The sequence below is a fragment of the Thunnus albacares genome, chromosome 15 (genome assembly GCF_914725855.1).
Source record: "Thunnus albacares chromosome 15, fThuAlb1.1, whole genome shotgun sequence".
Lineage (NCBI taxonomy): Eukaryota > Metazoa > Chordata > Actinopteri > Scombriformes > Scombridae > Thunnus > Thunnus albacares.
The window spans coordinates 19,475,340-19,534,379 of NC_058120.1; the positions used below are offsets into that span (position 1 = coordinate 19,475,340).

A 59,040-nucleotide genomic window follows, 5' to 3' on the forward strand; every position below is an offset into this window, starting at 1 on the left:
CCTCTAGAGTCAACTATTCAACCACCAGAACTAAAGGACTCCTAAGACAAGACCATAATCCTCTCTTTCTCAATTTTATAGCGGTTTTTGCCTTGATGCGTGATGCCCATCACCAACAACACATTGGGTCCAGATGGGAGGAGGCAGAAAAAGAAGGAGAGAGAGAGAGAGAGAGAGAGAGAGAGAGACAGACAGAGAGAGAGTGAGTGAGGGAGAAACAGAGACGGGGAGATAGAGAGAGAGCACGGTTGATGTACATCTGTCATGCATTATTGCGGCGAATGCCAGCGCTGCTATCCTGGCTTTAGAAACTATGTGAGGAGGGGGTTGATGGGTCCTCCTTAAATCACAATCTGATTCCTCCTCCTCTGCGCCTCTGCTTTTTAGTGACTCTATCAACACACATGCACTCACACACAGGCAGTCCCATTCACTTTATATCACACACACACATACACACACACACACACACACACACACACACACACACACACACACACACACACACACACACACACACACACAGACACACACACACACACAAAACACTGTCGCTCTCTCTCAAACACCAGTGTTGTCTTTCTGTCTTCCTCACACACACACCACACACTATCCCCCTATGAATTCCTCAGGAAGGAGTCAGCCTTCTTCATTCCTCTGGACACAACTTTTCCTTAACAAGGTACTGATGGTCTTGACCTCCTCTTCAAACAAACCCTTCCCTCCAATCAGCGAGGATTGCAGAGCTGGGGCTCAGCCGAGGCCTGTGGGTATTACAGAGGAAACGTCCTGATTCTCCTTGATTACTCCCTCCCTCTCTCTGTGTCTCTCGCTCTATTCCCCCTCTTTCTGCCCCCGCTCATTCTCCAAATATCTCTGTCTCAGTGGCTGCTGGTTCTCGTGTTGTCTCTAAAACAATCTCAAACTTTTCTTGTCCTGTCTCTGTGTGTCTACTCACTGTATTTTTTTTTTAATGCGCTCGTCTTGTCTGCATCCATCCCTCTGATTATTCCCTGGTTTGCTGCTCAGAGTTTTCCAGTCTCTTGATGATGAGCTGTTTATCCTCTTGGCAGAACAAATCCAACAAATCCTTCAATATATACTTAGGGAGACTATATTATATGAGTGTTAAATTAGCAGAAAATGCCCCCATTACTGTAACATGAGTGACAGTGGTAGAGACAGACGTAACTTATTGCAGCTCCTTTTTAAAACCCCAAATGATTGGTAAGCAATTTGAAATTAGATCAGTGCTATTACTTTTTAATTTTTCACTATATTTTTCTTCAGTCTCATACATTCTCTCCAAAAAGTAAACGTCAGAGGAAATAGCAATGTTGAAAACAAAATCTTTCAAGTAAAAAATATTTTCTAGTAGATATACTTTACAGTCTCCAAATATACTTGCTTAGTTAAAAGAAGTTCTTACACAGTCTGTGCCAAATAGACTTATTTCTTATGTTTATGAGTCTAGTAAAGAAAATTGTACAGTAAATTTCAAATATTCTACAGATTTCATTGGAAGATGATGGTAGACTGATACAGGACAACATATAATACATGGAACATTCACTATTCTTAGCTGTAATACTGATAGAGACATACAATATTGCAATATTGAAATGGAAAGCTGGATATAAGGATAAAGATATAGAAATGAAAGAGAGAGAAGTAAAAGATGAAGTGTTCACCGTGATTGGATATGATTTGGCATTATCAACCCTCCCTTCAATGTATATTAGCATTTAAGGTGGACAGTGCAAAAAAAATATTCATAATTACTATTTTTTTTATAATTATAAGATGGCTTTCCTCGCTGTGAATGCAAACCTCATAATACATTACAGCAGCTGCTCTGAAGGCCCTTTATTACAACTTCACCTGTATAACCAAGAGACGTGTGTATATTAGACAGTATTGGAAATTTCTATATTTTTAACATTTTGCGGGATATAACATCTATGTAATCCAAATAAGGCTCCATTAGAAATCCACATCATATCCATCATACCCAGTAAGTTTTTATTACAGATCTTTGACTTCCTTGGCCCATACATCTTACATATCATAAATAGCTTGCTGACCACTACATGCCATTATCCAATCCAGGGTTACTAACAATCTCCTGGTTGCGTCTGATGCTGGTGACTGCTCAGTTCTGACACTCCGGGACCTTAGTGCTGCATTTTACATGGTTGAACGTAGCATCTTGTTCAGTCACCTTGAGAAATGGGTCGGCATCTCTGACTCTGCCCTTTGTTGGTTCTGTATCTCAACCACAACACATTCTCCGTCACTACTGGTAATGCTTTGTCTTCCACTGCCCATCTTACCTGTGGTGTACCACTTGGCTCAGTCTTAGGTCCATTACTTTTTCCAATATACATGCTTCCACGTGGGGATATTATTCATAAATATGAAATAAATTTTCACCCTCATGCAGATGACTCCCATCAACACCGACTGATACCAGTGGTCTAAATACTCTTATATCCCGCCTTAGTGAGATTAAGTGTTGGATGTCCAACAATTTCCTCCAGTTAAATGAGAGCAAATCGAAGATTGTTTTATTTGGCTCACCAACTCTCTTGAGTTGATCCACAATAAGCTTGGCAGTCTGTCATTACATGTTGAACCTGTTGCTAGAAACTCAGGTGTGCTTTTTGACTCTGACCTTTGCTTTGATGCCCAAGTCAGATAACGGTGTAGTCCTACTTTTTTCATTTAAGAAATGTCAGAAAAATACAGAATTTTTTATCGTTTGCTGACCTGGAGAAGGTCATCCATGCTTTTATCTCGTCATGGTTGGACTATTGTAATTCGATGTACTCTTGCTTGAACCAAAGTTCTCTTTCCCATCTGCTGCTGGTCCAGAATGCAGCAGTGAGGATTTTAACTAATTCAAAGAAGTGTGATCACATCACCCCTATCTTGGCCTCTCTTCGCTGGCTACCTGTTCATTTTAGAATCATTTTAAAAATGTTACTAATTGTGTTCAAGGCTAAACGGGGTCTTGCTCCAAAAAACATCTCTGAACTCCTCACCCCTTATGAACCAAATTGTAGTCTGAAGTCTTCTTCAGACTACAATTTCTCTCAGCTGTTCCCAGATCAAGGTTGGTAACTAGAGGTGACAGAGCCTTTGCTGTCAAGACCCCTCGACTCTGGACTGCCTTACCAGAAGAACTTAGGCTCACCACCTCGGTTTCAATCTTCAAGTCCCTTCTTAAAATACACTCATACAGACAGGCTTTTTCCTGTTCTCAATCTATAGTCTGCTGTTAACTTATTTCATATTTATTGTGCTTGGATTTTGAGTGGTTTTGTTTGTTTGTTTGTTCATTTTAATTTGTTTTATTTTATTCTACATTTTATATAAGCTTCTGGCTCCAATACTCTGTGAAGCACTTTGTAATTATTGCTTTGTAAAGTGCTATAAAAATAAAGTTATTATTATTGTAAAATAAAATTTTGACGTGATGATGAAAAAGTTATTTCTATTCATCCTGAGGAGAACATGGATGTCAAATTTTGTGGCATTTCATTCAAAAGTTGTCAAGACATTTCACTTAAAGGAAGAGAAGTCAGGGGATCACCACAATAAGTAGGATAAATCATCTGGGATGCATGAATGTGTACCAAATTTTGTGCCAATCCATCTAGTAGATCTAGTAGATATCTAGGGATATTTCACTGGATTAATGGAAACTTTTACCTGCTGGTGGCACTAGATGAAGAGTCAGGTGATCAATAAAGTAATTAGGAATTTATCCTCTGGGGAACTTGAATCTCCGTACCTATATCTCTTCAGTAGTTGTTGAGATATTTCAGTCTACACCAAAGTGGTGGACTGACAAACTGACAATGCCATACATACATAGCACTATGCTGCTAAAAAGGTGCTTTTGAGATGGAGTCTCATCAGCTTTCCACAGAGAACCAGCCTGTCTAACATATGACATTGGTTTACAGTGAGCCTGTGTTCTCATGTTGTGGTTCCAGCGAAAAAGATGTAAGCCTGTTGTCCTCACATGACTGGCATTATTACAAGGCAGGCTTCCTTGTCTAACTTCAGCACTGGTTTAAATGCTCTCTTGATCTTTTTAACTCTCACTGTCTCACTCTTTGTCACCATCTTTACTGAGTTTCTCTGCCTCTCAACACTTTGTCTTCTGCTCTCTGCGGTGTTTCGGATTACTGACTGTCTGGTTGGAAGATGTGGTATTTAAATGGAACTATGGCACGCATTTGTGCAGGAAAATGCAAATGTGGGATTTTGTGTGCAAACATTAATAAGAGTTTGTTTATAATGTGTAAATGCAAGAGATGTGTGTGTGGGTGGCATAAACAAGGAAGACAATAGCAGCATAGAACACACGAGTTGAGACAGTGACACAACATTTTCATTGACAGAGCGAAGACGCCTGTCATAAATCTACTATTCTAACCATGACACTGTGAATGGGCGTCTGGGAGAAATGACCGGAAAGTGACACAACAGCCAAGCCGTGTCACGAAATTCTTTTCACAGTTCCTGGACAGTCACCACAGGGCACGAGTGGGAACTACCCCATGAACAAGAGTCCCCTCTGAGCGAAGAGAAAGGGGGACATTGTGGGTACCCAAAGGTCTTCATGGCTGTTAAGCTCATGCTCTGCCTGGACTCCTGCTGACTCACTGCTGGTCCAACCAGAGGAAAACGACCAGGACTAACTTGTGTGTGTCTTCGGCCACCATTAGTCAAACATTAGTCACGGCGCCCATTTAGGTGATGAACATGAACAGAGTTTCTGTTCTCCAGACAGACTCTGGGGCCAAAATGTGGATTTCTTATTCCCAAATGTGACCTATTGTGAGTGCATTTCCGCTCTCTGCTTGTCTCCAGAGTCCATTATAGCCGCTGGTGACAGACTCGGTGGATTCCTGCGTCAGAGGACTCCCACTGAGATCCTGTGTAGCTTTCACTCAGTTGATACCAAAACTGTGCCCAAGGGCAACTTTTCCTTTGTGGAAAAAAATTTCCGCCTTCTTGTTCTGTAGATGTCTATCTATGGGCTTTTATTTAATGCTCAATGCTGACTGGGCAATGTATAATGTGATCTCTATATCTGAGAAAAAGATGGCTGTTACATATGTAATCATATCACTCCTCAAAAAGATCTATCAAGTGGCTACAGGCAAAAACAGATTTTGCTCCTTGGTTTCTGTCAGTTTAAAATTTGGAAGGTTTTACCCATTATGCTTCAATTTATCCAAACAGAAATTACATTTTTATTAAGGACAAAACTTTAAAACAAACCTGATTTGGGTACACCGATTGTTGTAGTATTTTTGAGACTTGAAAACAGAAAACTTAAAAATATACTGTACATACATTAATTTATATGGTAAATTTTGGTCTTGATGCATCTATCTCCCCTATATTGTCTTTGACATTTGGAGAGTGTGTTGTTATGGATGTTGTTTTATGATGAAATAATGCAATTCACATTTATGATGAATTTTGGAATATTTTTCTCTCATTTACCTTTTGGCACTTTAAAGGCTTTTGGCAGTGTGACATTTTCCAGATTTGTGATTTGTCCTAGTTGCCTGGACAAATATTTGCAAGCTTCCTCAAGGTGTTTCATCCTCTGATAGGCCTTAAACCCCGGGAGATATTTTGGCATGTCACAACTGGAAAAGCACAGGTGTAAATAACAAAATTAGTGATGGCTGAATTCCATTTAGTTGCATCAGTTTCAGAGTTCTGGTATTGTGCACGCTGACTCTGTCACACTGTCATGGCTTACTGGGACACTTGAATAGAGCAGAGTCATTGTTAATGTTAGTCACACCTCCTCTTTTCCTAATATTACATGTAAAAGTAAAACTTAAAGGTTGTTTTAAATAATATTAGATAAACCAAGACTTGTGTCTTGATTCATACTTAGTGGTGACCGACCTGTTGTGCATTATGACTACAGTAGGACTGAACGCAAACCAAACAGCCCTGTGACATCATTGTTTATGTTAATACAAGAAGGCAGCAAAAACACCTTTCTTTAAAGGGACACTCCACCAATTTTAAATATGAAGATCAGTTTACCAGCCATGATTAATACTACTCAGCTTGTAACTGTTGTATAATGTCTGATGTCAAGTCAGGTCTTTGCCAAGTCTGACAAAATAATGCAAGTGACAACACTACTCACTTCAGTTTGGGCTCGGAGCATACAAATGTATAACATAAACCCTGCTTTGCAAACTGGTTTGAAAGATGTGGCTATACCAGTAGGGAAAGTCATTATGGGCAATGTAGGATCCAGTGTTTTTAAGGACTAAAGTCATATCTCAGCCTCTACTGCATCAATTTTGACCATTTTTAAAAAAAGATTTTATAATCTGTCTCTTGCAAGTCCCCAAACTATATTGAAGTACAACACTAAATTGCTGCAGTACCTCTTTAACATGGACCCACTTACAACTGACCACAGGACCATGTTTTATGTGAAATCTTACAATAAGGAAGGTTAACTTTCTCTAAAGCCAATTTCAATTAATTGAAAAAACTATAAAAACAATTGCAAGGGTCAGAAAACACATGAAACTATTTTCTGATCCAGTGACTATTTCTTAAATCACAGATAATTTTATTTATTTAAAAATGCAATTATAATCCCATCCTCCCCGATATGTGTGGAGAAAGATGACATCTTGAGGGTCATCAGATTCTTTTAAGAGATTTAAGCATTATAGGATATTAGGGCTACAGTAACCTATAATACAGTATAATACAGTCCTGTCATTATCTATTATGCCTTAGCCATAACTTACAAGATTAAGAGAAAACTGGTGATTCAAGAGGGTATAAAGAGATTTTCTTTAATTGAAAAACAGGATATTTCCCACAGTCTCTGTAGACAAAGAAATACAAAAAGAAACAAAGAAAAGGACATTTTTGGATTTGGTGACCTTTCTTGTAAGACTCAGTGACTCAACAGCCTCCTATGGTGAAATATTGTAAAGCAGGGACCTGAGGCATGGAAAGTAACAGAGACAGAGTGATTCAGTGAAAGTGAATGGCTCTGACTCTCCTACCCATCACTGAAGGGGGGAGAGACTGAAAAAAAAGGAGCAGTGAAAGGACGGAAAGAGGGGGAAATGACTGGCGACTGTGTAGGAAGAGAGAGAGAGGAGGGGCTTAAAAAGTATGAACTTGTGTATGATTTAGCTGCAGAAAGCATTAAGAAGGGAAAAGACTGCGCGCAGGACGTGATATACTCATTGTTTTAGCCTTTGCTAAAGACGAGTTGTCTTATGGGTTCTCAGAGGGTGACTTTTTCCACTGGGTCGCACTTTTTCTAGTGCGCCCCTTTACTCCACAGGGTTGTCTTGTTAATAAAATCCGGAGCATTCAACTTGAACCCGTACTATTTTTCCTCTTTCCACTGTGCGTAATTTCCATCCAAGATCGACAGAAGCGACATCACAACAACACGAGGACGAGGAATCAAGACAGAGATCAAACGAACTGGGGGAAAATGAAAGCCGCCTTGGATATCTGCTTGATTTTCCTCATGCTGCACACTCCCGGCGTGCTGTCCTTGTCCACACGTAAGTTACACACAGATGTCCATCGATGCGCAAAGACGTGGTCTCGCTTGGAAAAGGAGTTTTGGTATGGGGTCGATGGCTTTTCTTTGGTCCACTGAGATCGGTTTAATCCATGTGTCACCCAAAGATCTTACTGTAAACAGCTCTGTGTGACAGTGTCCTGCTCTGGTATGGAAGATTTTTTTAAAGATAAAACAGCTGCAGAAATGGATCATCACAACAGTACAACACAATTTAGAAAGGTAGTCAATGCAAACTTACTGTACACTACAGACATCGAATAGTATAGGATTGTTATAGTGATATTAAAGGGTATAAAAATAATAAAATCTCACTAAAATCTCACTAAAAAGGAGCACAAATACATGTTTCCATATGAGGATAAAAACGACATAAGACACATGTAAATACAGACAATCTTTCATTGGATAACACTTAATAACACCGATTCCACAGATTCTTTCCAAGGTTGCCTTATATAAGGCTCACTTGCTTGTGGGACACATACCGGATCCAATCAGCTTTCTGGACACATTAAAACGTGTCCACTTGACAGCTCTGGTTATTGATGAGCTCCCGGTGAAGTGTATCTGTTGTATCCCTGCACAGCGAGCTGCAGCTCCCAGGAGGCTGAATTTCAACAAGTCAGGCCATAATTCGTTTAACACATGGAGAGCGTGGGGGCTTTACGGACCGCAACAAAACAGTGACATCATTTGCTCGGGTTTTGGAGAATGTTAACCGGCAGCTTAATGCACAGTAACGTAAATAAATCAAAGTTATGTCCGCTTCCACCCGCTAAGTGGCTGGATTAGTTTTTATGGTGAGCTCACTGGCAAAGAGCAGCTCCTCACTGAGGATCTCCTGTTATTCATCCTGTTTGAAAGGCGCTAATAAAAGAAAGTATAGTTTTAAGGGCTTGAAGAAGACAATGGCCCTTGATCATAAGCCGCCCTGCTGTTTATTATAGCTGCTTATTGGTCATTACTGTTTTATTCGCTGTAATAATGGATGGTGCTTCCCCTTCACTCAGTGTGCTATGGTTTACAGATGCCACTGGAATAAAGCTATGTTTGTATGGCATAAACACGTAATTAGAATTAAGTGGATCTTATATTCCTACAAAGGTTTTGGTTTATGTTAAGAGAATTTTATCTTGGAAATTGTCATTCAATATCAAATATCTGACTCCAAAACATGCAAAAGCTTGAAAAAAGAGCTTTTTAACCTGAAATTAACTTCTCATATTTGTCCTGCCTGTGCTTGCCCTGATGTGACTTGACGTTAGACGAGATAATCTCTCCTCATTCTGTATGAAAGCATCAGTTAAATACCTAAAATGTAAATCTAAAAAAAAAACAAAACAAAAAAACAAATCTGCTGCTGTCTCCTCGATGATCTCCTTTCAGATGGCGTTGCACGGTTCATTGTCACTAAATGTTGCGTGACTTCTTCCACTTGGCTCATCCACACTGGCCCCCTCAAAATGTTCCACATGTATGTCTATTGTAGAGCAGACAGAGGATTTCTTTGACCTGTTGCATGGATGAGTGAGGAGTAAACAGCTCTTTAGAAAGAGTCGGGGATATCAGGTACCTTTGAAGACTGACAGCATGAAGAACAGAGTGTTTTCTGTCCGGCGCAAAGCCTAAAATCAGCCACAAATCAGAATGAGACATTTTTTTGAAATGAAACCTTTTCCATTGCTCCCATCTCAACTTGCCCAGTAACCTGTTCCATTCTCCATGATCACAGGGTTAAACTCATCCCCTGCCCTGTGCTTCAAGCAGCCTCAGCCTCTCCAAACAAATAATATTTTACAAGCCATTTCCTCCAGTGAGCGTGTCGAGCAGGGGCAATAAACAGCAGTAATTGTGTCTATTGCTGGAGTGTTTGAAGGGCCGTACACTGGAGGGCTTCACAGCCCTGCTCCGGGGCAATGTCCCATCCTCAGCGCCTGGAATACATAAACAATGATTGTTATTCAGCTGGATCAGCATATTATTGACTAATCACGGCCCCCTGCACTTCGCCCCATATCTAGTGACAAAGACAACTCGCCTTTGTGCTTGTGTTTTCGTTCATGTGTGTGCATGAATGTGTGGAGTTGGGGTTATGATATTAACACTAGTGAAGCGTTACAGCTGAATTAACTTCTTCAAAGGCAGCTCCTCCATAAAGGACCACACAGTGTCTGTCAGCAGAGGTGGATGGCAGTTGACTGGATGTGGCCCCGGGCGCAGATTTGTAGTGGTCTGACAAAGTGTTGACGCTCTCACTCACTCCCTGCTCAGTCATTCCTTCATAGAAATCGCATTACATGTTTTCATAGCGATGTCTACTTAGGTGGGCAACATTTTTCTGAAATCCTATCCGAAGCAAATGAAAAACTCCTCTCCTCTCTCCTCCTATGCTTTATTTATTCCTTTCTCCTTTTTTTTTATCCTTTTGATGTTTTGCTCACCACTAATGAGAGCAAAAGCTTCCCCAGCTGTGAGAAATGATAATAAATGATCATTATTAATAGCACTTATGGAGTTTACCCAGTGTTTTACAGGTTTAAAAACTACAGCAAATAAGATCTGATGAAAAACAACAAGGAAAAATAAACTCATAACGCCTTTGAATGGTTAGCTTCAAGAAAAAAAGAGTTTTTGCATGCTTTAGCACAAAATAGTACCATATAATACCATCTGAGATTTCAGAATCAGTTGCGGGTCACCATTATTCTACAAACGACTGAATTCACATTTTTTTCATGACATCCATGTTCACTTATGTTTGTCTCTTGATTTAAATCAAAAATTTAAAAAGTTAAATCAATCATAACATATTGTAACTCATGTAGGTCTGTGACTAATGACTATTTTCATCATTGATTAATCTTTTAATTATTTTTTGGAAGCGTCAAAATGTCAAAAAATAGTGAAAAAGGGTCATCATAATTTCTGAGAACCCAAGACGATGTTTTGTTTGTCCAAATCCAAAGATATTTAATTTAAAGTGACATAAAACAAAAAAAAGCTGCAAATTTTCACATCTAAGAAGCTGGAACCTGAAAATATTTGGCATATTTGTGTGATTATCAGAAATGTTGCAGTTTAATTTTCTGTCAGTCAACAAATCAATTAATCCATGAATAGTTTAATCTCTAAACTTGTGAATGCAATCATTTGAACCTTGGGTATTTAAAGAGATAGTTAATTTATCTCTTCAGATTATTTTTCCTAAGTCCTCTGTCCATCAGCCTAAACTTCGGACTGATCACCACCTTGAGATATCCTCTAATATCCGTCTCCTCCTGCCCTCCTCCAGATGTAGCAGTCATCTACCCCCAGGACCCCGTCCTTCGCATGGGGTCCAACCTGACTGCCAGCTGCTGGGTCCACCCCGACCTCGGCGTCCATGCAAGCTCTCTGTTCTGGACGCTGAATGGTCAACAACTGCCCGGCTCCTTGTACCGAGTGCTGAGCCCGACCAACCTCAGTGTGACACTGGCAGGACTCAACGCCTCCAGGCAAACCTCCGGTGACAACCTGGTTTGTCACAACCACAAGGGACACATCTTGGCTGGCTCCTGCCTCTACGTTGGGAGTAAGTTTCAGTATACTATATGGTTTTTGAGCTTGGTTGCATTCATGTTTTATTCGGTGTCTCAGATGCCTTTTAACCTTAAATAACTTTTTTTCTCTGGGGGAAACGTGTGGTATCTGCATTTGCCTCTCTGCATCAATGTGAGGAATTGTAGAAGTAAAGGCGTGTTACAGGAAAAACAAAGCGTAGGAGAGAAGTGAGAGGAGGAGTACAGCACTGAGGTGAGAGGAGTGGAGAGGAAATGGGAATAAAGGCAAACAACAAGGAAGTAGTGGGCAGATTTTTAAGTGTCCCTACACAGTTGTAGCTGTATTTTACGTTTAGTGTTCTTGCCTTCAGGCCAGCGAGAGGCCTCCGTGAGTGTGTGTCACTGTGTGACGCTTTGACCACCTGTGTGGTCCATTACTCGCACTATCACTCATAGGGCATGGGTCTGACATTTAACACACACACACACACACGTGTTTGTACTTCTATGCTTATGAGGACCAGCATTAACATAATACATCAACTACCCCTAAACAGTTTCTTAATTTTTTACAGTGGGCTTTTTCTTCTTACCGTGGTGCCTTATGACAATCTTTAAGTAACCTTATTTTCTTCAGGGAGAATCCTCACCTCAACCTGAACCTAATTCTAGCCTGAACACTAAAACAAAGCGTCAAAATCCCCCTCCACTCAAAAATGTGTTTTGGTTATTGTTACTTTAGTTGGATGTTTGAGCTTCACTGTGCAGAATGATGTGAGTTTGACACTAGGAGGATGTTTTCACATTCATCTGCTGAAAGTAGAACGTTTCTCTCACCTTAAATCTGAGTTTAAGACATACAAGCTGGATTTTGTGACATTACAACTAGTTTTCGTGGTCCAAAATGTAATTAATAGAAGTGTGATGTGGAGATTTTAAGCCACCAGTGGACATACACAGAGAATTGACTCTATATTGAAGTAGAGGACATCTTCTGTCTAGTAGAAAAGTTCGTATGTTCATAGATTCTGGATTTTTCAAAGAGAGAGAAGGAATAGATGTAATTTTAAGAATTTTTAACAAGATATTGAACTGTATTTGTGGAAAACCAGAGTGGAGACAAATTACAATTCCAAGCAAATTATTTTTATATGTCATAAAAAGGATAATTCTGTTTTGTTACTGCTTGGTCCTTTTTTTAGTAGGTTTTGGCCATCATCTCTATTGGCTATGATGATATGTACTCACTACAGTAATTGCTGCAATCTGGGAACATCGCGAAAATGAAGTCTGGCAGGGCAAGAAACACCAGTGGTCAGATAACAAGCCATTTATTTAGCCAACATATCCAAACCACTTTATTTGGAGGCAAAACTGAAGGTCAGTGTACCAGAAATGTCTGTAATTGACCCTCACTGCATAGGAAAAACTGTATACACATACAACTATAGCAAGTATTGTATGTTAGATCAAAGTTAAACCATTATGTCCATGATGAATGTTCATAACAGACAATTCAGGTAATAATTTTACAGTTTTCCTTTGTTTCTCCTCCAAAATCCAAATATTTAGCTAAGCTGTGGCTCTGTGTAAATCCTGAATGATAAAACCTGAATCTCTCATGTTCCTTGCCACGTATTACAGATAGGAATGATGGCAAAATCTACGAAAGCAAGCTCCAAGTCGTGATAAACTGGAATTATCCTTTATTCCCCCAGGTTTTTGAAGTGAAGAGCAGCCAAGATGTCCTCTTTTTGAAGGTCTAAAATTAAGAATTGTTCCTCACAGAAATAGAAGCACATGAACGTACGCACACACAAACACAGTTTTACGCTGTCCTGATGCTCTTTTTCTGGCGGTTCCCATACACAGAAAAACAACTTTACCACGTAGAGACACATGCTTGCAGACACACACACACACACACACACAAGGGGATGCAGTCAGGATCCTAATCTTTGTGCGACACTGGTGTTGAGCACCCTGTGTTCTGAGAGAAGAGGAATGTTGGCAGGGATCCGGAGTCTGACCAAATCAGACAGTATGCGCACACACACACTCACACACACACACACACACACACACACACACACACACACACACACACACACAGACACATACCAATTAATAAAAAAAAACACACCAATTTCTGAGGAACATCACTAGTGGGTGAATTACACTCAGGAGGAAGGGGCCGAAGTAATGGCTGGAGGTAACTTTGTACCTTCACTGACCCTGCATCTCACTTCCTCCCCCTCCCCTTTCCCTATTCTCCTCTCCCTTCTCTTCACCCATTTCTCTCACCCCCAATGCTTCCTCTTTCTGTCCCAGTGCCTCCAGAGAAGCCGGTCAATCTGACCTGCTGGTCCAGGAACACCAAAGACCTGACTTGCAGCTGGGCTCCGGGAGGAAAGGGGGAGACGAACATTAGCACACAGTACACACTCAAGTACAAACTCAGGTATATACACGCACACACTCACTACAACCACACTGCAGAACATATTCACTGTTAGAAGTCATTCAATCCGCTATTTAATCTGAAAATCAGCTTTGTCTTGAAGTTAAAAGATAAACCTTTTGAACACAAGTGGTGCAGTGTGCATGAAAAAAAATCACACCCCTTCTTCTCAGAGTTATAACTCAAATCAAAACACACATATAAGACACTATACTCGTATTGGTGGAATCAGCAGAACTTACTCTTTAAGTAATAGAGGATTAACATCCATAAATCCATTAAAATCTGGGTTTTTTGTGGGGTTCACACTATATTACAGTATAGATTTTGACAAGACAAGACAATTGTATAGTAACCTCATAACCTCGTAAATGAGGGGAGTGAAAACCAAGCTTCAAAGGGTCAAAGACTCTGCTTGGTGATCCAATTTCAAACATATTTAACATTTAAAATGTCCTGATAGTGTTGGTGTGATGTGTAGTGTCATATGACATGATCTGCAGTTTCGGGAGTTTTATGATACTGAAATGTTTCAAAAAAGCTCCTAAAACAAGCTGAAGTGGAGATGGAATCGAGACAAAATACCTTATCTCTTTGGCAGACTGTATTTTAAGACAAATAGCAGCGGTAGCCAGAGGGTGAAAGTTCCTCATCTGTAGAAAGTTACATTTCATGAGTGCGATATATTTTTTTGAAAATGAGTTTCAGATGGGGTGTAAAAACTCTATTCACATTTTTTTATGATTAAATCAGCAATTTAAAAACACCAAGAGGGAAATGACTTGACATGCAGTGCCCACGGGTATGTCAGCTGCATGGAGATTTCTTATTGCAGTCAGCTTAGTGTAAATAAAGACTTAGTAAAGCCGCTGGTGCCAGATAAACGTAACACATGACACATAATACAATGTGTATTTATCAAATGTGTTGTTGAAGGCTGTTCAGAGTTATTTCAATATTCCCTGTTTTCCTCACAGGTGGTATGGTAAGGAGAAGGAATGTGAGGATTACACTCATACGCAGCCCTACTCCTGCAGCATCACCCGGGACCTGCACCTCTTCACGCCCTACGAGATCTGGGTGGAGGCCTCCAACCAGCTGGGCCGGGCTACCTCTGATGTCATCACCCTGGACATCCTAGACGTGGGTGAGTATGAGAAGAAGCGAACTTTGACCCGCTTACTTTAACTGTTGTTTCAGAGCTTAGATCTCAGTGTCAGTGGACCCTCAGGCTGTAATCTAGGACAATGGCTTCCAAACCTTTTACGCTTGTGACCTCAAAAAATGAAGCAATGTCTTCCTGCGACTCTCATCACAGGTTGTCTACAACTTGTGAGAAGCTCCACAAATGAGGGATTTTATAAATTTCTCCTCTCAGATTATTTATTCTTTATCCGAATCCTTGTTAACTTCCACAAAGTGTCTCCTGTGGTCCACATAAAATACTAAAAATAAGCCGCACTTTAAAATCACACGCTATGAATAGAACAAGAAAAGGCAAAACAAACATACACATCAGCAAATAAGTGAACTGATTTTAAAATTAAAGGGTCAAACTATATAAATTACACAATAACAACAACAAAAAAACCATAAAAAACCTACACCAAAAGGAAAAAAACCCCATGAAAATCAGTACCAACAAACAATAACTAAACAAAATGACAGATATGTAAAATTCAAGTAAAATCTGATCTGTTTTATGTATCTGTAGAGGAAAGCAACTTCAATCCAGGCTAAAAGGATATTAGCCTGCTAAAATGGTTATGTTCATTCTGATTAAACTCACTGGCGTCTTTAAATGCAGCTGGGAATTGACTTCTTAATCTTTTTTTTTTCTAAAGGATTTTTTTGGCTTTTTGCCTTTATTTGACAGTCAGCGTAGAGAGAAACAGAAAACACAGAGAGGGAAAGAGGGGTATGACATGCAACAAAAGTCCCCCACCTGGGAGTTGAACCGTGGACGTTGCAGGAATGCACTTATTTGCTTTCTTGCCAAGAGTTTGATGCGAAGATTTATACCACTTTCATGTCTCTACGTTTACTTTGGAGCTAGAGCAGGGAGGCGATTAGCTTAGCTTAGCATAAAGAGTGGAAACTGGGGTCAACGTCTAGCCTGGATCTACTAGCTTACTGAATAACACATTATATTGTGTTTGTTTAATTCATACACAAACAGAAATGTAAAATTGACAAGTTTCAAAGGATTAATGTGCTATAACTACTTCTTGGAAGCCCGTTTAAGTTGGAAAAACATTTTCAGTATATGCACCCATCGAGCAACTTTCATAGAAATGAATTGGAAGCGGTGTCCAACACACTGCCGTGTCACTCAATCACTACTGCCAGTATAAGTTACCTTTTTCCAGCAGACATTTTGAAGTCAAAACAGGAAGAGCAAAGGTGCAATTAATAATATTTATGATGGTGCAGTGCACGATGGTTTATGGCTTCCTTGGACACGTGAATGGAACTGAGCCATCGTTAACGTTGCACCTGTACTTTTCCTGCAATGACAAGTCAAAATGTCTTCTGTGAAAAAGGTCTACAATCAATAGTGAGCAGCACATTGAGATTTCCGACACTTTTTAATCATCATCATTTCACTGACAGCTGTAGAGACGCTCAACGTTAATTTTCGCATCTATGAAATGCAGCACATTGCATTGTGGGATTATTAGCAGAAAATGTATAAATGCCACGGACACCTCTTGTAGAGGCAATTTTCTCTCTGTCCTCTCATCCAAATTACCGCTACTGTTACAGTATGTGTATGGGCAATAAACTTGACGTGAAATGAATCTTCAGAGGCAGTAACTCCATTTAAAAGGTTGACTTAGAACAAATAATGATATATTGTGTTTCTGCTCAACTTGGCTCAGCAGTCAAAAAACTGTCTTGCTCCACAGACTGTTAAACTGTAAACATTTTCGCTACTACCGTATTAACATGAGCACTAAATCACAAAAGACATCTCATCTATTCTTATTATGGCTCTTACACTTCTTTTTTTTGTTCTATGGTGGAAATTTTGAGGGCACTATACAGCGAATAAATTTACTCTGAATTCAAATACTCAAATAAATTGGCAGACAGTTAATATAATGCACTACTGAAGAGATAAAACTTCTTTGCTTTAGACAGAAAGAAAGACACTTTGTTTTCTTAACCTCTTAAACCTCTCACTTTGCAGCCTACAAAACCAAAAACCCATCAAAATTTATCTTAAATTCTAGTGGAGATCTCAAAGTTTCCAAACATACCAGTTATGTCAAGCTGCCACTGCACTTGGAAAGGTGTATAAATTAAGACATCTAGACTATTTCATCATTTTGATGAAATAATGCAGCCACAAAAAACCTTGAGTCTTGGTTTTGAATGTTTCACTGATGCAGAATACTGTACACAGCATATGATAATGTCCAATAGTGTGCAATAAGATTATTCTTTTCAATCTTAAAGCTACTTAAGGGGCGAAGGGGGCAAACTGTATGTTAAGGCGTTCATTTCTACCTCATTTATCCCCCATTTATCGAATTAACCTTCAGCTTTATGAGTTCAGGTTTAGCCTCAAATGGATAGTATTAAAATGTTGATGAAGAATATCACATCGCTTTATACATTCATCTTTTTTATTCCTACGGACAGGACATTGGCTTGAGTTCTGTGGCTTCTGGCTTTCAGAGAAAGTTGTTCACAAGTACTCATCCGGCTTCACACTGATAGGAACTGAGCGGCGTTCCCTTTTAAAGCTTTGTTATGTGGTCCGTTGCCTAGCTTAGTGCGATTTAAGCAAACGGAGCATGCAACAAGACCAAATTCTTCTCTTTTCTCATTATCCTTCAAAAAAAAAAAACGCACACTCACTCATAGACACATGTATGCACACACCTGGACAGGCGTAGGTGTGGGACAAATGAAAACGCCCTCTCTTACGGTGAGCTCATTTTCTTTTTACTCATGCTCACTGGACACACTCAAACACACGCATTAAAAACACTCACTAACCCCCTTTTATGTCGTGTCGGAATGTTCCAGACTGATCCTCTAACCTAATCCTGTCTCCGAGCCGGCAGCAGACCCCCGAGGCCCGAGGAGTTTGGGCTTTTGAGGCTTGGACCTGAAATAATACAACGTGATTAGCTTGGAAGTCCTCACCTTGTTCACTCCTAACACACTCCTGTTTCGGGGAAATTTACCGAGAGAAACACCATATAGAGTTTCAGAGGCGAACGCGTCACTGGCACGGAAACAAGCGTCCATCAAAATGTAATCCCTTTCCGTTCCCTAATGTATGCACGCACGCACAGACACACACACACCTGTTTACATACCTTGAGGGCAGGGCAGGGCCTTGTAACAGTATAGAAACAGAGAGGCAGTCAGAGTGTGGGCGGTTTCTGGATTTGTGCGTGCGTTTTTTGTTTCGCTCAGGTTGTCCTGGCCGTTCTTTTCATTTCAAGCAGTTATTACAACAGCAGCAGTTTTTAAAACACAGCAACCACACCTGCGCTGAGCGCTGTGAGTCACTCATGTCTACGGTCATGTCCAATCAGTTATGAAGGCGAGGCAGAAAACACCTACAGTTTTCTGCATTCCTCAGTCACGGGGAGCCTTCTGAAACAAGAGACTAGAGGCAACTTGTATTGGTGTCTTGCCCTGAGATGAGGATATGTTGAGAAATTACATAACATTAATTTATTACAGTAGTAATTTGTCATGTCTTGACTTTTTAATGTATAAAAATACCACATTCGCTCTCATCGTTATGACAAGTACTATTTTAAAAATTCTCCTTTTCCTCTTTAACCATTCTATGGAAGCCAAGAAGATTTATCTGTTTATCCGTTTATCCGTTCTCGTGGGATCACAAGTTCATTATCTCATTATCTGGGGATAACAAGAACTACATGATAAAATATCTTGTTATCTCAAAATAACAATATTTGTTTTCGCAAGATAACAGGATAATTATCTTGTTGTCCCGACAAAACAACGTTTTGTTTACTTGTGAAAATGAGATGATTAATGGCTTCGTTATCGTTAAATAAAGAAATAAATTTATTTAAGGTCTTGAAATGATATTAATGCAACCACTGTTGTTTTTGGCTTCTGTACTGTTTTAATCCTTTAATCCTGAAATGATTGTTTTTGCTAGCTGAACCAACATAAAATAATTCAAAAACACCCCGATATAATTCCCCATATTAATGCGAAAAAGAAGAGCGGGCGTCTGAGAAAAATACGTTTTTTTCTCCAATCTCATTTCACATGTCCAATACTCATTGGTTTGAGCAATTACTGCCTCCACTGTACTGTTTTACCAAAGCTTTAAAACCTTCAGTTTGTTAATTTTAGTTTCCACTTTTGTGATGTCTTTTTTTTCTAAAAGGATGATCATGGTTTTACAGAAACTAATTCTCTAAAACCCTCGTGTCAACTCCCAACTTTTCCCCTCTTTCCCACCTTCTTCTCTCCACCCGAGTCGTCTTGTTTATTTATCGGTAGGGGATGACATTATGAAAAGGAACTGAAGCCGAAAACGCGAGTAAAGTTAAAATAATGGCCTGTCACCGCATGTTTGTTTGTCAAAAAGATAATTGTTGTCAGATGAAAAAGCTCCCTGCTCACACAAGTCATCTCTCCAGAAACTGAAAAGCACTCGAGAGACTTCAAACCTCTGCCAATGCTAAACAATCCTTCAATGTGCTGTTACACATAGAGACATCACTCCTACCACTTTAAATTTGAATCAAATGGATTTCTCGACCCTGCGAACATAACCCAGACATGTAGAAAGAAGCCCCTAAGCGATGAATTTTTGGAGTCATGGCTCAAAACAATAATCTGGGCCATCTGTCCACCAGAAGTCAATCAGTAAGTTGTTAGGATAGAAATAAACTTGTTAATGGATGCAATAAATTTAAAAATACCCCAATTTATGCCTCTCATGACATCGTTGTTTTTACATTTGGGATTTTGCTATGATTATTACATAAGAGTCACATCTACAAGCCACTGTTTTTTCTGTGTGGAAACGCTCTCACTCTTTTTTGAAGACATTTCTGAAATCCTTAAAGCTGCTCTGATAAATACTTTCCAATTTTTACATGTAATTTGAAAGCACTGTTTTAAAGTAACCAACCCACAGAGAATTACTGCTCCCAGCTAGTGTCTTTCAGCTGGTTGTTTTGGTTTTACAGCCCACAGCTTTGCTGTTACAACTCACCTAGCACCAAACAACAGACAAAGTTACTAACTTGTGAATATGGAGGGTTAAATATCTAAAGAGCCAGATATTGTCTTCAAGAGTTGGTGCCGACCAAAACAAGGCTAAAAGGAGAGTGAATATTGGACAACTCCAAATGAATGCTAGTGTTGCTCCGTGTCTCTTAATACACAACTGTTAGCTAACATTTTACCCGTAACAACTTGCTAACATAAACACAGCATTGTGTTTACAGCTTGTTCTGCTGCCCCTAAGTGGGTCAAATAGTTAAAGTAATGCTGCTTTGAAGACTGGAAGAAGATATGGTAATTTATGGTTTAACAAGGTTTGATTGTATTCTTTCAAAGAAAAAAAAATGGCAACAGGAAGTGACATTCAGTATCTAATTGCTTGCTTGACTTTTAGCTACAATGCACCACCAGAAACAAAAGTTTTCATATTATGTTAACTTTTCTATACTTATACATGACATATTTGTTATTATTCCATATTTTCTTAAATAATCAAGCCTTCACACTTTTGAAAATTTTGCAAGCAGCTTGTGATGCAGGAAATAGCCTACAGCTCTGAATTGAATGTTATCATTGGTGCAAAAGTGTCAAATGAGAGGGCACAAACTTGATTTGAATTGATCAATTTGGTTGGTCTATAAAATGTAAAATACAGGCAAAATATAGGGTTTCCCAGAGCCCAAGGTGACATTTAAAATTGCTTGTTTTGTCCAACTAACAGTCCAATACCCAAGATATTAAGTTTACTATCATAGAAGACAAAGAAAACCAGCAAATTCACATTCGAGAAGCTGGAACAAGTTGAATTTTTTGGCACTTTTGCATTGTTCTAGCTCTAGATAGGATGTTCTTATTTAATTACCCCTTCCAACTCCTCTTCCTCCAGTGACCACGGACCCTCCGTCAGGTGTGAGTGTGAGTCGCGTCGGGCAGTTAGAGGACCAGCTGAGCGTTCGCTGGGAGGCTCCTCCAGCTCTCAAAGACTTCCTGTTTCAGGCCAAATACCAGATCCGCTACAGACTGGAGGACAGCCAAGACTGGAAGGTAAAGGACAAGGACACACAGTTATAAGGACATAAATCCTATAAATCCTCTCTCTTTGTCTCTTACACACGAACAGATATATCACTCTAACACTGTCCCAGCTGTTTCTCATCCTAATGCCGTAATCACCTCTAATCTACTCTGATTGAGGCCTCCTTTGCCAGATGAGTTAATAGTTGAGCCGCTCAAAAACTATCACCAGTGATAAATCTAGAAGTCAGGTTTTGATCCGGAGAAAAACACAGGCCAGAGCCACTGTCTATACCTCATTCCAAACTTTTAATGACTGAAAAATACAGTGTGAGACCTTCAGCAGTGCAGATGTTACTTCCCGGACTTCATTTGAGTCCTCTGGGTAAGAGTGAAGATTCTCTGATAATTAAGGGGGAATTACACAGATGTAATATAAGCAAGTCTTTGCTCGCAAAATGGAAAAAGAAAAGAAGGGGAGTGGAGAGGCGGCAGAGGGATGAGACTGCTTCGAAAGGAGTAGAGAGGAGACTTAAATCCAAGTGGCTTCAAGGGTTTGGTGGTGAAAACAAATGCCATTTCCCTCTGAACCGGCCCTAATCATGAGGTCATGCTAAGGAATGGAGGGATACATCTCAGCTGTTAATGTCTTCAATATGGCTGTAAAGACGTTCAGCGGTAACTTGTGCTGATTTGGCTTCCCCACGTCACATCATTAGCCCTCTGATGCCTGTAATTTCCATGATCTGTTTTCTGTTTTAGTCCTTCTTAACAAGTGTTTACAGACTGAATGCCAGAGAGAAAGTGGGGACTATTAGACAAGATTATTAACTTCAGAGTGTGCGTTCCTTTCCCTCTGTCTTTATTTTTCCTGTATCCATGTTTGAGTACCTGCTCACGCTCCTGTGTGTATGTGTGTTTCAGCATATCTGGCTTTGTCATAAATAATAGAGTGCAGATTTTACCCAGAGGGTAACATTAAAATATTTTCATAAACATGCTGATCAGGAGCCACTAAACAATGTGGTGTGCATGCATGTTTAGGTCTGTACATGGTTTGTGGTTTTGTTTTCTACATCTTGATTCTGCGCTGTGTTTTAGTTTATGCCCATTGGTATTTAATACTGCGGTCAGACCTCTGGCGCTCAACCTTTCAGTGTTTGTGTGTCTTTTTTTTATTCTTGTAGGTGATGGATGACGTTGGGAACCAGACTTCTTGTAGATTGGCAGGACTGAGACCTGGAACGGTGTATTTTGTCCAGGTATGTGTGTGTGTGTACATGTATCAAAGTGTACGTTGGTATACGTCAGATTTGATCTGTGTTTCAGAACTAATGATGTATTTTATCCAGGTCCGCTGTAACCCTGTGGGCATCTACGGCTCTCGCAAAGCCGGAATCTGGAGCGAGTGGAGCCATCCTACCGCTGCATCCACACCCCACAGTGGTGAGCGCACACTCATACACACACACACACACACACACACAGCAAGAAATTTACTCAGAGGGCTTTTTTTGCTCTTGATCTCACTTTTTGGGAACATTTCGGTCCATTTTAGGAGGCAATTTGTACCACTAAAATTTGTTTTATATCACGGTGTACCACACGTCCCACAGTTCTCCCCCGCTGCTGGAAGCCTCAAAGAAGAGAAAGATGGTGGTGCTGTTTTCACCTTCTTGGATCTACAAGCCTGTTTTGTATTATATTGGCAGTTTTACTCATGGATGATGAAACAAATCAAATCACTTCCAAACCAAACTATATCAAGCTTTGATTATGTAATGTTGAGCTACCAGTGATTGTTGCTTCCCCAGAGTTATCATGAAATTGTTGAGTAAAATACTATCATAACTGATTGGACTGACAGCTGCAACTATGGAAATAAGATGTGGTTTACAAAAACTTGAGTTTTTCTCTAAGGGTTTCCCACTCTCGAGGAGGGAATTTTTGCAAATGAAACTGTTTAGATTACTTTGAGAGGCATTCAGAGCCAAAACCTCCTGTTAATATCTGCTGTAATCCTGGCACACTCATACGGGACACTACACATACTTGGGTAATTTCTCACTTCTTCTTTCTTTACTTTTTTTCCTCTAATTCTGCTCCTGTCTGTATTTCTCATCTTTCTCACTTTCTGCTGATATGTTTCATTGCAGAGTGCCAAAGCCACCCCAACTCATTCTCCTCTCTCTCTCCCTCCCACCCTCTTTTCCTTTCATGCAGAGCGGCTGATGTCGGGCTCCTGTGACTCCAAATCCAGCGGGGACTCCAACTCCACCCTGCGCAGGGAGCTGAAGCAGTTCTTCGGCTGGGTGCGGAAACACGCCTACGGCTGCAGCAGCATGTCCATGAAGCTGTACGACCAGTGGAGAGTGCTGATGCAGAAATCCCATAAAGCACGCAACCAGGTAGGTAAGCATCACTAATGCAGGGATGAAGCATGCACACGCAGACATATGCATTCATATCTAATCATGCACACAGAGATGTACTGCACACACAGATGCTCAAAGTAAAAACATTCTGTTTTGCAAAAGCTGATTTTTAACAGATTTTGTCTTTTAATTTAGGTTCTCCAAGGGGATAAATCATAGCACAGGCTGCTTTTACAAGCAGAAACCAAGTCAAGAAAAGAACTGAGTGGGTGTGATTTGTGTTTTTGTCTATGTGTGTATGAGAAATGAGAAAGAGAGATTGTGTTCGTATATGGGAATTATAATTTTGCTCTGGACAATTTGTGGAGACACCAGCCATTCAAAGAGAAACTGTGGGATTTCCTTCCTTTATGCATCTTTTCCAGTCAACATGAGCACTGATTTGCCTGAAAAGGTGCAACCTGGAAGGACAGAGAAGAATAATGGACTAATCAACCTGGTATCTTTGCATGGCTAGAAAGAGACCATGTGGCCTACTCTGCTCAAAAAGGACATTGTAGCATGACTAACTCGGACATCAGTAAAGATTTTTGACATGGCTGTGTACCTACTCTAAATGTGCACAATGATTCAAACCAACCAGAAGTGTTGCCGAAGCACCTAAAAGTATTCTGTGACATTTTTTGGGTTTCTCCTGTGGATCCAAAGCACCATCTAGTGGCTGTTCAACGTCAGTGGATACTCCAATCAAAGCTTTATCTTTCACTGTGGGCCTGATTTACAAAAATAACAAATTATCATACAGTATTTCTAATTCATGCTTTGTTATATAAGTGGATTATGTGCCAAACTGGTTCACCCAGGATTCACGTGTTTCTGAGTGACAGTGACTGATGACATGATGGTGTTTGTGTATGGAGACGTTTCACTGCCTTTATTTTTGTACTGAATTGTACCAGCATATTTAAAACTGTATAAAGTTATGTTTTATTTCTTAAGTTATGTTTAGTTAGTAAAGAAATATCAATGACTGAAGTTGTTATCGATCTCTAAATGTTGTCCTATAAAAATGTTTTCAGAAACACAGTTTGGGATTGAGTTGTATGCAACACAGAGTAGCAGAGCACCGCTAACACACATGATAGTTTGGGTCAGATTGTCAAAAGAGAAATGTTTCCAAACAGAAATTTATGTGGACAATAAGAACAAATATTATAATATGGATAGAAAAGAGCATTTTCACTTCATATCACCCCAAAATAAGCAAAAACAGATGTAGAGCAATACTACAGTATCAATCTCCTCTCAAATCAGAGAGAAAGATGGAAAGTTTCATTAGTAATTTACTGTATTTAATATTCTGTATTAACTCTTTATCTATTTATGAAAGTGACTAAATGTCTTTATCTATGTCAACAATACAGTAGAGTCGAAGGATGGCATGTTTTAAAGCCAAAGATGTCCCTGAAAAGGCCAGAAAATACACATTTGAACAGTCATTGCTAATAGTATTAATAATAATTTTCTGTTTAAGCTTTAATCATTCCCTGATAGTCCATTGAATCAGGGTGTCACTGTTGCTCTCTGCCTTTTAGCACACACTTTAGCAGTCAACAGCAGATAGAGAAGTTAGTACAACCAGTTTAAAAATCCAGACAGCTCATTTGTCTGCCAAAGCTACAGAATCCTCAAAATGTATTATTTTAATGTGTCAAAATACACATAGTGAAAAGCAATCATGGTAATCTTTGGGGAATATTAGAGATTAGGGATAAATTGTGGATAAATTTTTAGTGATCAAATGTTGACCAAATTTTGCACATGATCATGCACATGTCGTCTTAATTTGGGTACAATCGTCAAATGTGTTAAAGAGTTTTGGGCAATAATACAAAAGTAGCACAATAATTTGGCACCCAGTTAGCCTTAATGAACAGCATATGGAATATCAGATCATCCAAAATGTTGCTGACATTTCAAGGAATGATGATAAAAGTGTTTTACAACAAAAAAAGATCAGTTCATAAAAATGGGTGAGAACCAAAGAATCCTTCTACCTCACAATTCAGCATTTATAGCAAAACATGAAACAAAATGTGCCGACCACATGGTGACATTATATGCATCTAAATCTAATAAGGTCTTCCTGGGTCAATGACAACTTTCCAACAAATGTAATTGAAATCTGTGACGGCATTCCTTCTAACTAACAGAAAAACACACAAACAGGAATGAAAACATAATCAGGGGCAATAAAAAGCTGATATCTCTGACAAATAATCTCCCTAATGAACCTGCATCCCAGTCTCTTCATAATGAGTAACATCTTTTCACACACTGCTTTGTCTCACTGGGAAACAGGAAAACTTAAGATGGTGGATGTGTTTCCTGTCTAGCCGTGTAGCGACTTCATCTCCCGCTGGTGACAGAGCAGAGTCTTGTTACTGAGTTGGTGGCCACTCCAAGTCACTGGTGCTTAATATTTAACACGTGTGGGGTTTTGTCTTGGTCATTGCTCCGCTCTAAAGGCTTTAGTTACCTCTGTGTTTGGGGGTAGAATTAGTAGAATGGGAGTGCAAGAGGGCACTGGAAAGTAAATGACTCTGTCTTTGCCAAAAGTTAATCCTCCTCAGGGCTTTTCTGCCACAGTTGACACTTTTCAGATGCTGCCTGGGTGCTAAACTAGCAGTTAAAGCTGGCTGTAGCCCAATTTTTTAAGTCCCAAAATTCTCACAATCCCAGAAGTTGAAGTTTTGTTGTTAGGATGTGATGTTTTAGTTTTTATCAAGAGCGTAGCTACAGCTTTTCATTGATTATGTGGAAGTGAATAAACATACATACATTATTACATTTACAAAGTAAAATAATACACAACGCTGGTCAAGTTTTTATACTCACCAGTCCATCTTTTTCATTACCAGCAATGTTGAACTTGTCAAATATTCACCTGCAACAGAAGCTCAGTGTAAGTTCCTTCATTTTTAATAGCATGTGCACTGAGATGCTATTAGTTACAGCACACGTACATGTAGCTGAGAGGTTCACTGCACATTCAGCAGTTCGGTAACCTAACGCCTTGGAATAGGATGACAAATGAACTACATTACAAGTTACTGATATGATTTATATTGCAGTGGTTTACCGCTCAAGATAATTTTTCCTTCAAAAAAGCATTTTACATCCAAATCTATACGTTTAATGCATTATTAGCTGTACAGAGGCCTCTTTAGTGCTAATTTTGTTCTGATTCAACACTGCTTCTCCTCTTTTGAGCCCTGACAGAGCTGACTTTTTTGGTCCCGGCTATGAAAGCCTTTTTGTCCTGAAGGGACCTTGGCTAAAGGAGGTGGAGAGCAGGTTGGGCCGTACCCTGCCAGGGTCAAGATTGGATTTCTTCACCTTGCGGTCATGTATAATTCAGCCTGGGAGACCTGGATCACCTGGAGAGAGACACACAAGAAAAGGATGTGTCCAAAGTGACAGAGGAGCCAAAGAGGAGGAGAAGAGGACAAAGAAGAAGGAAGAAAGAGGCTGGCGGAGTATGGAGGAGGTGGTGAAGAAACGGCCAATTATCTCTGCTAGAGAAAGAGGTCAGTATAAGAAGTGTGTATATGCCTCTGTCTGTGTGTGTGTGTGTGTGTGTGTATGTGTCTGCACATACACATGGACCGTATTATAGTGGTTTTGCTGTGAAATCTCTCACTGCATTTTACAGTTATTGCTCCATACATTTTTTGGCATTTCTACATTGTTTAAAATCCATTCCCAAACAAGCAGAGGAAGAGCGTTAAAATGCAAAACCATAGAAAACAAGTCAAAGAGCTGCATATGGAAATCATCAGAGACAATACAGTCCGAGTCAAAGAGCGGTGGGTGTGCTATACTGCTGCTTAGAGCTGAATCTGTTGCATCATCTTCATCACCGTCCTCATCGTCCTCCTCTCAATGTCAGGCCCGGGCCCTGGACGATACGCTCTGCCCTCTACAGTTGGCTACATCAACCATGACTTCACCAAGCCCAGCAGCCCCGCCTACACTTTCCACAGCCGTATGAGCAGTGCCAGTGAGTTCTTGCAAACCAAATCACATGTAAATCTTATAGTCTGCATCTTTTATCTGTTATATTGGTTGCAGTGGCCCAGTTTTTACTTACAGAGTTCATAAAGAGTTCATGTTACAGTAACTTTATTGTGTTAAATACATTTCTAGAATTGATTCAGAGCATTTCATGAGGTCAAAAGGTGTCTTTGGATGAATCTTTGTGTTATTTTATTTTCTGTAGTGGTCTCTGTGGACTCCAGCCCAGGACCAAGGTACCACATTGATGCCAAAGTCACCCGATTTGGCCGAATAGACACCCCATCTTACTCCATTTTGGGCAGAGGGAGGCGCACAGGTGATAGAGGTAATACAGAAAAGACAATAAAAGAAAATAAGAATTGTCCTAACCAATTTATGCTTGTAGGTGAGCCCTTCCAGACTCCAGGGCCAGGTGCCTACAGCCCAGAGAAGGCTCCACCGCTCAACTCTCACCGCAGACCACCATCCTACACCATCAGCACACGCACCAGATATCGCTCTGTGGATGCTGTACCAGCACCCAACAGGTGAAGGCAGAAGGACATACAGATTAAAAGATACTGCTGGTGATATTCTATATTTTTCTTACTGTCAACAAATCCCACAGAAAAGCAAAATCCAACACTGAACTGAACCTGCTACTAATAAGTATTACCTGTATGGCTAAAGCCTGATAGACTGTAGCTCATTGCATTGTGCCATAGAGCTCAAAACTATTAAAAACACATACATGAGATGACATGTTGTCTTATTGTAATGAACATGGGCACTGTCATTTATTTTGAGTCAATCCCATATACAGTAAATCGCGTGCTGCTGTAAATATTCACTGGTACACCAAATGTGTATTCATCCACTGCTGAAAAAAAGTTTCCTAAGAAATGCACTACTTACTCCTATTTGAGTAACTTTTTCTAAAAATTACAGTGCTCAGCTGTTTAGGGATGTCATTTAGCTTTTAAAGAAATCAAAATATAGTTTTGTAACCTGTTTATGTCTTCAGAGGAAAGAATGGGCTGCTTTTTTAAATTAAACACACTCAAAAAGAGTTTCTCAAAAAAACCCTTTTTCTTGGTTTTTGGTTTAAGTTATTTTAAGTTATTTCATGGCAATCTATCCAATAGTTTCAAGACATGTCAGTCAAAACCACAAATGTCAACGTCATGGTGGAGTGAGGAGAAATCAGGTGATCATTGCAGTCATTAGGATATATTGTAAGGGCACCATGGATGTCTGTACAAAGTTTCATGGCAATCCATCGAATAGTTGTTGAAATATGTTGGTCTGGACCAAAGAGGTGGATTGACCTACAGGCCGACAGACAGACAGGCCAACCTTATCCTTTAAATCTGAGATCAAAGTCTCTGAAGCTCAACCTAAACATTGTCTTCTTCACCCCATCAGCTACATTCTTCCTAATGTGCTGGGCTGTCAGGTTCCCCACAAACCCTCCAGTGCCAGCTACAGCTTCTCAGGCCGGAGGAAGGTCGGAGCTCCCTCTGAAGACCTCTCCAAGAGCCCCGGACCAGGAAAATACAATAGCACCAACCCGGACATTTACCGCCAGCGTCAGCCCTGCTTCTCCATGCAAAGGAGGACTAAGAAGCCAAATTGTTCCTCTGTTATTCCTGGCCCAGGCACGTACAGTCCAGAGAAGTTTCATGTGCACCTTCCCAAAGCACCGTCCTTCACTCTGGGTGTCAGGCACTCTGAGTTTGTCACCCCACTTGTGGTGGATGTGATTGACTGACGGCACTGTAGAATGATTTTAAATGCGTTGTTTTTATTAAATTAAAAAGGTAGTAAAACATCTCTGAAATGGGTCAAAAAATTGGTGAGAAATTGTTAATAACAATAATTATTACAATGTAATAATAAATAAATAATAACAATTTAACTGGAAAATCTGATTGTACACTGTACAGATAATATCCATATATTCATTCATAAATAAAACAAAATAACAGTGACTTTTGCTGGCATTGTTTGTGCAGTTAAAAGAACAACAAGTACGTGTTCAGTTCTTATGTTTCACTTCACTGGACGCTCAGAAGGAGTGAGAGGGAGAGGGAGTATTAACAGTTTTGTTCATGGTGTAGTGATTTCTACAGGTGAGCTCCAGGCGCTGCACTCGCCCAGACCCAGCAGGTCCTTAGCGCACACCTGGAACATGTAGGTCCTTCCTGACGCCAGCTTCAGCTCAACCTTGGTGTCCTCAAATGGAGGCAGCTGGAAGAGAAGATGTAAATTAAAACATCATCTGTATTATTTTCACATCTAAACATAGCAGCTATATGAGGGGAGAGCTGGACTGCTGTCCAATTAATACTTGGAAATATTTGTGATACCACTTTCTGATAAGTCCTAGTTTGTAAAGGGTTTCTAAGTTGTAACTAAAGTATTTTTTTAATAATCATTTAGTAATGTTTTCTAGATTAGTTATAAGCCATTAATAAAAACAACTTTAGGGTTGCCAGGTGGTGAAAAATCCTTCTGGCTGGTGTTTATCCTTTACATTTGGTAATAATGCATTTATAAATGCTGGTAATCATTAAAAAATGCTTCACACAGAAGCAATAAAGTCTGCGGTTAGATGTGTTAGTTATTGATACATAGATTTTGGTACAGATGATTCAAACCCTACCCCAGGAGGATAAACACCTGCCAGAAGAATTCTTCTCAACCTGGCATCCCAAAAGTTGGACTTATTAAGGGCACAACTGATGTAAGAAGAATTAGCATTAAATTATTTATTATCCATTATTAAACCATTAGTGACAAGTTACAAACCCTTTATAAAAATGTATCTTTTGTAGAAAAAGTAGTACTATAATTGTTGGTGAAACACTAGCTTCTGAAGACTTTAGGATTTGTTGTTAAGCCCAATATTTCTGTTTTACAGCTAACAGAGTTACTACAAAATTAAAGTATTATGTGCACAACACTGTTTAGTTGAAAGGACTTAGGACTTGGGACTTCCACAGACAAAGGGACTTTTTAAAACTTTCAAAGTGGAACATTATTTTTGAGGTTGACTGAGAAATCTAGGTAATTCTGAACTTCCACATTTGGTATCTGTGCATGTGTCAGAGATACTTTTTAGTCACATTGCTGTTGTTGTGACAAAATCATCATTTAGCAGCTTTGATGAAGATTATTCTCACTTTGACAGACTGTGTTTTGCCCCTGTTTTCCCACTGGTATTGTAAGTGGTATTGTAGGGGGAAGATGTCCAGGTTAGCCCAAGTAGGGGGAGGAGACCACTCCACCGACAAGTTTCTGAAGTTTTTAAAATGCTGGGTGGAAACCTGGATGTCTACGGGGGGATCTGGTTTCACTACAGAGAGAAAGAAAGACAGAGAAAGCAACATTTAACAATCACAAAGGTGAAAATCATCATATCAAGTTAAGTAGAGAAATTGTGTTTCTATCAATACTGATGCCACATATTCATCATATATTCATATATATCATTTCAGTTCTCACCAATCTCCTCCAACATAAAACTGCTTAGATGGGAGCTGCTTCCGACAGAATAAACTGCTGTGATGTTGATGATATAGTCAGTGAGAAGCTTTAAATCGGGCAGGTGGCAGTGCCAGAGCTGAAATACAAAAATACAACATATTATAATATAATATCCACAAAAAAAAAAAAGCAGAAATTGGATTATTTGTGCACACTAACAACTTGTTCATTTGTTTGCAAAACTTCATGGTAAAAACAAGTAATACTGCTCCACACATCTCTAACCAGGCAGACTTGTTTGTGGTTTATCACAGCTATTAGGGGGAATGTGAACAGGGGTTTTCCAAAATTAAAGCCTGTAAGCTTTGTGTGGAGAGTTTTTGGATCAACAAATACACTTACAACCTTGAAAACTGCATCAATTTCATCATAATATTCAGTATAAACATGAGTGATGTGTGCTTGGTTTCATCTTGGCTAAAGGCAAATTGACTGAATTACAGAAAACCCCTCTTCAGTGTATCTGCAGATCACTGCTGCAAAGGTAAATACAGCTGGTACCCGATCAGAGGAGGATGATGCTGGGCTCAGTGCAGAGGATGAGGAGCCGGGTGGGAAGAGCTGGCACTGCTTGATCTCCAGCTGTCTGTTTCTCTCACTGAAAGGGACACATAAACCCATTTACAAAGATATTAATGAGAATAAGCTCCTTAATGACACTTGACAACTGGAGTCTGTCTGTTACTAAAAGGGCTGTTTAGGTCAGCACACAGAAGGAGGTTTTAATTACTGTATTTACCTGTAGGTGGCAATGTAGTGTGTTGGTGGGGAGTGGGAAGGTTCGGGCCAGGAGCAAAGAGTCCGGTTTGGAAAGCTTGCACACCAACAATGCACTTTTGGAGGAGAGCGAGGACCTGGTGGAAGAAATTGCACTTAGTCACACTGTTTTCATACAAGCTGTTTTATTCTATTTATTTATGTATTTGACAGTGACAATGCTCATGAATCAACAGAAAAAAGTAGGTTTTAATGAGCCGGAGTTAGCCTACAGGGCTAATTTTCATCTGTTGTCCCTGGCCAGATGTTAATAAAGAGGTGACCTAAAATTAGTTTGAAATGGCATTCTCTCAAATCCATGGTACATGGTTTTAAACAATTCATGATATACAAGTAATCCTAACAGAAAAGACAAAGCAAAACTTAACCAAACAAAGGGAAAAAAAGTCTAAACTATCACTCCATGCAGGCAGAAAAACATCTAAACCAAGGTGTGAATTTTAATGTGTAATAGAAACAATCACATACATATTACCATTTCGGACAGTCTATTTCCTTGTAATAGTACTAATAATTTATTCAGAGAAAGCTTTTAAGATGCACAAAGTATTTTCTAGAGGCAGCAATGACATATAAACACTGATGTGAGAGGCCTTAAAAACACAGAATTACATTTAAAATTTAAAAAGGCAGCAAATCTTTAGAACATACAACAGAAAAGAGTTAAATCACAACTGAGCTATTGCATTTCCTGATCTTTGATTCATGCATGTTGAAAGCACAAACACACACACACACACACACACGTTGTCCTAGGTCACTTTCGGAGACATTACATAGACTTACTTTCATTCCCTGGAGACTTACCCTAACCCTAACCCTAAAAATAACCACCAACCCAAAAATCTGCTTTTTTACCAATTAGGGACATGACTTTTGTCCCCAGTTGCACAAGCCTTCCCCAGTCAACTGGTCTTAAGTTTGGTGTGTGTCCCTGAAAGTAAGCCTAGTCATACCCACCTCACCACCCCACCACACACTGTATGCACACTGTTTCAGATTTATACTTACTCGCTGATGTTCCTGCTGCCCTCGGCAGGTGCAGCGCCTGACTTCCAACAACACACACGAGAAGAGTCACAGTGACACACACATTGCCAGCCATCACAGCCATCAGTCCGTCAGACAGGAGAAGTTAATACCTGAGTTCAGTTTGTCTAAATACTTGTGGATATATTATAGTAAAGCCTCACTTATGCAAGATATTGACTACTCTCCTCTATTGCCCCTTTGTTCCTTGCTCTGTTTCTGTCTGTAATGGTCTTTACTTCATTCTATGTGCAAAGTCCAGAGATAATGAGCTGGCTGGTGATTCCTCTCTGTGTGTTGGAGCAGGTTAACTGAGCGCTTTTAAAGGCAGTCCACGTCAAAATGAAAGAGGAACTTCTGCGGGGGTATTACAGCAAAACCTCCTTCAGAAAGAACCGTTTTACATTAAGTCTATGCTGATGCGTCAGGTTTCCTTATGTCATACACGTGAATTTGAAACAAAAAAGTTTGTGTCTTACTTGCTTTAATATTGCATTCAGATGGTTTACAAATAAACGTATTACACAGAAACTCATATGGGACATTTATTAGCTTTACAAACATTAAAAGAACTTCATTAATGGATACATTACTGCAGTTGGAAAGTGTTGAACAACAAAAGTGAATTAATACCTGTCTGAGGTGCTCTCAGGTACTCTCATCTGCTCATTTTGTGCTCTAAACTGCCCTCTAATGTAAAAATAAGACATAGCAGCTACAGTATTGAACAGTGTGCATAAGTGTGAAAGATCCAGCTCACACTTACATAAGACAGGTCCAATCCTTCTATATTGTCCAGTTTAACATGATATGACGATCTGCACTTGTGTACAATCACAGTCCAGACTATCAGATATTTTCTCGATTGTGTCTGTGAGGCCACAATATCTTTTTGGTGCTCCATCCAGAAAGGGAGCCGCTGTGGAAGTTCCAGCCCATTGCTGGAGCCCCATCTCTGGGTAAGCTAATACTGCCGAGCCCCCCACTGGATGTCCGCAGGGAGGTGAAAGCCTTGCTGATCCAGCTGTTATTTGCCTCCTGGAGATCATTGGTCAGGATTCCCCTCTGGTGCTCCAGCTCCTGTGCGAGTATTACAAAAGATGTATGTGAGAAAAGCAGCATCTTATTATGAATTAGTTTTAGTCCATATTTGTGCAACCGGATGTTGTTATTGTCCATCCATTCATGATTTTTCAAGTTTGTCTTCAAACTATAGTCAGTAAGTAAGTGATGGGATGCAAAATCCACAGTCCTGATTTTAAGGATATATTAAATATATTAAAGAGTTTATCTAAAGTTTGTCTAAAGATCCAGCCGTCAATCAGCCGAAATCAAATCAATATCTTTCAAAGTATTTGTAATATTTTTAGTATAAAATTCCTTCTTTCAGATAAACTTTCAAATACATTTTTGCTTGGGAGGAAGACTGTGGATTTTGCCCTCCAATACTTACATTGAAAGTGATTATAAAGGGATCCCTTAATGGTCAGTATGAACAGGAGGAATTATTATAGCAAGAAAAACATGTGTTAATGTTCATTTGGGCACCTGACTGTTGTTTTAAGGAATCTCTTGAATTGGTTATTCTTCTGTTTTTACTTTTTGTACTTTTTTACACTTGATTTTGCTGTGTTTTAGTAATTCATACCTCTCCTGTCTTTATTACTTGTAACAATTCTACTTTTATTTATTATTTATCTGGTAATTCCTCTTGTTTTTATGTCTTTGTAAAACATTTTGCAATTTGTTTTTTCAAAGTGCTTTATAAATAAAGTTATTATTATTATTAAAAGTTATTATCAAGACAGACTTGAAAATCAATCCTTTAAAACTCGGATTATGTCAGATCAGCAATAAAGCGTTGGTGAAAGTTCTATAAGGACGATCCTTTCCGACACGCATCCGTTTATTAATCTGTGTACAATTTTCTCTCATTTCCTCTAACCTTCTCTGTCACTTCTCCTTTCCCAGACTCTGTCAATATGAGTTCTTCATATTCAGAAAAATCAGATGTGACCCTATCTGACCGATGATATTCCTGCTCGTAGCCATCAGTTCTTAGAAGCTTATATCATTGTGTCATTCTGTCTGTCAGACCATTCACTGCTTGTTGCATGACACGCATTAGTTTTTTCAAAACAATTTTTGAGGGCACTATAAATCGGATAAATTTACGCAATCAGAATTCCCACATTCAAATAGAATGATGAACAGTATAGTGCACTAAACAGGGAGTGATTTCACACACTCCACACAGCCCCATTTTCATATTAGCCTGTGCTTAATGAAGATGCTTCACATTGATGAGGTTTAATTGAAGTTAAACTCTTTCTCTGCTAAGAGTCAATCAAATTGATTTGTGCTTAATAAATCAAAATTGGGCATGTAGTTGAAACCAATCAGTTCTTGGGTTTGGGGTTAGGCAGTTCACATATTCGCTGGAAAGTACCCAGAAGCACAAATATTCTGCTAACATTCAATCAAGTTGATTTGTGCTTAATAAATTGAAATTGGGCAGGTAGTTGAAACCGCTCAGTTCTTGGGTTTGGGGTTAGACAGTTCACATATTCGCTGGAAAGTACCCAGAAGCACAAATATTCTGCTGTGTGTGTGTGTGTGTGTGGGAGAGAGAGTGTGTGTGTGTGTGTGTGTGTGTGGGAGAGAGAGTGTGTGTGTGTGTGTGTGTGTGTGTGTGTATGTGTATTGAAGATTTATTTACATGCTTAAAATGTGTATTTGTGACAGAGCATGATTAGCTGCTGTGATCTGACCTGGATCGTGAATGTTTAAATTCCCAGAGTGTGCAAGTCTACCATACTCTTTGTCCAAATATTTTATGCTTGTTGTCTGATAGTCTGATTTTACCTGGATCTTGCATTTGGCCTCCACCATCTGAAGTTTAGTCTGGGCCAACTCCTGCTCCAGCTCCCTAACCTGGGCCTTCAGGGACTCCTTCTCCTGGTCCTCCCTCCTCTGCTCTGCCTCTCTGGGATCTGTGGTGTTCTCATCCCGGCCTGATTCAGCTGTCAGATGGTCCCTTGCTGGCGCTGGTGCTGCTGCTGTTAGAGAGTTCTGACCTGCGGCGGACGGTTCATCCGATTCTACAACGTGTTGACAATGAGGGCAAGCCTTCATGGCGCTCTGCAAAGGCAGAGAGTGAGAATGACAGGCAGAATATTAGACGAGTGCCTAAATAGCGACCACTGACACCCGCTGCTATAAAATGATCCCTAATGAGAAAATAAAGTCGCTGAGGCGTTAACCAGGTTTGAAATGGGTGAACAGATTTTCAGAAAAGGTTGTAAAATCAAACTCTGCAAAATGGTTTTCAAAATTAGATAAAAGGACGAGATAATAGCACGAGGGATGACAGTAGAGCTCCACAGGAGGAGAGCCATTCTTACCTTGAGTGAATCGAACTCTTCTCTGTGGGCGGCCTGCTGCTTCTCCAGACGGTTTGTCAGCTGAGAGCAGATCTGAGCAGAAGGAAGAGCATCTGATTTTAACATCTGAAGTCTTTATGGGTCTTTTTAAGTCTACTTTTCACTTATTCCAATCACATTAACATCAATTCTCTGTACCTGTTTGTAGTCTGCGATGATGCCCGATGACCTCTTGACTTCCTGCTCAGCTTTCTCCAGCTCTCTCCGAAACACCTCCTTTAACTATAAGAAGAGAAGAAATCTTTTACTCATTCACACACTATAATGACCATTAAGTGCTTTAAAGTCATCACACATATGGAAGTCTTCACTCTTACCATTGCAGCCTCCTCCTCCTTCCCTCTCTTCTCTTCCTCTGTCGCCTGCAGTCGACGTCTGGTCAACAGAAGGTCTTTGGTGAGTTCGTCCACTTTGTCCTCCGCCTGTAAACAGATAGTGTTTGTGTTAATGTTTTTAACAAAGGTTAATAAATCACTGACAAAACATGTACTGTCCTGCAGAAAATCAGAATAAATACTAAACAGTCAGTAAATCTTGCCCTCTATTGCAAGCTTCTGCCACACAACTAGCAAACTTGCACATGAAAATTAAACAACCCCTTTAATTTTGTGATTATGTGTACATCAGAATATTTCAGGCTTTTGTTAAGCCATTTGATGAAACAAATTACACACTTATATCATTACAGTATGATTTCTATATCTTTACATAAAATGACAGCATGTCAGCACTGCAGGCCATTTTATTAGAGTCGGTCTTATCAGTCATTAATAAATGAGTGAGTAATCCTTAATTAAGCTTCCAGAGAGCAGAGACAGTGTATTCTTTAGGTTTTTACACTACTGGTTTATGGAGAAAAAACGTTCGCAATTACACCTATATATTATGATCCCATGTTACCTAAAACAGGAGAACAACAGTCATAATGGTTTCAATGAATGTTGCAGAATATGAAGAATGCAACAGCATTTCTGAATGGTGGGAATTTTTGAACAAATATGGGTCAGATTTAACCCAGAACACCCTCTATATGTACAAAATCAGCTGCAAATATATATATATATGTTCATATGGTGTTTAGGGTGTTTTTACTGCTCTCAAATGTAAAAATGGGCCAAATTTGTCCTGAACAGTAAGGGTTAAAGAAATTTGTGGAAAGACAAAGAAGCAGGTCGAGCACAGAGTTGCTCATGTAGGTTTTATTAGGGTTACACTCCAGACTTTAGAGTTTCTGAAAAATGACCTTCAGCAGGTGATTTTGCATTTTATAATTAGACTCTTGTGTCCTTTTTTTGTGTACCTTGTCCAGAGCGTTCCTCAGGGCGACCTTGCTGGTGATCAGTCTGTGGGCCAGGTTGTCGTTCTCCTGCTCCAGTCGGAGGCTGGCCTGCTGAAGCCGACGGTTCTCCTTCTGCAAAACACACAGAACAATCTATCAGAGTCTGTAGGACACAACAGAACATCATTCAGACTGTTACAGAAGGGAGATCAGCTCATTTCCAAAAAAAAGAAGAGGAGAATACAACTTTTAGAAATGTAATTCATCATATCTCAAAATGCAGATGAGATTAAAGACTAAAGTTGAAGTTGAGTTTTAAACAGACAATGGGCTCAAATCTATCAATTTCTTGAGGAAGTCAATAGATTTCTGACCAGGTATTTGTCCAAGGGGTCTTCTTCTTCCTCGTCATCCATTATTTGTAGCCGGCTTTCTCCCAGTTTGGCTTTCTTCGTTGGGACCTGAGGGGAGAGAGTCAAGGATAATTAAATACTGTAATATTTTTTTTTAAAAAAAACTGTCATATTTGACTGAGCTAAAGAAAGCTATCTCCTCCAAACAGATACGGGTGCAGTGTGAGCGTGACAAATCAAGAACAGGCCCAAAGAGATCAAGATAGGGATAAAGACAAGATAAGAAAGAGTTGAGCACATGGGAGGATGATAATTTAGGATGCATGAAGGAATAATAGTAGAAGGAGGGATTTATTTTTTAAAAGCCTGAAATGACAATTTCCATATCTCAAATATCTAACAATCAGAATCCATTTCCACATATCTCCAGTCACAAATCTGTCATAGAGAGGAATGTGTTCTGTGTTACAGTGTGCAGTCTGTTGTGCTCATGCCAGTCAGTTTAGAAAGCGAGAGCATTGACTTCTATGTTTTGTATTTTTTTGCATCAGTCTGTCATCATGAATGTAGTAACGCTTCATCTGTTGATAGAAGATAATCTAAATTTTGCACCAATCATTTTTTTAAAGCATTGTGCTGATGCCAAAGTGAAAATAAGCCATTTTCATGCAAACTCAAGATTACTTTAAACAGAAACCTTGTAGGAGCCCTACCAATACCAGAATCATGCACTGGTTTTGGATCTAATTAATGGCTACTTCATGATGTGACTGCAGTTTAGCAGTTCTGTTTAGATGCAGCAATGCAAAACAATGACATGAATCCATGAAACAGTGAGCCTTACTGTGAACGTAGGTCCTGTTTCCTCCACGAGACAGGCCAGGATCTCCTCCTCACTCATCTGTTCCACAACGTGGGCGTCATACGCCATCATCGTGGACACCTCTTCCATCATCTTGCCTCAATATGCAGCCCCCCCACCCCCCCAAGGAGCTGCTGACACTCACACAATCACAAACCAGCGCAGCCTTTGCAGGTAAAGCTTCCAACTCCACTCAGAGAAATCGAGAAAGTCCACCAGGTATGTCAAGCACACCAGATAAAGCTCAGGCAGCACACAATCAGACCTCGATCAAACAAATTGAAGTCCAAGATATGAAAATGGCATCTCTTGAGTGAATCAGTAAAGTGAGTTCAGAGAGATGAATTGTTTTTTGTTTTACCCGCATGCGAGAGGTCAGTCAGTCCAGCGGGAGAGTATAAAAACAGATATACTACAAAGTCCAAGTCGTCTTAAAACGAGGAAACTTCTGCAGTCCAAAGGTGAATAACAGAGATGTCCCAACAGATAGACACAGTGTAGCTACACTTTCACACACTACAACCTAATAAGTAATAGCCAGAGTCACATACGCACAGTGTCAGGTGAAGGAGTGTGTAAACAGGTGAACTGGCATTAACAGGTTCAACAGGGTTTATATGAGACCTGTGAGTATGTGTGAAAGAACGACTTAGACACACCCACTACAGTGCTCACCTACTTATTCTGTCACCTGAATATCTCCTCTCTCTCTCTCTCTCTCACACACACACAAACATACACAACCCCCACCTCTAAAATAAATAAAGCCACGTGCCTGATTCTGATTTTGGTGATAATGAGCTCCCACACTGTTTTTTTTTTGTCAAACACTTTACTTATCATCCATTTTCATCCATTCCTTTTGTTCACACTCTTACTGGAGCTGGCACAGATGTGTAAACCTGCCAGACATCTCAATGATAACAGCAAGTTAAAACACAATGCTGATGTATCAGGAGGGAGTAAAGGATGTGGTATTTGTGATATTTCGCCCCGGGGTGTTTGTGTGACCTGATCTATTATTATCCTGGTTTGAGCGGCCTGACAGGAGAGCAAACGGGTCCAGCAGGTAAAGCGACAGAATACCGGAGCATGAATGCAGAATAACAAAGAAGATTCAGTCGATCCACACGTAAATGACACCTACTTTTCTTCCCCCACTCATATTCTCATTTCCAAGTCACTGGTGTAGTTTCTCTGAATTTCTCCGCTTACGGTTCTGAAATCCCTCATTTCAATTTTTTTTGCCTTCTTTTTCCCAATGACAGCTCACTTTCACTTCCCTTTCTTTGAGTTTCCACATGTAGCTACTTTTCACTTCTGTCTTTCTTTTCACTCAAGTTTTTGTGTGTGTCCCCCTGTGCTTTTTTTAACTTTCATATGTCTGTGGTTCTTTCTTTTCTATTTTTGTACTAGAAACTGGGATTTCAACATCCAGTGTATCCACTGTCTGTGTCACTGTACAGTCAGTAAGGAAAGACCAAAAAAAAGGGGAAAAAAAGTCCAGATATAAACATTTATTCCTCCTCAAAAAAAGGCTTGTGAAACACGGTGGATTTTTCTCTTTTGTTTAAAGTACACTGTATCAGGGCATACCAAAACGTATTCTATTGCAATACAGAAAAATCTAAAAAATACAATTTTCAACAATCAGAACAAGAAAAAGGAAACCTTAAAAATAAGAAGGGGCATAGGTCAGTTCTGATACAGCGATGGTGCTCTTTGTGGTGCAACAAACTGGTCGTCACAGAACCGGTGATACAAAAACTAAACTATAGGGACCATATCTGTTGAGTATATTAGCTAAGTGGCAGTGAACACCTACTGTATGCTTTGTGGACATCTGAATTAACAAAAAAAATTAGTTATACATATCTAATTTAGCACATACTTCTTAACAATAAGGGGAAGTGAGGTGAGGAAAGTTAGGAGATGTGAAGATGAACAGCTCAGTGGAAACAACGTGGTGTTAGAATATATATATGACTAAATATCTTTTATATGTCTTTGAACTAATAGTCTTTGATCTGTAACACTCAATATCATTGTGTGTTTCACATTTTTATCTCAATTATAAAGTGAATTTCCGGCTCCAAAAGTGCTATTTTCATGCTCTTACATTGTGTTCCTTTGCTGTATTATAAGTTAGGAAATATGAAGATGGAAGAGCATTGAAAACTCACATTTGGTACAAACTCACTAAAACACACTTAAAACCCTGACATCCCTCACAAAAACTACAACACTCCTTAAAAATATATAGATTCAGGCATATACAGTACTGTGGAATAACACTGCATCTTGTCACTATACTGTAGCAGATATAATGGCTTATAGATAGAAAAACTTAAGCTTTGAGATCAACAAAATACGGTACATGATCCTAGTATCTCATTTCTGCCTACAACACCTCCTAAGTCTAAAGATTTTCTTTCTTTTCATCCATCTCATTCTGTAAACATGAAAAAGTTAAATACATCAACTTATATAGAAGACACTTTCAGAACCTATCGGCTTTCAGAGGTTTCATTACCATTTACCAAAAGTGAAAATACAAGCAAAACATAATTCACACCACATTTTTTTTTTTCTTGCAGACTGAAACTCTCTCAAATAGTTTGCCGTAATAGCAACTGTACTTTTTTCTCACAAGACTCCCAAAAGCCGTAAAAACTTCTTCTTTCTTCTTCTTTTCTCAACAGTCTTTTCTCTGAACAGGAACACTTAACATCCGTGTTGCAGTTTCTATAGTTGGGGGAACAACAACCACTAATAGAAAAACTGTTAGCCCTCATGTACAGTAACCTGGAGGGGGAGGGGTTGGCGGGGTTTCAGGCTAGTGCTTCAACCCCTTTCAGTTAACACTAGCAGGAGGGAGAGGGGGTGGGGGAGAGAATAACAGAAACGAAAGTGGTGCTGGAGGAGGTGGTCCATTTCAGACTTTGTATCTTGTAACTGATATATTCATACAATGTGTCTGCAGTGATCGTATTTCATCTGTGTGTGGAAAACTACAATTGTAAGTAAAGAGAGAAAAATATAGATTTGTCTTTGGCCATAAAGCCAGAAAAGGGGATTTTCCGTGGCTGTTCTGAACCTGTGTTGGGTACAGACTTTAAAATCTATCTATGTTTTACAATCCTTCATGATCAACCAATAATCAAGATATCTGTCAGCTGTTACTTCTCCCATTTTATACTTATATATATATATATAAGCATTTGTAGCTTACAGCACTGTAAAAACAGAATGGGCTATACTTTGTTTGTAAGCGTCTTGCCCTGCATATTTAATAAAGTAATTTATGTTGAATTATTGTTTAAACTTTTTTGGCTATAAGTGAATAACAGGTGAAGTGAGAGCAGGAGCAAAAGATTTACATGAATTAGCATTATTTTGCTTCATTAAACGTTTGATTTAAACAATTTATTTGTGTTTATTTAATGTATGATTCAAATATCAAATTTATTTAGGTGCAAAATCATCCTGTGTTAATTGTTTTAAATAGGCGTTCGTGGATGAAAAAAAAAAGTATTTTATATTTTTTAAGTTTTTAAATTTGTTGCCTACAGAAAAGCCTGTGTTTCAGCATTTGAATTGAGTTCAGCCTGTGAATAACAGCATGTGGAACGAGAGCAGAAGCAGAAAATTTTAGTGACGGCATAATTTAGTTTTATGTAATTCATGACTTAAACAATTTACTTGTGTTTATTTATTTAATATGATTCAAATACTTAACACAGTATATTTGGATTGTGCTGCAAAAATGGTTTAAAATAAGCTTTCACAGAGGAAAATCATGCATTTCATACTTGATAACCTTAATAATGATTATTTGTTAATTGATCATTAATGTGGCTGATTATTTAAGGGAATTTCTTAAAATTTGCATACCTAATACCAACATGACAAATTGACTAGGCTGTCTTTCTGTGTGGCTGGTTACACTGTTTTTTTTTATACCATGTGTCCTGAACCACCCTCGAGTGTGGCTTGAATGCCTGGATTTAGGGCTGATCACTTATGATTCAGTCACAGAGGACCACATTTGAGGTTGCACTAGAGTTATATAGCATTTCCCTGCTGATCTAACACAGTTTCATGCTGCTGTCTTCAGCTCTCCCAGGGTTGGCCCATGGATTTGTTGCCCACACAGAGGCTCTATCAGTGGGCTGGCTCCCCCCTGGATGAATGTGGGCATGTGTGGTTATGTGGGTATGTGTGTGTAATTGTGCTGTATCATAATCCACCACCTGGAGGAAGATATTGAAAAAATAATTTGAGTCCCAAGCAAGAGCATGTGAATGTCAGATGTGTGTAAGTAAGAGTTTTCTATATGTGTGCATGTCTTCACGGTGCAGCAGAGGTCAGACCTGGGTGCTGTAGGGACGCGGTGGGGGAGGAAACATGTCCGTGGGACTGTAGTAACTCAGAGGGGAGGAGACCTGCGGGTTGACAGACAGGGGAAGAGACACGGACGGGTTCTCATAGTAGGTATGGAAGCCCAGCCGTTCCCCTCCGTTACGCATGTCGCCTGTGAGTCCAGAGCGGAGGGAGTATGGCGAGCAGGTAGGGCAGAGGTTGTGATGAGAACCTGCGTCCAGCTGATCCAGAGAGACGGGGGTGATGGCGGCACCGTCCATGGCGAGGGCGTTGCAAGCGTTGCAGGGAAAGTGAGAGAGTGGGTCCGCTCCCACCACGGAGCCCATGTCCACCTCAGAATCATTCTTCTTACAGCAGTAATACTACAGGGGCAAGACAAGAAAGATAAATGGAGGGAGTGTGTCTCACCAAGTTAAGTCAATTTTTTTTGTGTATCCTAATATCACAAACAAAGAAATCAAGCAAGAGGTGTTTGTCTAAAATGACCCAGAGTCAGTAAAAAAACAGGGAATCACACATTAATAAAGTTTCTAAAAATGATTAAGGTAAAATAATATAATAATAATGTTAGTTAGCTAGCTCAGTAAGGACTTTTTCTATTTATATGGGGTGAAAAGGAATAAATTGGGCAAAATGATTATATATATTTTGAATTAACTCATAAAATATGTGTATTAATAATGAATATAATGCACGCAAAGACATTTAAAGGCTAACTGCTATAATCAGAAGTAGTGTAATTACATTAAAAACACTATTTGTATAAAACATAAAAAATGTAAAACCTTACACTAAAAAATAATTGAAAAGTTAAAACCTATGGAAGAATCCAGAAACTATTCTATCTATTGTGCGCATACATACCAGGATTAGGATTAGTTACATTTTTATATCTTATTCAGGGATTAAAGCAAGAAAAGATTTCTGAGCCTGAAAAGTGGTCCAGGAGGAAATGTGTACCATGTATTGAGTTATGAATTTAAAACTGCTCTATGTCTGAAATCAGACATGGTGCCTGAGAATCGTGACCCCTGCTTATATTATAAGATTATTCGTACTTGTATATTTTCATCTCAATCAGTTGTAAATGTTAAATCTACAACACATTTGTGAATAAGATGCAATTGTTCCTCCATGCACCTGGGAAGTGGGTTAAGTTGTGCCAGAAATCTCTTCTCTGCTTCTATACTATGAAAAAAAATCGTATTATATTAATTGAAAGTTCTTAAATATTTTTATTTTAAAAAAATCCTTATTTCAAATGTCTGACACACACACTCATACATGCACACACAGTGATACCTGGAGTCTACAGTAACAGAGCACTGCTACGATGCACAGCAGTATCACTCCGGCGAGAATTCCTCCGGTTATAACAATAGTTCCCGCTGACATTCGACCAGCTCTCCATCAAACCCTTCAGAGGGAGCAATACAGAGAAAGATGAAAGCAATAGAGAGGCGGAGAGATGGGGACCAACAGAGATGGAAATATGAAAACAGAGAAAAGAAGAAGAGTAGCAAAAGAAGAATGTGAATGAGCCTATTACGCGGCCACAGTGGATTTGACAGAGCTGGAGATCACACTTAAAATTTGCTAAAGAATATTCAGCATACTTACGTCCAACAAAGGTTTCTATATTGCCTGCAAAGATAACCAATGTAGGCTGAATTAGTATATTCATGTACCATCATGATGTAACTGCAACTGATGAAATATGTTGTAACTAGTTGGTTATCATGCAGCTGTTATCAGACAGCTGGGGTTGTTTCAGGCCTCACGGAAACAGATGGATGATACATTAACAGAAAAACTCACTTTAAGTGTCTCAGTAAGGTGTTTTATGTCTGCAAGACCTGGGAGTCAGTTAGCTTAGCTTAGCACAAAGACTGGAAGACTGGGGGGAAACAGCTAGCCTGGCTCTGTCCGAAGTTCAGAATTTCCCTACTGACACCTGTAAAGCTCACTAATTAACACAGTGCATGTTTAATCTGTACACAAACAAGGTGTTACTATTATTTGGCAAATAACGGCTGGGTGCAGTGACTTCCCAGGGTCTTGTTGCGACAGTGTGACAACCCGCACAACAGCCGGAAACAGCTTGCAGAGAAGTGAGAAGCGGACGGATAAACTTTTTTCGGAAAAAGACTTTTTGAAGATACAGCACACTTTCACACTGCTGGGAGAATTTCTAGAGGACAGTCCTCATCTTTGAAGCCTTTTTTTCCTCATAAAAGTGAAATAGTTCCTCTAAAGCAGAATGTAAATATCTTGGCTGTGCTACAGATGATTCTGTCCTCGCTGTTGATTTCACTCCACTAGCGTGACCAGAAAAAAGACTGTGGGTGTGCATCAGAAAAACTGGGTGTGCCACATCTAATTTTCTCTACAACCATTCCTCTCCATATAGGCCTGCCTATAACATAGCCATAACACAGTATAAAAAGTGCTTTAGTCATTGCACAGTCCATTCTTTGATTGTTATTTTAAATGTCACAGTGCAATCGTTCTTTATAGGCTTATCAAATAAAACAAAATAGGCCTATAATAGAATAGATAACAACTAGGCAAAACTAGAACTGAATCTGATGAATTAACCACGGCTCATAGGCCTACATAGCATTCCCCCAAATGACATTTACATTAAACTTTATTGGGACACAGACAACCTGTGCAAGCTTAAAGGGTAAGATGGTGTCACTTGGCCTTAAATGATTCAGTTATTTCATTAGACTCCAAAGTCTCTTTAAGTTCCCCTTCAAATGCCAGCAATGAAGTTATTAGTCTTCCTGTGACCATGGTTGCTCTGCTGCTGGACTTTATCCTGCTGACTGTTGAGAACAGGCGCTCCATGGAACAGCTTGTAACAGGCAATGTAATCAAAACACGAAGTAAACTGACCGTGTTGGGGAATACGCCTTTATCACATGAGTCTAAGACTTCAATCATGGACATGTATAAGTGACCGCCATTCACCTTTTGTTTGATCAGTTGCCCAAATACTGTTAGTTCAGGCCCTTCCACTACAAGTCCATACAGTAATGCTTACTTGGAGTTGCACTGAAAACAGTTGTTAAGTTTCATAAGCTGTCTGTCAAGAATTGAAATCCACAATGAATGCAAATCCAAGTCACTCCTAATGGGCGCAGACCTGCCCACTGTAGAGGTCGCATGCAATTCGGCAAACCTGGACGGTAATTTCCTGTTACCAGCACCTGTAACTAACCAATTCTGCACATCATTTTTCTTCATGACATCATCAGTAAGCCTGATGATTCTCTCAAATTCCCCAAATTCAAGTTATTCCTAAATGTAGCAAAAGTTTCTATGAGGTCCTCAATCACATGGACGCAATTAGTTTCTGAAGCAGATGGAGACTGTAGGCCTTTTGTCGCAAAATCACTGGCCCTGAACAGCTTAGAGAATGCCACAAGGAGAAAGATGAATTTCTTGTTCTGTATTTGCTGCAAGAGAGACTCAGTGTCTATTTTGGTCTGGCCAGAGCCTTCTGCAAACTCACTCAGTGTTTCTAATACGATGTCATATAAAGTCAAAACTCCACTGACAGCCTCAGACTTTGAACTCTGTCTAATATCTGTGAAACACACAAGCTCAAGACAGTGTCTGTTGGGGTGAAGCTCTTTTTGGATGTGTAGAAATCGTGCTTGTCTGTTGGCTCCAGTCATGAAATGGTGCAGTGAATTTAAAACATCAAAAAAGTGGCCACAGTAGGAGACACTTTCAAAGCTGTCAAACTCATGAGATTAAAGCAGGGCGAATGTTCATACACTGTATGGGGGAAAGATTTTTTGAGCAGCACTTGCATCCCAGGTTTCCCACCTGACGTGATGACACCCGGTCAAAACTGAAACCTGCATACAATTCAGAGTCCAGCTGCAGCGGTTCCAGCACTTCCAAAATTTTGTTGGCAATGTCAGAGGATGTCATATCCTCTGTTGCAACAAATCTGACAGCTTTCTCTCTCAGATTGCCATCATGCACATACCTCACACAGACAGCTATTAGTCCTTCTTCGAGAGGTCTTTGTATTCGTCAGCTAAAACTGCATAATAGGTGTCAGTCTGTGCATGCATTTCCGCTTTGATTTTCTGTAGGAGAAGCGATGCTGCAGCTTCAAGGAGGTTGTTTTGAATGTCAGGGCTCATCATTTTTGTATAACTTGGAAGCTCATCAAGGAGCATTTTTATCTCGGGGTCATACGCACAAATCGGTTCAAACAATTCAAGAAAGTTTCCTCTGTTCATGCTTTCTGTGTCTCCCTTGTGCCTGGTTTCTTTCAGTAAAGTAAGTGAACTGCTCCTGTTTGTCTTTTGTGACCTGATGCATTCCTGATAATTTTCCATCCCTTTTAATGTCCATGAAACCTTTGTGTCTGGTCATAGCAGCAGCACGGGCTTTACTAGCTTTGTGTTTTATATAAAACTGAACAAGATGCCTCCAGTCTCTCAGCCCTGCTTGGCTAAATCTGTCCTCCTTGACATCAATGTTAAAATGGCGGCAAAGTTGGCAAAAATAGAGCATCCAATTTAATGCTATACTCTAGCCAACTGTACCGGTCATGCCATTTAGCTGAAACACTCCTGCTCTTTCCACTGACTGTTTGGGTGACTGGGAAAGCATGAGATTTGGGCTGGTATGCAGGTTCATCTACTGCTGAGAGATCTGTAGAGTTAGTCATTTCTGCATCCTCTGATTCTATGTCCACAGGCGCCAGTGCCGAAGGAGTTGCACTTTGTTGATGGTGAGGGTGATGGATAAACATCCTCCTCGGCTGTTGTAGGCCACGTGTGCAGCTGGTCATTAATGCGAGGTCTGGAGGAGTTAAACAGTGAGCTTTGTTTCATTTTGATAAACTAGCAGCTAGAGTATATTCTAGCATTAGTTGCAGGAATTGTATTGTTTACTATTTACACTGCTAGTCTCCAGGGATGCTTTCTGGGGTCACAGGTCCTAAACCTTCAAAAAAACTTTTAAAATTTGATTGATAGGCAGGCTGTGCATAACGGTAGATGTTATTTTCAATTTTTAACTTATTTTAGAATTAACAATTACTATATTTAGACCATAATAGCCTAAGTTATGAATAAAACATTTTAGCAAGGCTATAACTAAAAGTCATAGTGCATCTGATTTTCAGGTGTACCAGCTGCCTCTTTGAGTGGCACAGGTACACGCTGGCACACCTACGGCTATGCCATTGTTTCGCTCGTTATGACTTTATTTCCTCCGTGGCATAAAAACATGTTGCACAAGCCTTCAGAAACTCCTGCAGATTAAACTGAGCGGAAAAAAATCTGGTGTTCATACACAGCACTGGCTCTGTAAACGGGCATGTAAACACAGTGGCTCGAAGCGAGCTACACAACACTACTCTGGCCAATAAGCAGCAGGGGGTTTTCATGCTTGTGCACAGGACAGGGGAAGTCATCAGAGCAGCTGTCTGTGTGAGGACATGACAGTCTTCCGTCTCCAGCACCCACTGAATGGTGGGGGAAGGCTGGCGAACTGGAGAGTATCAATCTACACTGAATCCAAGACAGTCTCACAGAAACCCCCCGCATTTTTTAGACTCCGTGTCTGTTTCTGTCACATTCAGTGAAACGTAATCTGAGCAGGCAGCTGTTTAAATCGCACAAATATCCCGTTGTATATGTGTTTTCAACCTATTAACTGTATCAATGTATCGGTGGAGAGTGTGGATGGACTGTTGTGCTCACATGAGACTTTTTTTTTCTGCTTGTGATAATGTGTGAGAGGAACAGAAATGACTCTACAGCTGACGCATCGCTCTGGATTCTGCCATATTTCTCTTTAGGTCGTTGCCTTGGCGATGCGAGTCCATGAATTTGGGGGGCGGAGCTTCTGAAGGAGCATGAAGGGAGGGTGTTTGGGTGTTTAGTTCAAATATCAACAATATCTTTCTCCAGAATGACTGACTCTACCTTTAAGCAAATGTGATACAACATTTTAATAAGTGAGCTTTAGAAGTGCTGATATATATATATATATTTAAACTTGGACAGAGCTTGGCTCAGGTTTTTTCTCTGCTTCCTTTCTATAAGTTGACTTAATTGTGTCTTGGCTGCAGCTTTGTACACAACACACCAACAGGTATCATTCTCTTTTCCCTTAAATTTGTCACAATATCTTTGTGGAAAATAATATGTTGTTTTCAGAGGTTATTAGTATTATTGTCTGCGCTCTACCAGCTGAGACGGACACTTACATTAGAAGACAGCAGGAGATGCAGAGATGGATTAGTGTGAAAAGGTAGGAAACCATGACAGGCCTGTGGAGTGTTACTCTCAAAACCTCCTCTCGCTGGAACTCCTACAGGAAGAGAAAGAGGTTTCTGTCAAGAGGAAATGGTTAGCATAACAGAGAAATATGGCAGCAGGTCATCATCTCATCAACAGTCTAAAAACCCAAAAATATTCAATTACAATGATATGAAATGGTGGAAAGCAGCACTAGCATAATATCAGACCAGCTATTGCATAGGTATTGTATCTGGAATAACAAATCTATAAACAAATGCAAAAATTGTACATGACTAGATGCACTACCACAGTGTGACTGAATTCCAACAGGATCACTCTGGATGGGAAACAGACACTCAGGGTGTAGATGTATTAGCATGCTGAATGCAGCAGCAACTACTGTGCACACTAACCATATGGCCAGCATGTTATATGCATATGTGCAGTACAGTTTCAGCATACTAAATCTGATTTGTACGTGCATCTTTTGTCATTTAAGACTTCTGTGACCAATTCAACAGAGACACTCAAAGTTGAATAGCTAATTGTAATCATGTGATCACCCTAGGTAGTATACACTGCATACTGATACAGTCATTAGGAAACACAGTATAATAAGTAAAGATGAATGTCCTACACAATTCACAAAATACATGCAAGTTAAAGGACATGCTCACAGTTTTTTAAGTCTGTCTTAAAACAATAGTCAGGAACCCAAATGAACATTTTCATGTCATAATCATCCCTCCTGTTCATACTAACCATTTCTCCTTCTGTGCAAAAATGTATTTAAAAGTTTATCTGTAGCTAATATGAGGTTTCATTCGACTAAATGAGTCAAATCAAGTAGATATCTTTCAATGCTTTCAATCTTTTTAGTGCCAAAGTCCCTCTTTTTGTTACTATACTTTCACCACAGCTCCACAATATCTCAACAGGGAAACACTGTCCGAGGAAACACAAAGAGGGAATTTGATGCTAAAAAGAAATGTAAATGTGGCAGATATCCACTTGATATGTCTAACTCAGACTGCTGAAGTCTAATATATTCTTCTGATAAACTTTAAAATGCATTTTTGCACAAAATGACTGTGTGGATACACTGTGGATTTTGGCCCCCATCACTTACACTGAAAGCACATTTGAAGGGGATCTTTTAATAGCCAGTATGAACAGGAGCAATGATTACAGTGAGGAAAACCTCTTTCACTGTTCATATGGGTACCTGACTGACGAATTGTGAACCCATCCTTTAATATGCTGTTGAGAAGTGGCAAGCGCATATAAGCCAGGTTAAAGGCACGAAAATATATAAGTTAATACACACACATACAGTCAAATTATAGTCACGAGTTGGGATTTCTAAATTCTTGAAGTTTGCAAAACTAAAACCTGTGATTGGCACACAGGAGCAAAAATGTTGTAAATGAAAAGAAATGAAGGCGTGCGCACACACAGCAAATGTTCTGTCTAGCCTCTAATGGACCTTAAGAGCCAGTTTATCTGACAGAAAGTAATAAATTGGCTGTGTGCAATAGAGATAGAATATGTGCACAGACGCTTTGATTTCCTTTCACTGGCAGTCGCATTGAAATACCAAATAAACACAAATCCTCTTTCTGCATGGTAGTTAACCCAAGCGTTAATGCACTCAGAGAAACTGGCCTTTTAAATGACAATATAAAACACATGATTTTGACACACACTTAAACTAATTTACACAGCTGAGTTCAGGCTAGAAAATGCTACATTTTAAGTACTACCATTACCCTAATTACAACACCAGATGACTTTGTTTATTTACTGTTCGAGATGATTTAATAAAACACCCAGATATTTCTCAGTGTAAGAACAACATTTAATTATCCCAATTAAATTGGTAAAAAAAAGGTTCTTTCTCATTACTGGAGTATTGATGTAATTTTTTTAAAAGCCATGCGCATCCGAGGGCTGTTAATTTGCAGTGAATATGAGTCTTACTGCCGAATGAAATGGTTTAAACATTCTGGCACTTCTTGTCATAACTAGCAAATCTCAGCCAGCAGGTTAAAATAAATGTTACTCTAGGGTTGGGTGGTTTGTCTCCTGCCTGACACATGTTCCCCAGCTTACAGTGAAATCTACCCAGAAGGCTTTTCTTTGTTTGTCTCTTTCTGCTCTCCGACTCTGAAAGCGAACAAAATGTAGTTGCAAAATGGTTTGCACACAGGTAGATAAATCTAAACATTTGACACTGAATGCACCTGCATTTTTGGCAATTTTAAACCAGTGTCACAATCACAAGGAGAAATGTGAGTCTATTTGTTGAAATGAGCATGTGAGCCTCCCTCAAAGACATCTCCCCTTGTGCAGTTCCTCCATTGCGTCATCATACTAAATTATATACACCACGGGCCACGATAATGTCGTTAAAAGCGTTGTGAAGTCTCTCTTGCTCCTCTTTTCTCCATCTCTTCATCTCCTCTCTCTCTCTCGCTCACTATCTGTGTCTCCTCAGTCCTCCCTCTCCTCCATATCTCCTTCTTACTTCCTTCCATTCACTCTTTAAGCAAATTCCTCCTCTCTCACCACACTGTACATCGTTTCCCTCTTGGTCTATCAATTTAATTCCTTTGGCTCTCATGGCATGATCCTGTGCTACACTGCTGAAGCTACTATAGCACATTTATGCAGAAATTATGAACTGCTCTGTTTGTGTATCAACACAGACACAACAATGGAATTTTTCTACAAGCTAAAATAAGTGATTTTGACTAACATGCAGCCAAATTATGCCAGAAAGGGAGCGTCGAGGTAAAGTCTCAGTTTAGAGAGTTTCCAACAGAGTGGAGAGATAAAGAGGCCAAGCGACACAGGTTGGGAGACTCAACTCTAATGCTGTCAGAGTATCTTAACCAACGCAATTCATATATGACTCTCAGTGGGTTCAGAGCTGTCTGGTTCAACTGGGAAACAAGCAAACACAAATCTGAGCAAACATGCACATATAAGAACCCTTAGATTAAACCGGGGCCTGAAAGGAGTTAGAGGATCTGCCAGAAATCCCATCAGTCACTGACTTGGACAAGAAATGAAGAGGGATGAGGCAGTCTCGGCAGAGCCAACAGGCATCTGATTTCCTGAACACAAAACCTCCTTTAAGCCATTAAGCGTACAAGTCCCAGGTGACCAGTAAGACTGTGTCTGTCAAGTGAGCTTCAAGGATCCCATTCCTCACTGTACAAGAGAAATGCCGAGGACCATGTGCGTCCATGAGATTTGCAGGGATTTTGAAGGCAGCATGAAGGCAACAATAAGTGGTGTGTGAGAGAGAGAGAGACCTTTGCTGTCGGCAACGCTGTCACTCCAACTAACAACTCTGAGTGTGATGAACCGTGATGATCAATATAATTGCTCGTTCATTCTCAGTGGATTTGTATCATGATGATATGATGATAGCTTACTGTTTTAGAAAATGATTTCAGCTAATGACATAATGACACCCACATAATGAGATATTGATGTTTTTGTTTTTCTCGTGTGGAGAGCTGTTGAGCAAAGAAAATTGAATTGAGTATCAGTTTGTCATATTATGGGCATACAGAAGGGAGACCATTTCCCATAAAGTCTTATTATCAGGATCAAAAACGTTTAACTGTGAACAAATCAAAGAATCCTGCACTCTTTCTTTTTTTTTTATACACATGCTGTATATTTTTTGGAGGGCATAATATTCCTTTTTATTATAGTGACAGTGGAGAGATGACAGGAAATGAAGGAGGGGGAGAGAGAGACAGGGGTAACATGCCACAAAGGTTTATTGGATTCAAACCACTGTGGTCATGTGACATGTGTCTTAACCAGTAGGTTACCAAGGTGTGTCATCCTGCACTGTTTCGATCACTTGTTCTTACTTAATTAAAACATTTCAGTCCCTGGACCTTCATCAGGTAAAATAAATATCTAATTTTAATCATTTTAGCTGAAGAAAGTCTGAAGACTGAAACCTTGTTAATAATGTAAGAAAAAGTGAAGGGATTCATCTGCTTCTCCATATACAGATAGGTGCAAAATTAAAGGAAAAAAATACATAAGGTTAAGCTAGATAGATCTCCAACATAGAATGTAAATATCTCATAATGCATTGTTTTATTTTTATCTTTAAATGCACTGATGTTTGCACATAGAATAACGTCATACAACTGTTGCCTTTCATGATGTGATTTTCTTTTGGTATCTAAGATACTTTGAAACTTGTTTGCTTCTTGTTTTTTTTTTTTAATGATTGCCTGCTTTTATGTTTCAGTTTTTTAGATCATTATTTTAGGTCAGACACAGATGCCGCCTGCATCTTGATTAAGATCTGTGTACTGGGAAAACATCAGAGACAACAGTGGAAATAAGTCCAGGACTTTATTGGTCCAACAAGCCTCTGGAGCCCTGCTAGATGAACACAAAGATATTCCTTTATTTGGTGTTTTGATGATGCTGGAAGGTGGAGAGAGCTCTTTAACATGTTGATCTAATCAGTTGTTGATCAGTTGGGTTGAGATCTGGTGACAGTGAAGCATGTAGCATATAATTCACATAATTTTCAAGCTCTTCAAATCATTCAGTGACACCCCCTGTATGGAGGCATCTGCATTCATTAGGTTTCTATAGGTCATTTATTCAGGTTTTTCCTTTATTTCTGTCACCTTTTAATTTGTTCCACTCTTTAAGGCGGAAAAAAGTTTTAAATGTCATAATTTTGATATCATCCAACTCTATTTGTACAGATGAGGACACATTCTCCTTTTCTAGCTCTTTCTCTCTCTCTCTCTCTCTCTCTCTCGCTCCTTCAAACACACTCATAAACAGATGATTGATGAGATGATTACACTTCTGTTCCGGCTACCATAACATCATCTTGTTTCAGCCTTTATGATGTTAAAAATGTTGGGCAAGGTTAAGAGGTTTCACACTCCACTTGCAGAACTATATTTAGCGGTTTTGTCGTCTCTTGACAGGCAAGTGAAAAGCAGGAGATGAGAGGCAGCTGAGAGAGGTGTCATATTTTAATTTGTTTTCTCTGTGGGAAACGAAACCAGCCTAACAGTCAGCTGAATGCGAATGCACAGAGACACACGAGCATGCACGTGAATGCCTGCTATGTATATGTATGCATACATTCAGCTCACACACTTACACATCCCCTGCCAAATGTATCCCTGATCGAAAACTGGAGAGGCAAAAAACACTGCTTCCCTTGGATGTTTTACGTGGGATGATGTGGTGATCAATAGGAGCTTTTTCTCCCATGTGATGCCTGAGTGAACCATGAAAATTAGAGATGAAAATTGAATTAGAAAACTCAACTTTAACTAAAGTTAAAAGAGTAGGTCGACATTTTGGGAAATACTTGTTTTCTTGATGAGAGTCAGATGAAAAGAGATACCTCTCTCACATCTGTCCATTCAATATGAAGCTGGAATCAGCAACAGATTAGCTTAGTTTAGCACAAAGACACACAGGTGGAAACAGTAAGTGTGGCTCTGAAGGTAACAAAATCCACCTACCAGTATCTCTAAAGCTAATTAAAATGTTACATCTCTTGTTTAATCTGTTTAAAAAAGTGTAAAAGCAATGTATTGTGGTTTCATTGGGGATTATGTGCTGGATTATTTCTTAGTCAGGAGTGCCAGGCAACCAGCAGAGACTCCAGGAAGTCACTGCTCCCAGCAAAGAAATAGTTCGGCACATAACACAGTGTCAACCCCAGATTTTCTCAACTTTGTATAAGTTTTCCCCTGTTTCTAGTCTTTATGCTAAGCTAACTCTATTCTGACTCTAGCTAAAAAATGTCAATTTTTAAAAAGTCTATCACAAATTCCCAAAGAGCCCAAAGTACATAACATATCTTTTAAATCTTGAATTCTGTCCACCAAAGTTCAAACATATTTGCAATGAGATAAAACAAAGAATAGCAGCAAACCTTCATATTTTTGAGAACCTGGAACCAACAAATGTTTAGCAATTTTACTTGATAAATGACTGCAACTAAGCAACTAATTGTAGCAGCTCTATTCTTTTCTATTCTATATATTCTTTAGAGTGTCTCCTTGAAATCCCTTTAGATAGGCGCCCTTATCATTTCGTTTTTTCTCATTATCCCGTATCATTGCAGACAAATAGACGAATTTAACTATGTGAGAGAGGTATTATGTTATATTTAAAGCTGAAAGCTGAAACTCATCAGCGTTTCTTTTTAAGCTCCTTTTTAAGTAGACATTAGACAGATTACATTGATAAAACTAAGTCATTATGTGGATGAATATGGATTCTTTTCAAAGAGAAGAAATAGAGGAGCTGAGAGAAGGAAACAGAGAGCTTACGCAGAGGGTGAAGGAGAGCGATGGAGAGCGAGGGTGGCAGTACCTGAGAGGGTCCTTGATATATCCATTCTTAAATAATGATATGAATATTTCGTTGAGGTGGCCTCCGACTTTGTGCTGGAAATCACAGTGAGTGCCTGCAATTTTAAAGCCCAGGGGCTTCAATTATTCAAGTATCATTCCTATAACAACATTTTTCCATCACAGGGCAATTTAGCCAGGTAGTAAAATTGGGACTTTCTGCCTTGTCCGCCTCTGAAAGCACTCATCTCAGCGTGTGAGGAGAGGAACACATCCGCATCTAGGACAGAGACACCCACTGCCAAGGCAGGAGGGAACAAAGGCGGCGAGGAGCGAGAGAAAAAAAACGGAGGGGGGGAGGAAAAGTAGATGATTTCATTTTCAGATAGTCTAAACGGAATTCAGTCATCCGTTTTTTCCATTTGACTGACAACGCGTACCCCCATTCTGGTCTCTTTTTTGTATTTGGAGTGATTACCTTGTGTCATAATTACCTCAGTGTTATTTATTCTGGATCTTTTACACTTGAACAAGCTACTTAAGAACTAGATTGCCTGCCAGGGCAGGGGTTAATTCTATGCAGAAAAAAAAAAATAGAAAACTGAAATCCAAACCCCAGTTGAGGATATAAGAGCTAAAACATAAGTGAGCACTTACACATTTCGCCCAGAGCAGAATCCCTGTGCAGAGCAGAGATCAGACACCACTGGAAGAAGCTTGTGGCAAAAAGGTTTATAGCTGCCTTCCTTTTGACCTGTGCTGTAGCAAAACAGTGAGCGTGTAGCAAGAATAAAAACACTCAACTTACCTGCGAAAGTCACCATCTGGGGGATAGCATCCTCGACTGTGCTGCAAAGCCCCCTGGGAAAGGAAGAAAAGACATGACATCAGTTATAAACGTGATGTCAGGAGACGCCTCGGGCCCCAGCAGCGATGTGGTCACCACTGCAGCTACAGTAAATGAGCCTGTTTGAAAGTCAGTAGGATGGATCCCTCTTCACTCACATCAGAAATTCACTCATTCATCCCTCTGGTATCATTCATCACTCCTGCTTTTATTCATCGCGTCACTCTCACATTGTCAGTGAGTCTTCAGGGGTTATCCCATATATATATATATATATATATATATATATATATATAAACTGTTTTTAAAATTGTAGTTGTAATTGTAGTACACCAAATGTTTAAATCAAATCTGGCTTGTACAAAACATATGTTGTTACACTAAATAAGCATAAGAGCAGTCATAATCATGCAAGATAAAACAGATTTTATGGTCATTTATGCCCACAAAGTCTAGAAATGTAATCATTCTTCTTCATCTTAGTCTAATGCAAACAGCCTGCTCTATATTGAATTGTTATAAGCAGTGACAGGATGGAGGGTAACCCCACCTAAAATCGATTTCACTCACCTTACTGTCAGGTATATATTATTAATCATAGTAAGTCAAATCAAACTATAAAGGACGGCATCTAGCGGGTAAATTAATACTTTTCTGAAACGCACATAGCTTATGTTTCCACTAATTTGGTCGCTGGAGGTCAATTTGCCAGCTGTTACATCACTGATTAGGCTCATCTTTACTCAATTAAGCGGATAAATTGGTGCAGCGCCGTTAAGTGGTGCGCACGAATGATTGTAAAGACGTGATTTTCTTACCTCTCAGATTGAAGGAAATCTCTGCAACCTGTTTGAGACACCGTTTCTTTTTATTTAATTATTTTTGTAACTGCGGTCGGTCCAGTAGCGTACAATACGCGGCTCAACACACACACACACACACACATACAAACACACATACACTTACACACAATAAAGTCCGTTGATTTCCTCTCCACTACCGGTCATTAAAGACGGCCGGAGTCCCCCCCCCCACCCCCCAACCCCAACCCCCCGTGTGCTCGCTCTACAACCGAACCATCACGTCATTATCCGCCGTCGGTTATCCCCTCTTCCCCCCCGGTTCACTCACAGCCAGGTGCCAGTGAGGGCCTGTGGGAAATCTCATGGCATCCTCCTCTGTGAAGCGCTGGAGATGCAGATGGAGACGAGGCGGCAGTCCGGCTGCTGAGTGTCATCGCTCGGCATGGCTGCGTCCTCAGCGCGGCTCCCAGGGGGCGGTTTAGCACCCGCTGCCGCCTGTCCCGGTGGGGCGGGGTGGGAAGAGCGGCGAGGGGGAGCGGCAGTGTCAGCTGTACACCGTGTGATATCACTTTACCGGGAGGATGAGGAGGAGGGGGCGGTAGTGGTAGTGGGCTACAGGGAGTCGTCACCATCCTGAGATGAAAGCGTAAAACTGTTGGAATAATGTCACCCAGCAGTTTGTGAGAGAGGTTCATTAAACCAAACACTCAGCTCTCAAAATGTACATCCAAAGTCTTGATCTCTCTACAGATGTAAAAAGATTTCTTGACTCCTGTCCCAGTTAGTTAAGAATGATGGCAGAAGTCCCATAACGCAATCTGTCATAACCTGCCTGCCAAATTTAATGCAAATCATATTATTTTTTTTTAGAGATCTGGGCAGAAAACCTTCTTGATGAACTTCAAGACAATAGAGTAAAGCTTAAGTGGAGAGTAGACAGCACAAGTACTTTTAAAATTGAGTAAAAGTCAAATTAGCTGTTTAAAGTTTTCCTGTTACTTTTAGAAAGAAGAACGTGATCTTACATAAGATCCAACTTCAAAGTGAGAGTTAGAAGTTGTGTTTGTGTTAAGAGGAAAAATGAGAAATACAAAGCAAAGTTAAAGACAAAATAGAAGTTCCTAATGTCTCTGAAGCAGCCCAGTACACCCACATTTGTTATGGATCTTGCTCTGGGGATCTACCACTGCCAGTTGCCGGATCATTTGATTCTCACATTATTTGATAGCCTACAGTTGTTTTCTGTGATGATGTATGTGATTACAACTGTAGTGAAAACATTGTTTGAGAAAACAGTTACTGTTAGTAGTTACTGACCACAAAATATACCAAAAAGTGTACATAAGCAGGCTACAAAAAAAGGTGGCAGCAACAGGAATACATGTGGTTACTTTCACTCTGGAGTAAAAAATACAGCACGTGTGCTCAAGTAACATTATTTGGTCCTAATTGTCTTCAAAGGCAGCACAGGTTATTGTTGTGGTGGACAAGAGCTTCAGGGTGTCCACAGACAAATAAGTCATTACCACTTTCTAATTGGTCAGTTTGTCAGTGGTTAATAAATAATTTACTGGTTGTTTATATGTCAGTAATTGACTATTGGGTTGCCAAGTTGTGAAATTTCTTTCTGGCTGGTGTTTATCTCCCATTTTTTCCAGTGGACTATTTGACTACTGACCTACTGGCTGCAAGGCATCAGGACCAAAATCCAAAATATTTATGAATATTTACACCTGCAAACTTTATGAATTCTT

General features: G+C 39.7%; 5 protein-coding genes across 8 annotated transcripts; 2 read left to right on the forward strand and 3 right to left on the reverse strand.

Annotated features, from left to right (window-relative positions):
- The first annotated feature begins 7,143 nt into the window (after positions 1-7,143).
- Positions 7,144-24,300, forward strand: crlf1a (cytokine receptor-like factor 1a). 2 transcript variants are annotated; one of them, XM_044376108.1, is made up of 9 exons: positions 7,144-7,595; positions 10,911-11,189; positions 13,489-13,618; positions 14,596-14,765; positions 20,745-20,902; positions 22,060-22,134; positions 22,225-22,318; positions 23,096-23,284; positions 23,443-24,300. In XM_044376108.1, the coding sequence occupies exons 1-9, from the start codon at positions 7,523-7,525 to the stop codon at positions 23,457-23,459; spliced, it is 1,185 nt and encodes a 394-aa protein (XP_044232043.1). In that variant the 5' UTR covers positions 7,144-7,522; the 3' UTR covers positions 23,460-24,300. The 2 variants fall into 2 exon arrangements, with proteins under 2 accessions (XP_044232043.1, XP_044232042.1); XM_044376107.1 differs by having other exon boundaries at positions 23,096-23,280.
- Positions 24,301-26,788: 2,488 nt separating this feature from the next.
- Positions 26,789-29,077, forward strand: odf3l2a (outer dense fiber of sperm tails 3-like 2a). Its single transcript, XM_044376091.1, has 5 exons — positions 26,789-26,837; positions 27,200-27,310; positions 27,530-27,643; positions 27,713-27,854; positions 28,732-29,077. Exons 1-5 carry the CDS (start codon positions 26,789-26,791, stop codon positions 29,075-29,077), a joined length of 762 nt encoding a protein of 253 aa, XP_044232026.1.
- Positions 29,078-29,232: 155 nt separating this feature from the next.
- ebi3 (Epstein-Barr virus induced 3) lies at positions 29,233-32,934 on the reverse strand. Its single transcript, XM_044375727.1, has 6 exons — positions 32,644-32,934; positions 31,595-31,709; positions 31,357-31,453; positions 30,814-30,931; positions 30,492-30,664; positions 29,233-29,556 (listed from the first exon to the last, which is right to left on the reverse strand). The coding sequence occupies exons 1-6, from the start codon at positions 32,744-32,746 to the stop codon at positions 29,416-29,418; spliced, it is 747 nt and encodes a 248-aa protein (XP_044231662.1). The 5' UTR covers positions 32,747-32,934; the 3' UTR covers positions 29,233-29,415.
- A 275-nt stretch (positions 32,935-33,209) lies between these two features.
- LOC122998639 (rab GTPase-activating protein 1-like) lies at positions 33,210-39,161 on the reverse strand. Its single transcript, XM_044375604.1, has 8 exons — positions 38,581-39,161; positions 37,758-37,844; positions 37,405-37,515; positions 36,422-36,526; positions 36,243-36,326; positions 36,066-36,137; positions 35,527-35,802; positions 33,210-33,741 (listed from the first exon to the last, which is right to left on the reverse strand). Exons 1-8 carry the CDS (start codon positions 38,689-38,691, stop codon positions 33,511-33,513), a joined length of 1,077 nt encoding a protein of 358 aa, XP_044231539.1. The 5' UTR covers positions 38,692-39,161; the 3' UTR covers positions 33,210-33,510.
- Positions 39,162-40,100: 939 nt separating this feature from the next.
- Positions 40,101-57,940, reverse strand: LOC122997727 (protein FAM163A-like). 3 transcript variants are annotated; one of them, XM_044373908.1, is made up of 6 exons: positions 57,615-57,939; positions 56,445-56,497; positions 49,229-49,332; positions 44,602-44,625; positions 44,284-44,398; positions 40,101-43,343 (listed from the first exon to the last, which is right to left on the reverse strand). In XM_044373908.1, exons 5-6 carry the CDS (start codon positions 44,374-44,376, stop codon positions 42,966-42,968), a joined length of 471 nt encoding a protein of 156 aa, XP_044229843.1. In that variant the 5' UTR covers positions 44,377-44,398; positions 44,602-44,625; positions 49,229-49,332; positions 56,445-56,497; positions 57,615-57,939; the 3' UTR covers positions 40,101-42,965. The 3 variants fall into 3 exon arrangements, with proteins under 3 accessions (XP_044229843.1, XP_044229845.1, XP_044229846.1); XM_044373910.1 differs by lacking the exon at positions 57,615-57,939 and adding an exon at positions 57,302-57,489; XM_044373911.1 differs by lacking the exon at positions 44,602-44,625 and having other exon boundaries at positions 57,615-57,940.
- Between the last annotated feature and the right edge of the window lie 1,100 nt (positions 57,941-59,040).

Coding starts and splice junctions, on each gene's coding strand:
- crlf1a (XM_044376107.1), top strand. CDS start 7,523: ATGAAAGCCGCCTTGGATATCTGCTTGATTTTCCTCATGCTGCACACT. Junction 14,766..20,744: donor CCTGGACATCCTAGACGTGG/GTGAGTATGAGA, acceptor CTCTTCCTCCAG/TGACCACGGACCCTCCGTCA. Junction 23,281..23,442: donor CCCATAAAGCACGCAACCAG/GTAGGTAAGCAT, acceptor CTTTTAATTTAG/GTTCTCCAAGGGGATAAATC.
- odf3l2a (XM_044376091.1), top strand. CDS start 26,789: ATGGAGGAGGTGGTGAAGAAACGGCCAATTATCTCTGCTAGAGAAAGA. Junction 26,838..27,199: donor TATCTCTGCTAGAGAAAGAG/GTCAGTATAAGA, acceptor TCTCAATGTCAG/GCCCGGGCCCTGGACGATAC. Junction 27,855..28,731: donor GCTGTACCAGCACCCAACAG/GTGAAGGCAGAA, acceptor TCACCCCATCAG/CTACATTCTTCCTAATGTGC.
- ebi3 (XM_044375727.1), bottom strand. CDS start 32,746: ATGGCTGTGATGGCTGGCAATGTGTGTGTCACTGTGACTCTTCTCGTG. Junction 31,710..32,643: donor GGCAGCAGGAACATCAGCGA/GTAAGTATAAAT, acceptor TTCTTCCACCAG/GTCCTCGCTCTCCTCCAAAA. Junction 30,932..31,356: donor CATCATCCTCCTCTGATCGG/GTACCAGCTGTA, acceptor TTTGTATTTCAG/CTCTGGCACTGCCACCTGCC.
- LOC122998639 (XM_044375604.1), bottom strand. CDS start 38,691: ATGATGGAAGAGGTGTCCACGATGATGGCGTATGACGCCCACGTTGTG. Junction 37,845..38,580: donor AAACAGGACCTACGTTCACA/GTAAGGCTCACT, acceptor CTCTCCCCTCAG/GTCCCAACGAAGAAAGCCAA. Junction 36,138..36,242: donor TCATCGCAGACTACAAACAG/GTACAGAGAATT, acceptor CCTTCTGCTCAG/ATCTGCTCTCAGCTGACAAA.
- LOC122997727 (XM_044373911.1), bottom strand. CDS start 44,376: ATGTCAGCGGGAACTATTGTTATAACCGGAGGAATTCTCGCCGGAGTG. Junction 43,344..44,283: donor TCTGTTACTGTAGACTCCAG/GTATCACTGTGT, acceptor TTGCCCCTGTAG/TATTACTGCTGTAAGAAGAA.